The 52,354-nt window shown below is 39.6% G+C and overlaps 3 protein-coding genes across 4 annotated transcripts; all 3 read right to left on the reverse strand.

Annotated features, from left to right (window-relative positions):
* Window positions 1-772: 772 nt before the first annotated feature.
* odf2a (outer dense fiber of sperm tails 2a) lies at window positions 773-11,922 on the reverse strand. 2 transcript variants are annotated; one of them, XM_051412280.1, is made up of 19 exons: window positions 11,774-11,922; window positions 10,914-11,030; window positions 10,286-10,399; window positions 10,022-10,204; window positions 8,963-9,150; window positions 8,241-8,382; window positions 7,950-8,075; window positions 6,767-6,841; window positions 6,505-6,576; window positions 5,312-5,428; window positions 4,912-5,097; window positions 4,529-4,638; window positions 4,044-4,179; window positions 3,530-3,640; window positions 3,144-3,407; window positions 2,858-2,958; window positions 1,825-1,987; window positions 1,272-1,397; window positions 773-1,185 (listed from the first exon to the last, which is right to left on the reverse strand). In XM_051412280.1, exons 1-19 carry the CDS (start codon window positions 11,774-11,776, stop codon window positions 1,015-1,017), a joined length of 2,505 nt encoding a protein of 834 aa, XP_051268240.1. In that variant the 5' UTR covers window positions 11,777-11,922; the 3' UTR covers window positions 773-1,014. The 2 variants fall into 2 exon arrangements, with proteins under 2 accessions (XP_051268240.1, XP_051268241.1); XM_051412281.1 differs by lacking the exons at window positions 773-1,185; window positions 1,272-1,397; window positions 1,825-1,987 and adding an exon at window positions 2,005-2,802 and having other exon boundaries at window positions 2,854-2,958.
* A 1,540-nt stretch (window positions 11,923-13,462) lies between these two features.
* scai (suppressor of cancer cell invasion) lies at window positions 13,463-42,907 on the reverse strand. Its single transcript, XM_051412309.1, has 17 exons — window positions 42,588-42,907; window positions 40,039-40,163; window positions 37,143-37,238; window positions 36,825-36,911; window positions 35,626-35,724; window positions 34,096-34,192; window positions 32,536-32,634; window positions 32,121-32,273; window positions 30,313-30,414; window positions 29,313-29,414; window positions 28,118-28,196; window positions 27,202-27,301; window positions 24,951-25,032; window positions 24,000-24,072; window positions 22,848-23,021; window positions 22,636-22,736; window positions 13,463-21,346 (listed from the first exon to the last, which is right to left on the reverse strand). The coding sequence occupies exons 2-17, from the start codon at window positions 40,143-40,145 to the stop codon at window positions 21,200-21,202; spliced, it is 1,698 nt and encodes a 565-aa protein (XP_051268269.1). The 5' UTR covers window positions 40,146-40,163; window positions 42,588-42,907; the 3' UTR covers window positions 13,463-21,199.
* Window positions 42,908-44,691: 1,784 nt separating this feature from the next.
* On the reverse strand, window positions 44,692-50,889 carry ppp6c (protein phosphatase 6, catalytic subunit). Its single transcript, XM_051412371.1, has 7 exons — window positions 50,701-50,889; window positions 49,287-49,382; window positions 48,884-48,949; window positions 48,000-48,141; window positions 47,816-47,895; window positions 46,301-46,510; window positions 44,692-45,855 (listed from the first exon to the last, which is right to left on the reverse strand). Exons 1-7 carry the CDS (start codon window positions 50,773-50,775, stop codon window positions 45,607-45,609), a joined length of 918 nt encoding a protein of 305 aa, XP_051268331.1. The 5' UTR covers window positions 50,776-50,889; the 3' UTR covers window positions 44,692-45,606.
* Window positions 50,890-52,354: the final 1,465 nt, after the last annotated feature.

Below are 52,354 nucleotides of genomic sequence, written 5' to 3' on the forward strand. Positions count from 1 at the left end.
TGCTTTATGCTTGAGAAGCTTTGAAGCCTTCATCTCCCTTCAACTCATAATTGATTGTAGAAAGTATTAAAAGGTGTTAGAAATGCATTTAGTGGACTAAAGCATCTGGTAAAATAAGTGTGGGTAAAACGACCATCAATTTAGTCTTCAAGATCTTTGACAAATGCCTCTTCTCATTAATTTAAAGCCCCTGTGTGTACAATTTACCTTTCCCAAGTCCCACCCTTTTTTGCTCTGTGCCCATGACCCTGTCTCCGGTTCTTTTCCTTCCTTGGACCACTTTTGACACTTTTGATAGGTACCACTGCAGACCAGGAACACCCCACAACAGCTGCAGTTTTGGAGATGCTCTCACCCAGTTGTCTAGACATAACAATTTGGCCCTTGTCAAAGTCACTCAAATCCTCCTGCTGCCCATTTTCAACATAGATTTGCCTACCACATAGTATAGCTTAAGTACAGGAAAGGAGGACGTTGACAAGGTTCTTACAGAGGATTGCTCAACTGTTATTGGACCACAGAGCAAAATGGGTGGCACTTAGGAGGGGCCATATTACATGTGATTATCAAATTAAAACAATTCAGGTTATTATCCTGATTCTCTGTGTCTATGGTTCAAACCTGTGGGAGTGGTGAAAAGACGTGTTGCAGTGTGTATTGTCTGTTCTGTCACATTGTTTTTTGATAACACTAGGAGTCACTTTCTCACTCATTTCCAAATCCTACATTGAAAGGCTTTAATATTATAATATTATTATTCTCTTAGTCTTAATCCAATGATATATTTTATTGTCTACCGATTCAGTTCTTAATACATTTTTTACAGAAACCAGTCTTACATTCTAAAGATGCTGCTAGTCTTGCTAACCAACTGGTTTATAGTGGTGTGAGAGAAGCAACCAGCTAACTAGCCAAGATCATTATCCTTACAGCCTCCAGCTCTTTTTAGCAAATCTAAAAGTAACAGGGTCTACCCAAAAGTAGTGTTTTAGCTTGTGTGTACACCTCTGACAGTCAGATTGGTGAGGGGGCACGCAGTGAGCTGCTGAGGGCCATGTCTCCAAACACGTTGGTGTAGGAGGCTTTGAGGAACTGGACATAGTTCTGCAGGCTTCGGTTGGTACTGTCGGACTGCTCCAGGCGATCCTTCACATCCTGCAGCCGGCTCTGGTACCGCCGCTCCACCTGAGCATCATAAATATATACTTTATACACCTACAGACACAGCTGATACACACACATTCAAGTAAACTACCATTAGAAGCCTTTACCTCCTCTTTGCTGCGTCGTAGTTGGTTGATTTCTGAGGTAGTCCTGCTAAGTTGGGTCTCTAGGTCTAATATCTTGGACTGGATGGAGCGTTCTTTGGTGGCAGCACGTTCTCTGGTCTCTGACATCTGGCGATAAATACATGGTATGACACATTGGAGTGGGTAAAACAGTACATAACAACATGCACTTCAACACACGGTAACTTGCTTAGAATGACACATAGCTCAACACACCCAAGCTGCAGAGGCACATGGTTTTATCACTGAAGTGTAAGCGTGTGTTCAGACCAAGAGAGTTATGACCAAAAATATGTTTGTCAAAATCACAAGTGACCTTTTAAATTTTAAATCAGTTAATTCTCGGGTCCAAGTGGACATTTGTGCCAAATGTAACTAAATTCCCTTAAGGCATTTCTGAGATATCGTGTTCACAACCCAAAAACATGCCTCCAGTGAGCACTTGCTCGGGTAAAGAAGGGCACCTAACCAATCTCTGACTTTATTTCACACGCTTTGTATGGCCAATGTTTAACATCTGTTGTCAGTTTCAGACCTGTTGGCGAGCGTCATCCAGAGCCTCCTCTAGCTTTCGGCTCAGCAGGGAACATTCCCTGGTTTTTTCTTCCAGGCGGAGCTGATTGCTGTGGATGGTGTCTTCCCGTTTGGCAACGACCGCCAGAAGGTTGCTGTTCTGACTGCCAGCCTCTTCCAGCTTTCTGCGAGATGACACAGGAAAGAAAAGCAACAAAAGTGAACAGTTATAATAAACACACTGATTCCATCAGTGTTCATTGTTCAGGAGGTTTCTACTGGGAGCCCGATTATCCACAGAGGTCTCCTCTCCAAAACAAACAGACCTGCTGATTAAAACCACTAAAGACACTGAATAAAGCAGTTCCACCTTAAAAATCAGTACTTTTCCCACACCGTTGGACAGACAAAGGAGGTCCTGGAGGGACTGCGAGTCGAGCTGCTGCTAACGTTAGCTCAGCTTGTTTCTCTGATAACTTAAGATCCAGACGTCCGATGACTAAAATCCTTCATCCGGTTCAAATCTAGAGTTAAAAAGCACCAAGATCTAAACAGTGGATGGTAACAATGTGGCTTCAGACTGGATAAACAGTCAATGTGTGACAGCTTCTGGCAGACAACCACAACGCTGACGCAGGCACAAAGGGGATATGACACATATGACTACATATAGAACATAGCTCCAGAGTTTGTAGACACTGACTACAGTCTGCAACTGAATAACAGTGTCAGTGACACCATTAACCTATGAAAATGACAGAACAGTTAGAATAGTTGTCTGTACATCTACAGGCACACTGCAAAGAACAACTGATATTAGCTAATTCAGCTAATTCAAATGCCATTTGTAAACAAATATAGGATTAACAACTTCATGGCAGCTTTACATTTCCTGTTTACATATATTATGGGAACTGTTGTCCGAAAACTTAGAGAATGTCCCCCACATAGAAGGAGGGAGGGCACAACTGTCTCAATTTTGGGCTCACAATGCCAGACCCTGGTCTGGACAGAGCGTCAGAGCCAGTGGAGAAAAGCAGAAATTGGTGACCAACCTTTCCAAACTCTCCACTCGCTGCTGAAGCTGTCGGTTCTCCTCTAGCAGCACTTTGTTCTTCTGTCTTAGAAGGTCCATCTGGCTGCCCTGGGTCTCCACCTAACACAACACAAGACCCTTATCAGACAACTCGGACTGTGTATACAGTATAGATTCTAGCAAGACTGAAGTGGTACTTTAAAGAACAAAAAAAGCAAAAAACTGCAGTTAGAATAAATGTATTGACAAAATTAGGACTTTAAATCATTATTTTGTGATGCCTCTATGCATAGGACTGTTGTGACCTTCATGCGGAGATCAGTCAGGGTGGTGCTGAGCTCCATGCTGCGTCTCTCCTGGTTGCGCTCCATGTCCTGAGCCTCCCGCAGTTGGAGTTCAGTGTGTCGTAAGGCTTCGGGCAGAGGCTCCAGCTCTGCCAGCCGACCCAGCAGCTCTCTGCGCACCTCTTCTATCTCCTGTTCCAGCTCCCTCCGCACGGCCTGGGCTTCCCGCTCTGCCTGAGCCAGCCGAGCACAGTACTCGTCCGCCTCCGCCCGGGTTTTTCCAACCTGTGCAGCATTGAAAGGAAAACTTTTTCATGAACATGAACAGTGTCCAAGGGACTGTAATCTGCTGTGCTATCACAGCCTCATACTGTTGTATTGCTAGTAATTCAGTACTCTTCATATACCTGGATCTTGTAGCTGTCCAACAGGCTTTCATATTGCTTGATGGAAGCTTTGACCTGCTGGAGCTCTGACTGGGACAAGGCCAGTTTCTCCTCCACTGCAGATGCTGTAGCCTGACAGGAACACACGGCTCAAGCTCCAGTTATTAAATTAACAGGACAGTCCATCCTCATAATGTAATACAAGTCAATGTAAGTCTGTCAGAATGAACAAGACTAGGTAAAAACCTAGTACATGACTCGACCGTGTATGAAATGCAAGATGGCTTTTCATTTGAAATGGATACAGGAAGTGGCGGCATTCGGCCAACTAATGGTGTAACTTCATCAGAAACTTTTGTGTTCATAGGGCTGGACCTGCAGTTGTGGTTCAGTCAAAAAGTGGGATAGGAAGGTCACAAATGAATAAGACATATGCGGAAATTCTAATAAGGGCATGGTCAGGTTAACATTTAATAAATGTGTTCTCACTGTAAAGGCAATGACAGCTTTCTGTGGACTGTTGAAACTGTGTTACCTTGAGGGACTGGTTCTCCAGTTTGGCAGCAGTGCTCTCTGTGCTCAGTCCGTGCAGGTGATCCAGCAGAGCTTCTCTCTCCACTCGGCCTTTCTCCTCTGAACTCTGCAGCTGCTCCGTCAGCTCTGTTACACGGCTGCTCACATTACACAACAGCAGTTGTTCCAATTATTTATTGAAAATGTTGGAGTTTTGAACCAGAACCAGCAGTAAAAAAAATGCTCATTAGGGTTATGTTGCATCTCAAAAAGTGGAATTCTTTCTCCAGTTGCAGCAGGTACACTGATTTCACGACAATGGGAGCTTCACACATTATTAGAAACATTCTCTGTCAATTAGATTTGAAGATGAATTACCACAGGTACTGGGTGGATAAAACAGCTGCACAATGTCCCAATTGGCATGTCTACAAAATGTGACACCCAATTTGCCCAACCGTACAAACAGATGCTTTCTCCAGTACGAGTGATTTAAGGTGCAGTTACCTGTTCAACAGCGACAGTTCAATCTCCAGTTTACTCTTTTCTTTCACTTCTTGGGCATGGTGACTCTGCCAGCTCTCAGCTGCTGACAGTGCATCTGCCACCTGCTTCTCCTGTTAAAAAGAAATCAAAACTGACTTTTTTTGTTTTTCAACAGCAAAAGCAAAAGAAGTGTAGGTGTGTGTGAAGCTTTCTTTAGATGAAGATGAATTGAAAGAAACAACCAATGCCAAGAAGAATAAAAGAGCAGTTCAGTATGTCAGGAATCTAGGTACAAATACCTCGTGAGGTGTTAACTTTAATTATATGAACCAAACATGTCCTGTGTGTCTAGTCAATCTAGAGCTTTAGTAGAGCAGCCTGCCAGCTCTGTGACACAGCCCTACCATGTCCATCAGCTGGACGCTCAGCTGGCCTGCAGTGCCCTCGCTGCGCTCAGCTCGCTGTTTCTGGGCTCGCGTGGCTCGTTTCAGAGCCTCACGGTCTGCACTGGCCTGCTGCTTCAGCCTCGCCAGCTGTTCTGTCAGATGCTCCATCTCCGCCTTCTGCTGGTTGGCTGCACGCTCCAAGTTCTGAACCAACGGAAAGGACAAAAACAAGGATTACAGCTGGGTTCACTGCTTTCCACAGCAACTGCTCTATCAGACAACAGTTAAAAAATCTTGAGTCTGACTGCAGTGCCCTCAAACTTTATCAACAAGTCTGTAATGAGAACACACAACACAAACAATAGATATGACACATGATGACATGTGCCAGGAGGGAGAGATCATGACCATGACAAACCTTTATCTGCACAGTAAGCCGGTTGTTCTCAGCTTCTTTGCTGCGGAGCTGTCCTTGTAAATGAGCTCTTGTTGACTCCAGACTCTTGGACAAATCAGCTGTGCTCTTGGCATTGTCCTGCATTGCCAAAATCCAGCAGAATTTACATTAGGGTCAAACATGTATTCTGATGTTTGACCAACATGGCTAAAGCATTAAATGCCCCAGTCAGTGCTCTGAAGTCCCGTTGTCTTGCTGACAATAAAAATAACACCAGGGACACAAAGATACAGTGTCTGAGACAATTGTGGGACAGCAGAGAAAAGTATCAATACGAATGAAATTATTACATTTATGCAACATGGAATATATGCCATTGTACATGTATCATCTTAATTATTAGGTGTTTCAAATTCGAAAAATGTAAGGTGGCACAGTACATCACATGTGCTTAGACACAAAATCAATCATAGAACGAGACCAGTGTTGCCAACTTGGTAATTTCCTCGGTAGATTTAGCACTTTATAGACCCTCTTAGGGACTTCATTTCTAAAAAGCAACTAGTGACAAATAGACTTACTCAAGAGTCAGACCATCAGGGAAAAGGCAAGAAATATATTCAAATACATTATATTGTAATTCATTCCCAGGGCTGCTGCTCAGAGTAACGGCAGTCCACAGCTCTTCTGCCAACAGCAACAGGCTCTCTCCCCCTCCAGTAGGTGGGTTGTGTGAGGCATGTTTGACCTTCTCTCGCACTCTTTCTGTCCTCATCTCTGGATCAGGGTGTTCCAATAGCTTATATGTAAACAGTTTGTTTGAGCTTGTAAATATTTAGATAGCTTGTTTGATCTTCTCCCACCCTTTGTAGTTTTTACTTTTACTTTTCAATACAATGTCCCTGTTGTGAGTTTCTGATTATTGGGCTAAATAATAATAATGTTCAACAGGTGTGTAGGTTTCATTTCCATAAAGTAGCAGAACTAGTTGTTCCCTGCACAATGGTGGACCACAGTAAGTCAATGAAGTGATGTGAGTTGCTGAAACACAGTTATTAAATGATATTCATTATGCAGAATGAAAACAGAGCTTCAATTTCTAGCGCAGCCTCAGTAACATATTGCTCTGTTTCGGGTCTCTGTTTAAGAAAGGTTGACAGAGCCGTATTGACTATAAATAGCATCAGAAATACTGACAGCTGTGCCCACAGTACCTTCTCAGTATCTAAAAGTCTGGAGAGTTGATCAACCTCTCTGTCCTTCTCTTGAAGTTTCACCACAAGTTGCTGTAAAAGGAAAGGCGAGGCAGGCTTTATTTACAGAGCACATTTCACACATGGGGGGAAGACTCAATGTGTTTTACATGAAGATAAAATAGAAACACAATACATAGGGAAAATAAATGATCAGCCTGTTCAATGAAAGAAAAAGCTACAAAACAGATGTTTAGATTTAGTAGGCGTGTATTAAACTCACAGCGTTTTCTGCCTCTGTGTCTGCCAGTCTCTTGAGTAATGCATCCTTCTGCTCTGACAGCCGCATTGAGTCCATCTGCTCAAAAAAAAAAAAAAAACAGTCCACCGACACACATTTTACTGTACAGAATCTTGCTGTGGAAAATCCCACAAGACAGCTATTTCGTTTGTTTTTCACAAGAAACATCATAATCATATACCGATATCTAGATCTATCTACATATACACAGTGCTGCTTGAAATGCAAACCTCCTGAGCATTTTGGAGTTTTCTATTGTTTTATGATTATTTCTTTATTGAATCAGAACCAGTATTTTTGTTTATCAATTCCATATACTTTTTTTAGGGGGGAAAATCAATTGTGTAATGAACAGACTAAATACATTTAAAAAAGTAAACTTTTGTAGGTAAAAAAGTTCGTGAACCCTGAGCTGCATTGCTTAAGGTTGTGTTTTGTACTAACTGACTGTATTTACTTAAAATGAATGAATGAAGTGAGAAATCGCGGCACTGACTGAAACTGATCAAACCAGGTCAGTTTAGTCTTACCATAATGAACCCATACAGGTCAATCGTGCCGAAGGTAGGGCTGCACATTTCATCTAAATATTGTAATCGCAATATGACAAAGTGCAATATGCAAACTGCAGGAGCTGGAATGTAATGCAATGCAAATGTACCAAACAGCATTACAATAAAGTAGAAAATGATATAATGCTGCAGAGATGCCCTGGTTAACAAATCTTGTTCTCCAGATTTAAGAAAACATGTTGTTTGGTACAGACCCCAAAATATTTCACTGATTTTCACCAATTCACCAATTTGATCACCAAACTCACAAAACTAACTGGAACTAAACTGAACTGAAAACAAAAATAAAAAAACGTGGATCTGGAGGTCTGTCCCAGGAGCAGTTCAGGAGCTGACTGCATTATGAGCTGCTGCCTTCGTAAAATCAGGATTTTTCTTCCCTCTATTCTTCCCTTTATCTGAAAGGCTGTTATCAGAATAGTTGGATAGGACATTTCTTCCTCTAAAGGTGCCATGATGTTCAAAATATTGGACCGAAATGTATTTGTGGCACATCCAAAAGACCAGAGTGCTCCCTGTGCTCCCACTCCAACATCTGACTCCCTGGTGTATTAGCAGACGTAGATGTTTTGAGGATGCATCACACGCGGTACCTGGGATCCGTGCTGCTCCCTGAGAAGGTGGCGCAGGGTTCGGTTTGTGGCCTCAAATGTCTCCAGTTTCTGCAGCAACAGCTCCTTTTGGCGGGCCAAGACCGAAGACTCAGAGCCAGACAGCCTCTTCACCAGCAAACAGAGAGACAGAGGCACAGGTTAAGGAAGGAAAGGTGCTGTTCTTTGCTCGAGAGAAAGTCAGAAATCTTTTGTTTTTTCTCTCCCAGGTTTCTAGAGCATGCTGGACCTGGCAGGGCACACACTGAGGCCAAATACTGAGCTAATACTCACACTGCCAGCAGCACCGCACAGTTTGGAAACAGATTCTCGCAGGGCTGAGACTTGCTTGGCAGCCGCCGTCCCATCTGCCTCTGCCTCAATCAGTTTCCTGAGCAGAACGTCTTTGTCTTGTTGTGTGCTGTCCCCGTCTAACCTGCGAGGACGAGACAGGAACAAGCGCATTTGTACACAAACGCATGAGCAGTTTTGTTGTTGTTATTGAGATTCTACAGTGATAATACCTAAAAAAAACAGTTCAACAGTTTATGGGAGAGGGAAGTGTCAAAATGAGAAAAAAAAAAAAACTATAAAAGAGGACAGCTTTAAAGACGAGCAATTAAATCAGATGTTCCTTTAATCTGCCTTCAGGCCACTGAGAAACAGGATCTAAATTCTAACCTTCTTTCCACTGGAGAGACATCAGACAGAGCAGCAGTTTTTTTTTTAATCCTGACTATTTTAATAGGATTTGTTCTATTCCACATCCCAGATGTAAAGTCACTTACAAAAGCATGGCTAAGATAAAGCTAGCATTGCTCTGAATCACAAGGACGGGGAAATTTTACTAGTGACTATTTATTTGCCGCTGAGCCTGTCTTAAAGATCTAATCTCCAACTTTCTTAAAAGCCTCTTTCTTGGTAGATATTTAGGGAAGCCCCAGATGTGTCTGAGTTATGATATGATATTATGATACTCTTTCTCATGTGAAGCAGTGTAAAAGTAGAATTTTTGCCTGTGGTAGTCGGTCTCCTCCAGCATCTTCTCCATGGATTGACGTAATCGCGTGTTCTCCCGTTCGGTCTCTTCCAGCTCCTTCGTTACTTCAGCCAGCTCCTCCTCCTGCTCAGCGATCACCCGTTGGGAGACATTCAGCTGCTCCGACTGACGCTCCAGCAGCTGCTCCTTCTTCCGCAGCTCCACCTGCACACACACACATAAACAATATGTCACTGATGTCTTGTGGACACTGCTCATGCAAACTCTGCGTATCTCAGTGTGCTCACTACCATCTCACGGTTCTGTACAGAACTCACGTTGAATTGTGCTTCACAAGTACACGCCCAGAAGTTATAAACTTAAAGCTATATGTAACATTTCCTCATTAAACAGTGTATAAACTCTAGAGCTATGTTCTATATGTAGTTGAGTTGTGTACTTCCTTTATCCCAAATGTTTCCAACAATGTTCAAACTCAGAGAAATCTGTCATTTTATTCAGCTAACGCTGCGTTTCACCGGTCGCCTGTCGATGGCGTCATATCCCCTTTGTGCCTGCGTCAGTGTTGTGGTTGTCTGCCAGAAGCTGTCATACATTGACTGTTGATCCAGTCTGAAGCCACATTGTTACCATCCACTGTTTAGATCTTGGTGCTTTTTAACTTTGAACCAGATGAAGGATTTTAGTCATCGGACGTCTGGATCTTAAGTTATCAGAGAAACAAGCTGAGCTAACGTTAGCAGCAGCTCGGCTCGCAGCCCCTCCGGGACGTCCTCTGTCTGTCCAACAGTGTGGGAGAAGCAGTGATTGTTAAGGTGGAACTGCTTTATTCAGTGTGTTTAGTGGTTTTAATCAGCAGGTCTGTTTGTTTTGGAGAGGAGGAGACCTCTGTGGATAACTGGGCTCCCAGTAGAAACCTCCTGAACCATGAACACTGAAGGAATCCTAACCGGGAGAAGCTGACTGATAATGTCAAATATATCTATGGATTTAAACCTAACAGGGACTTGATGAGGGAAGGACTTGTGTGATGCAGACCTGCTCAGAACAAAGTGAAAACAGAGGAGAAACTGACCTCATTTTTCAGAGTACTGACTTCAGTCAGTAAGCTGTCAATCTTCCTCTCATACTGGCTGATTCGTCCGTGCAGCCCTTCCTCTTCCTCTGATGTGAGGTCAGCCAATCGCAGCGCAGACTGGGAATGTTCTGGTTCTGGTTCAGGGAGCGGCGGTGAGATCTCAAGGCGGTGCGTTGGCCCCTTGGTGCACATGACACTTTGAGTAACATCTTTGGATGGATGGGATTCAGGTGTACTCTTCCTTCAAGATGTGCTACCTACCTCCCACTTGTACGAAGCGTCCCGTATGGAGCCCTTCCCTGGTGGTATCCATGGTGCTCGAGTTTTGACCTTGGCTGTAGGCCGGAGGTTCCCTCTGTCGACCTTAGCCTTCCCCTTTAAAACACAGAATGTGTGCAGCAGCATGTCACTGATGTCTGTCAGGCCTTTCTATGCGGCATAATAACTACACTGTATGAGAATACGTGTGTACCATGAGCAGGAACTACTGGCATGAGTTACACAAGATTTCCTAAATTTAGACGCAGCGATTGGGAAATTCTGGGCCAATGCTGATCTTTAAAATAACAATTTAGCCAATAGCTGAAGCCAATATTTTTTTTTTGTTATTTATTTGCCCTTTTGCGCCAGGGAAAGAACTGCATAAAGCACTTCGGTATTTGTGTGCAGTTTGTGCCAGTGCTGGAAAACTGAGGTGATTATTTCTCCAATATCCAAGAAATAACAAACACAACATTTGGTTGGCACAAAACAAAACTGACAACAGATAAACACTGGCCACCGATATCTGTGAATGCCATCCTATTTGCTGATACAGATGTTGGGCCGATATATCGGCGCATCCCCTACAAATGACATCACTTACAATATAGTAAAGTACATCTCTAACCTGAGGCGTCCTGGCAGGACTCGTCCTCTGGCTCTTCACGTGCACATGGACCGGTGTGGCGTCGTTGACATGCACATGAATTGGAGGTGAACTTGACCGAGTTCTCATTGTTTTCCTCTGTGAAGCAGTGGGCCATTAGTATCTCCAACAGCAGAATTTACAGCAGGAATGCGTGTTAAACTGATGACATGAGGGTTTGAGGTGTGTGTGTGTGTGTGTGTGTGTGTGTGTGGGAGCACAAGGAAAATAATTCCACACACAATTAGAAAATGTAATGGGAAATGTATGACTCATTTGACAGCACCAGATTTCAGCATGTCACTCCAGATAAGGCAGTTAACATTTCTGAAGTACAACACACTGACTGCATGTCAAACAGGGATAAAAACACACATGTTCAGAATATAGGCAAAAACAAGCAGGACAAACAATTATTACTGGCATTTCTTAGTGTATTTTGTATTCTTTAAAGTACTTTTGACCCATTATATCTCCTTGCAACAAAATATTATGGAATAGATTAATAAAAAACTACATATCAAGAAAAACAGAATTTAGTAGTAAACACTAACTAATCCCATTCATAATAACATAAATCAAATTAAGTTGCTAAAATCTACACAAATAATTAAAGCTATGAAAGACAAATGCACTGACAATATTTGGCACAAATGATAAATAGATATTCGGCAGTATGTTTAGATGGATGTGTTGGGTCTGTCAGTCTCAAAGACATCATGAAGGCAACGTAGCTTAGCAATAAGTATACATTAGCCTGACATTAGCATTAGCTTAATAGCTAACCCTGACAGCAGCCTTTCTAGCCTCTGTGCAAAGAAACAACAAATTCTCCGCCTTACCATATGAGACCCCAAAATATACTATTCAAGACTTAATGTTGTATTTCATTAGCACAACAGTGCTTTCTGTTTAGCGGGTAAAATGAGTAGGTTAACATCAAAAAGTCTGGTGGAGTGGAAGCTTGGATAAACTTCAACAGGTAGTGACGCTAACGTCACTCTGGTTGGTGGGTTTAAAACACGTGACACCTTTCTCCAACAGTGATTGGACCAGAGTCGGTAGTGTAACGTTCCTTAGCAACACCCTCAACTCAACAAGCTGTGCTCGTATCAAAGATAGTCAGTGTGTAAAGATAAGTCTCCCACTTCGTATGCACGTCGTTAAATAGACAAATACTCTGAACGGAACTACTAGACCGCTAACTCTTTTTAATATAGAAAACCCACTACTAAAACGCGCTGTAAACTGAAAGCTAAACTTAAACTTTCTCTTGTAGAAGCGCCTTGAGCGTCTAATTTAATGAAGTGCTGTAGTAACGCAATGGGGCCACTTGAGGGCAATGAAGATCCAGAAAGTCTCATGTAACTCATCCACCAACCTGTCAGCATCAAATTAGACACAATATCTAAATACTACAAATATCCTAAAAACATATGCTTAATGTAAATGCAGGTGAAAAGGTGAAAAAAAAGGCATTAGTATTTGTTACAGTGCTGTTTTATATCTCTCATGGTGCAGAGTACAGTGTACGTTATGAAGAGTTTACCAGCATAAGTATCTCTAACAACAACAAAAACAAAAACAACAACAACAATAATAGTGTCTAATAATAATAATTTGTATTAATTGCACAGTAGCGTTCTCAATGAAGAATATGGCGTTGTAGTACCACACTGTGGCCGCTGGAGGGCCGTGAGCGCTCATACAGCCGTGTTCCATACGTGCTAATCTCCACCAGCGTCAAGGCAGACACAATAACCTACCGATACTTCCGGTAAGAACTTCCAAAATAAAAGGATTAAACGAAAAGCGGTACGTGAACAGGTATAGTTTCAGTTCACCTGCTTTGAATCCATGTTGCCCCCTGATCAAGAATGGAGTCTTCTGTGCTTCAGTTAGACACAGGATCATCTCACACCCTGTTATTTAACACAGAGTTTTATAATAACAAAATTGACTTTTTATTTTCAGTAAAAAGTGAATTCACAGGTCATAAGGGACTTAAATAGCAAGATACTGAATCTGAACATGCTGTGCATTGGTGTATGAGTGTATGATTAGTTTCCGTTCTGGGGAGCAGTTGGCACTTTGCATGGCAGCCACTGCCATCAGTGTATGAATGTGTGTGAATGGGGTGAGTGTGACATGTAGTGAACAGCGCACTGAGTGGTTGAAAGACTAGAAAGGCTCTATACAAGTACAATCCATTTACAAGTTGAATAATAAGCAGATAACACAATAAATCAGATAGCAGTCTAAACTATACAGTAGAATACAGTTTTCAAAGTATCTTTCTTAAAAATACATTTATATGAACCAGCTGATCTATGCTCTATGCTTCCATCCTACAAAAATAAAAAATAAAAAAATTACAATTATTACAATTACAAAATATTTGTATAAAAGTGACCTACTGTAGCTTTAACAGATGAAGTTGATGATGCAATTACACTTTGATTTTGACAACTCATTGTTTAAACTTGTCTTGTCATCCTTCCCAGTCCCACAATAAACACACTTATCGGCCGTTTTACGAAGCCAAGTTTTCTTTTTCTTTATTGGCTCAATCTGGCAACACAGAAAAAAACATCTGATACAATAACTGATCTCAATCTTGGGAAAGTGAGAGTACACCAGTCTTTGGCACTTTCTATTCTAAACAAACATGCTGCTTACAGAGTTAATCATCTGTGCTTTTTTTTTTAACTGAAATTTTGGAAAATACATTTTGACAGTTTGACACTGACTGAAAATCACAACAAGCAAAGTCACACATGTTGCTATTAAGGAAGGCTGCACCCATCTTTTGGACATGTGTACAAGTATAAAAAGGTAGAAATGACCCCTGCACATCTGGGGGGAAAACAGAACTGATCAGTCGGCAGTTATTTGCGACGTGTTCCCAAGAGGCGTAGACATGCTTCTCCATGGATGTGGGTCCATTAAATGGAACAGTGGCTTTTGTGCTTGTCATGTCAAAAGTGAATATCTTGTGCTCTGGTGGATTCTAACACTGGTTATGCAGGTCGGACGCTGATTTTGTCTTACCAGATCACACTCCTACGACCGGCCTCCAAACTCTCCCTGTTGCTATTTAGCTTCACTAGAAAGTTAGTGTTGGTTTCTCTCTTTATCTATGCATTTTCTCAGTATGAATGTTGGACAAAAGTGCATAGTGGCAGCTTTAGAAAATAAACCATTGATTCTGTAGGATGGAAACAAAATCCCAATGTTTACTGATTATGTTTTGTGCAGCTGAGACATTTTCAGTCAGGAACCTTCACAGTAGTAGATGCTAGAAACAACTTGACAGTGGTCACATCATTGATGTTTAAGTTTGAAAAGTTATGCATGGGAATAAGAAATAGACAAAACAACCAAGTATGGATCCAGGAATGCAAAAGTAGTTATTTTAATAGCCCAACTTCTCCAAAAAAGAAAAAGCAGTGCGAAGGTTTTATCCAATATCAGCTCAGACACATGAATCACTCGAGCTAGCTTTACCCACATTCAGCAGTGTGTAAAGAATTGGATTTTATCCTGCCTTTGTCTCAGTGTCCACCATGCATTAGGCTTAATAATGATGTTATAAATCAAACACCAGTTATAAGCTCTGATAGACTACACCATCAAAAAGAAAGTGTGTGCAGCAATTACTTTGTGTGGGCAAGTTATCTTGTTTGCACTAGTTAATATCTTTCTGGCACAAGTTATATCTTGTTAATATCTAGTTCCCACAAGTTCAAATCTTGCTTACACAAGTTAATATCATGGTAATATCTAGTTCCCACAAATCAATATCCTGTTTGCATGTACTATCTTGTTAATATGCTAACAGCAAGTTAATATCTTGTTCCCACATACAAGTTATCTGGTTTACACGAGTAATTGCTTGTTGGAACAAGTTAGTATGACATTTATATCTTGTTTGTGGTTAGCAAAAGTTAGTATCTTGTTTACACAACTTGATATCTTGCTTGCAAAAGATGTAACACGTTGACATTAATAGCTTCTTAATAACTTTGCACAAATTAATATCTTGTTCATACAAGTCACATTTTTTAGACCATAAGAGCACTAAGATCTTGTGATAAAAAGAATCAGCTTCCAGGACATCGGAGGCTAACAATGTCCTCTGATTCACATGATGTGGAGCAGGAAATGCCACTTTCATCTTACAGAATCAATGTACGCTATTGCACCATGCTGCATGTAGCTTCTGTGAGATTGAAAACATGAAATAAAAAACTAAATACTTACACACACAATGCATAATCCTATAAAGGAGTGCAAGCAAATTCATATTCATAGTTTTTTTCTGTGCTAATGAGCCCACTGGTGCTACATAATAAACTAACTGGTTGTGTTCATGGTCCCGATTTAAATGTAAAGCACAGAAGACATCACGACAGCAAACGGTCTTAACAGAAGCTAAAAGTTATCTTGTTTATTTGTTTCATTTTATAGTTATGATCATAGTACAGTGTCACTTCACTGTTTGGGGTTATTTTCCATTAAATAATGCGTATTTTGTGCCATTAGGTCACAGTATTTTCATGGATTTTGAGTTCAGGGAACACACCATACAATAACATGTTATAAACATATAAACACAAGTTTTTAACGTATAAACTTGTCAACATGCAATATTTGACAATTTAAATGAATACATTTCTTCACTGCTTCTTCTGTCCTGTTTGATGTCCAAACATGTAAAATCTTTTTTTTGGTTGTTATTGTTGATATTTCTTTGCAAAGTAAATAATCATGATTGGCATTGCGACCCCAACCGAGAGCATCGTTTTAGAGCACCACTGGCTATAAAACTCGGTTTCTGGCGTGTTATTGCAGAAACCAGCCAACATGTTTGACACGTTTCAGGCAGAAGCTGTTAAAAAAGTGACAGCAGATGAAAAGTCCCTATAGGAAAATGTCTGAAATCACGGACTCACAACTTTTACTCTTTGTAAAAAAGAAGGTCACCAGTGTGAAGGGCTGGCATGAAAAACAATCACATGGAAGGATTTGTCTCTTTTTTCCCCCCCTAAAGCACAACAAACAAGATCATAACAATATCAAACTTCATAAAGTGCAAGCCTACAATATCTTAATCATCGTAACTGTCAACACAAGGGAACGTGGAGGTTGATATTACAATGAAAATAGAAGAAAATGTATAAACGGCTCACTTTCCCAGACAAATGTAAAATGGAGAAAGCAGCGGTAGTTTTCATCTGCCTCTCTTCAAGTCCTTGGAAAAGTTGGAATGTAACATCTTTAGAAAAATGGTGAAGAAACAAGCCGGCCTCATAAGCTCCTCCTTAATTTCAGCTTCATTATTTCATTACACATTTGATAGACTTACTAAGTACTGAACAAACACATCTGTGCCAAAACATCACTTTACATTATCTGTACACATACTCAATGTCAATAAATATAACAAACACTAAAAACAGTGTTCTTCTTAACATTTTTGTCAGTTCAAAAATCTGAAATTCCAACCAGCCGGCTTTGGCTACTTCCTGTATTGATATTAGCGTTATTTGAACGTTTTGGTCGAGGGCAGTTAACTGTCAGCTGGTTTCGCTATCAGCGTCACTACAATGGCCTGTGCAATCACTCCCCCTGCTGGTGCCGGATATAAAATCACCTATGGCAACAAAATTCTGTCTTTTTGTACCCGCCTTCAGCTTTTCTCATTTTGGGGTATGTTGATATGCGGAGCATAATTCAAAACATATGAAACTGTCCAAACCAAAGTTTAAAGGCCTGAAGCATGGCTAGTAGTCCATGTAGTGCTGGACAAAAAGATATTACAAACTGAAAATTTAGCTTAGCACAAGTAGGGCTAAAAATGTAAATAATTAAAATAGTTCTTTAAAGGATAAGGCTGGTGATATTATATATTTTTATAATTATTTACAAAACCTATGAAAAGTCCCAAACCAACACTGAATGTATCTACTAACAAGTACTGTGTGTGTACCAAAGTCTGTCCCATAGAGCTCCATTGTTGTCCATTATAACACATCAGTGAGCCACACTGTCGCACTGGCTGACTGTTCCTTTACTAGCATGAACACACATACTGTAGTTTATTTATACACCGTCCTGCTGCCCCAAATACTCACTAGAGCACCAGATGTGGATTAATCCGCCACTGAAAACAGTTCCTGACAAATGCATTTTTTCCTGTTTGAGTAAAGTCTGTTAAAGCTGCAGTAGGTAACTTTTATAAAGTAAAGTATTAGCTGAAACTTTCACTATATCCTGACAGATGTACATGAGACAGATAATCTGTGAAACAATCAGGTTCCTCTGGCTCCTCCTAGCGCTCCTAATGGCATTTGCAAGAATCCACCGGGCCCGAATTAAAACAATTACTCAGAGCTAAGAAAGATAGTTGATTGTAAGTTCCATTCCAAGGTTGTTAAATATTGATGTTGGGAATAAGACTCACAATGAACCCAAAGCATCTTTTAATCTTCCTCAGCTCTGAATGGTTGTTTTCATTCGGGCCCAGTGAATTCTCGCAAATGCCATTAGGAGCACTAGGACTTTCTTTCACAGATAGAGACAGTTGATTGTTAAGTCTCATTTCCATGGTCTAAAAGCATCTGTATTTGATACCCTGTGAATAAGACTCACAGTGGATTCTTGCAAATTAGGAGCTATTACTTAAGAGCTCTAGATGAGCCAGAGGAACCAGATTTTTTGATTATCTGTCTCGTGTACTACTGTCAGGATGTAGTGAAAGTTTCAGTAAATATGACAAAAGAAATTATTAAGATTACCTACTGCAGCTTTAAAAATGATAGTGACCAGCACTAGGTTGCACCAGCTAACATGCTAACCAAATCAGCTACTAAGATTTGTTGCAAAGCTAAATCGACACTGAAATATCATATCAATAAATTAGGTCTCTATCAATGTGTCGCAAAATGGCTGCAATTAGTTGAGAAAAATTATGTTTGGTGGTGGTAGAACTTCTGTTTTACCACCAGTGAGACATTTTATGATTACCCTAGGGACATGTGTAACTAATTGTTATTAGAGTTGCAGCCGTTTCAGGATGAAAATGAAACTATATAATCTTTAAAAAATAGCGTATTCAGTAGGAACCAATGGGCTTGATTGACAGGCAGTGTAGGGGGGATGTGTTGAGGGACGGACTAACCCATTGTTGATTTTGGTCTTTGGTCTTTAAATGATACAAATGAAAAAACAACAGCCTTATCCTTTACATTAGAGGAGATTTCGTGGCAGTGTGGTTATTTGATACGAGACATCTTGTGTGCAAACTAACATTCTGGACTAAGAATGGCACTAAAGGTCAAAGGGTCAATCAAATTATTCTTCATCTGGGGAGCTTGGACAGCCAAAGTTTTGAAATTTGGTGAGTAGTTTTGAAGATACTTCGTAACCAAATGTTTAGACGTGTATCAACATGTTTAGGAAATTCAGTTACTGTATTACTTTAAATATCCACCTTCAGGTTGAAGTGTTGGACGGAGACCTGCTGACAGACACTGCTATTGTTGAGCCCCTCTGCGAGTGGGACAAACATTACAGTTACAATAGAACCTATTCTTTATTAAACAGGTACATCTGGCACCAGTTTGACAACAGACTACTGAAATGCTACTTTAGGACAGAATTTGTGTATTTTAAAATGTCAGATCAAATTTTCTGTGATCTTATACTTTGATTCAATGCTAAATACCTTATTTTTTGGGCACTCTGGGAAATTGAAATTGGAGACAGAAATGGAAGGAAGAGAGTGAGGGATGAATGACGATAAAGGTCCTGGGCCATATTAGAACCCAGGGCATCACGAGAAGTGTCTTTAACCACCGACTGAAAGCAATGCCAACTGACCCTTCCTAAGTCCCTTTTGGAACCTCGGTCAACTTCCTTGCCTATACTTAGATATGCTATGTGCTAGGCTAATCTATGTTGAAAAGAGAAACTCATTTTGAAGATGGTTAAAAGATAAAAGCATCATGTGTTGCTTAATGTTAACAAAACGCTTGCTAATTATCTAATCTAGATTAATTGTTAGTCTGCTAGCCTTTTGTTAACATTAGCTATGAGATGTAACCATCTAGCTAAGAATTTATGTTGATTGGCTAGCTAGTTAACAAGCGTTTTGTTCTGTATCAAATCGCTAGCCAAATAGCCAGCTAACTAGCTAGCTAATGACTGATGTAGATTAGCTAGCTAGTTAGCGGGTGTTTTGCATACAATAGCCAACTTAAAATGTGACTATACGATGTAGCTTTTATCTTTCAACCGTCTTTAGAGTTGACTGAGCGTCTGTCTGAGGCTTGCTCTACTGTTATTGGAGAACAAAGTGAAAAGGGGCGGGACTCAGAAAGGGTACATTTTTCTCAACAGTTAAAGTCAGCCATGTTTGATGCTGCTTGTTCATTCCTCCTCAGCTCCAATCAGGCTGTCTCTCTTTTCACTACATTGGGAGTTTTGGGCAGCATCAGTAAGCTTGAAACAGTGGATCAAAGGCAGAAAAGTCAAATTCCATGAAACCGACATGTTGGGAAAGTAACATGGCTGCAGTTCATGAAACTACACATTATGTGTAGTTTATAAAGAAGCAAGCCAATGATGTTCCATTCAACCTGTACAACCAGCACGTCACATGATATCCTGTTATCATTAAGGTAACTGAGGTGTTTTGGCTAGTCATTTAAAACGGAATGGTGTACATACTGTTAGCCTTTCACTAAGCCATCTTCTCCATTATCAAACTAGATTGTCTTCATTTGTTGACTCAATTAGAAATGTACAGGCCCATGCAACACATGCACTGGTTCCATTTACATCCTAACCCCATGCCATTTTAAAATCTACAAGACTTTTTAGACCCTCTAAAAGGTGGAGGCCATCCTTTCTGGATAAAAGAACAAAATGGATACATTTCTTTGCCTTTTTTTGCATGCAAATTCAGCACAGTGATGTGGAAAAGGAACAGCTATCACTTTCAAAACGCACAAGGCCGAAACAATGGACGATTAAAGGTATTAGTTGGATTGCTGGTTAATGATATGTGATATGTGTAATGTCTTTACAACCAATGAGGGCCTACAATACACAACAGAACATGACCTCATGCACCTCAGCGTGCTACACGTTAAGCTGTTATACAGCAAGCACTGTTTGGCAAATACAATAATCCAGACCACTAATAATATTTTTGGTGAAATCTTTAAAATTCCAACCTAGTGTGCGAATCATGTGCTAACATTATACTTGTTATTAAAGCTGCAGTAGATAACTTTTATTAAAATGACTGTCATATTTGCTGAAACTTTCACTATATCCTGACAGATGTACATGAGACAGATACTCTGTGAAACAATCAGGTTCCGCTGGCTCCTCCTAGTGCTCCTAATGGGATTTACAAGAATCCACCGGGCCTGAATGAAATCAACCAATCAGAGCTAAGAAAGATAGTTGATTGTTAAGTCTCATTCCCAGGTTGTCAAATATTGATGTTGAGAATGAGACTCACCATCAGCCCAATGCATCTTTCGATCTTCCTTGGCTCTGATTGGTTGTTTTCATTCAGGCCTGGTGAATTCTTGCAAATGCCATTAGGAGCACTAGGAGGAGCCAGAGGAAGTGAGTTTTGAAAAAATATGACAAAAAGTAATTTTTTTTTTAAATTAGCTATTGCAGCTTTAATGGCTTTGTTTAGCACTGTGTTCACTCTCAGCACCACCCTGCTTTGCCTTCATACAGATAGATAAAGTCACACCTGGAAGGTGCCCAGGATTTTTCCAATCTCTACCCTTTAGGCGTACACAACCTTTACTCTAACAAACAATGATAAATATTATTTAAAAAACCAAGACTGCCTACTTCTTTACAATTATCTGACATGAGGAATAAAGTTAGAGGCTGCACTTTTTAACCTTACATCTGGATGGGTGAACGGTGAGTTGAAAAGTGATTTGCAACCTCTCACTTGTTGGTTTACTCTTCTTAAATGATGCTTATATTTACGAACTGAAACTCAAAATGGGGATTTTACACTGTGTTAAACTCTCTGGCTTTATCTATGTGAACATTTTAATGTTGCACTAACATTTGCTTCCACAAGTAACAATTAAATGCAGGACACAAACTTAAATGTGCTGAATCAGTTATTTCATTACCTGTAAAAAACACAGAAAGACAGCTGTGAGGGCTCTGGCAGTTGAGTCTGTATGTACACGTATGCCATTTTGCCCTGTGTGAGGATGTTAGTAGGCTTCCAGTGAATCGTCCCAAAATAGGCTCTGCACGTCCAGCATGGTCGCCAGCTCCAAAATATGCTTCTGTAGAAGGCTGCTTTCCACCGTGTCCTGTTTGGGGAGCTCGGGGTAGGATTCCGGGAAGCTCCGGGACTCCTACAAGCACAACATCAAACACCTCTAGTCCCACAGATATCACAGCAAACATACTCTGAAGGAATACTGTCCAATAGCAGAAAAGGTGTTTCTGTTACTACTAGCTGCAATGAATTGTGTGGTGTTTCACTGTGGACACAGGTCTCAACTCAAAAGGGCCTTGCAAGTGTCTTTTTCTCTTTGTTTCAGCCCTCCATCCAAAGTAAACAGCCCAAAAACAGAGCAAACAGTTTCCAGAAGGCACAGATCTCAATAAGTGGCCAATAAATGAGCTACTTGTCCACATAACATTTATTAAAAGGTAAAGACAACTCAAAATTGTGAATTTGTAGCTAACTGTGTTGGTGTTCTGGCCATCAGCTCTATCAGAATTGTTTATTTCATTATTTTATCTTTATTTCCTGGTTTTTGTATTTTTTGTCAGACAGAGTTTAGTCACAGAAGAGGAAACCTCCCAGGAGGCTGATTTCAAGTGATGAAGAAAAAGGATATCTGTGTTCTGGGCTCATATTTACAGTTTATGGCTGTGAGATTCCTCTGTTATCTTTACACTGCTTGCCATGTTTGGTATCGCCAAATGTTTCTGTAGTCTTTCTTATTCTGTTTTTATTTGCATCAAATGCCCATACTGTTCTTGCATCTGGACTTGAGTGTGAAATATCTATTTGATGTTTTCTGTAACATTGAAAGCTTTGCACAGTATATCACATGTATTCCTACAGATATGGGAAAAAAAATCTAAATTAGATTTACTGTTCCTTTAACAAGCACACTGTTGGTTAATGCAAATCCAATTGAATAAAGTAAAAAAGATGACTTTACAACTGTGGCTTTGACCAAAGAAAAGCAATGAGTGTGCACCTGTGTACCCGTATTTTAAGTGATAACCATCTATAAAGCCCAAACTACAGATCAAATGAATAAAATGAAAAATCTTTTGTTTCATTGTTTTTTTAGAACACAAATTGCAGGAGTTGCTCTTAAAGATTAAACCTTCATTTTTTTTTTATTCCTACAGTTTGGGAGTGTGATGCGATAGTGGTCAGCAAACCATCTTGTAGGTGTTTTACCAGCAGTACCTGTGCTGGTGTTGCTCTGAATAGAGTGTGTGAATAGAGCATTGTGTGTTGGCATTTTTCAGAAGAGGAACACACTGAGAGCCTTATGGTATGTGTTAAGTGACCACAAGCCTAGGTACTGGGACAGCCCCGAATCTTAATCACACAATTACATATTTTTAGCAATCAAATAAGCAATTCCACAGCAAAACTGCAGCAGCAGTGACTTACCCGGAACAGTTTATGCAGCCTCAATGCAGCGGAGCAGAACACGAAGCGGATGAGCAGCAGCCGGAGGAACTCGTCACCGAAGAATTGTAAAAAGGCTTGGTCTGTGGAGACGGTGAAAACAAGCAGGTTATTATTATCCACTGACTTCATGGTCCACTCTGATCTTCCCAAGACACTGGCAGACGTGACAGAAGCTATGGCAGATATGCTACCTATGGTCCGTGATCGAGTTATCATCTGCCCAATGTCACGGTAGACTTTACGAAGAAATTCTTGAGCCCTCTCCCACAGTCCTCGTCGCACGCTGCTTAAGCCGCACACCGAGGAGAAAGCCAGGAGCGGGCTGTAGAGGAACAGAGTGAAGAGACTCCCACGCTGAGACTGATCTGAACAGGGAAGCACAGGTAAAAGGTGAGAACATCGGACACATTTTATCTCCATGATCATATAAACACAGTGTCTAAAAAACTACAGATTTTTTTTCGTTTCTTGTTATGTGTTCTTCGTTCACAGTGAAAAACTTTCACACTGATATGATTTAGCATGCGTGCGTCTGTTATTGTCTGTGCTACTGTGCACATGAACCATCACAGCATGTGTGTAAATTTTACCTGGCACAGAATCAGATATACATGAGACTCATAGGGCGGTCATAGCCGATCAAGCTGTAAACCGATCAATCGGTGCATGTCTATACTGAAAACCTCACTCACTTGCAACAATGTAAGAATATAACAACAATGACATAAAAAGGTCTAGCTGTGTGTGAAATATAAAATAGTAATAAAACACTGGCCTGACTTTCCAACTATAATATGGATTCATAAGTACTTCATTAAAATTCAACAAAACAACCAGCTAATACACAATTCCAGATTGTTGTTAACTTAAAGGAGGTGCCTAGTGATAGTCAATATTTTTCTAGTTTTCAACAACTCCCATGTGCAGAGCCAAACAAACACTGAGCTCCATTGTCCAAAAACTATTAAAAACACATCAGTGAGCCACACTGTTGCACTGGCTGACTGTTCCTTGATTACCATGAAGAGATACACTGTAGTTTATTTATACACCATCCTGCTGCCCCAAATACTCACTCTAGCAGCAAATGTGGATTCATCCACCGCTGAATATAGTCCCCAACTAATGAACATTTCCTCCTGTTTGAGTAAAGTTTTTTCATAGAAAAATCTGTACTTATCCTCTTACTATATCTTACAATCTTACTATAAAATATAAAGAACCAGTGGGTTTGGAGGCGAGAGCCACAGATTCAGAAGTCAGAAGATTTTGAGAAGCAGACTAACACATTGTCATCACCAGACTTATCCTTTAATGAACTGTTGTTCCAGAGTGACACACACCTTGTACACTCTTGGGATATACTGTAGGTGATAGTAGGCACACCAGAGGCTGGCCAAACAGATTTGTGAAATTCTATTAGGTTAAACAAAAGACAGAAGAGGTCATGTTAATTACAAGAATATACATTCACAGTGTGACATCAAATCATGATGAGTTTATTTTATGTATTTTTTGTTTGGTTTGTGTGGTTTTATTCATTATTTCTTTATCAAAGACATTTGATTTTTATTCACATTCCAATTCCAATTCCAATGTCTGAATATTTTTCTAAATTAAAAGTTCATTGCTCTTTTGAAAGGGTGTACTTGCATTAGAATCAATATATCAGTGGCATAAAATGACAATGATGATCGTCCAGCAAGAAGATTGTGACAGTGACATTAAGACAGGCCTAACTGCACTGCTTTCATACTAGGGCTGCGCAGTTATTCAAAATATGATCTATATTATCGAATATAGACAAGTGCAATATGCAAATCACAGAAGCTGCAATTTGTTTGATTAAGGTAAACTGTGTGACAAACAGCATTCTAATGAAGTACTGTAGTGCTGCAGAGATACCCTGGTCTACAAATCTTGTTCTCCAGATGTAAGAGTAAGAGATGTTTTTATTTTTTATTTTGGGGCTTTATGCCTTTATTGGATAGGATAGCTGAAGACTGACAGGAAAGGGGGGTCACATTTGGACCCATGGCCGCAGCAGCAAGGACTCAACCTTGATGATTCTCAGGAAAGTTCTGGAGTTATGATGTCTTACTTAGATACAATTATATCATCAGAAAATACGGGTCACACTGAATCTAAAAATGTGTGTTCAGATTTGAGTTGTGACTCAGAGAAGAGGTAGGATTTTTGACGCAAATTATGGCAATCTGACAAAAACCTCCGATGTAGATTTTATGTTTTTTTTGGGTGGCGGGGGTTCAGGTTAACTTAACCCATATACGTACCTTGTAGGCTGTGCTGTTTGAAGAATCCACAATGACAAAAAGTGGCTTCCGGGTGAAAGGGAATAAGTCTCCTGGATGAAGGCTGCAACATTGAAAACAAGTAAATGTCAGGTAGTCACATTTCTATCCCAGCAAGTGGACTGTAGTGGGTTGTATCTCTGCTGCTGGTTGTGTATACATGGTGAGAGTTTCTGAACTTGTTATTAACACAGAGAGTGGGCAGCAGTCAGACGTCAGACTGAGTCAGATGTTATTTGGCATTAGTCACAACAAGCAAAAGTAAATTTTCCTCTTGGGTTAGTTCTAGCAATGACCAACTCACTGTGAATACAGGGAGCAAGAGGAATTGTTGTTCACATTCAAATCCATTAACACTTTTGGAAATATTTCCCAATATACACTACCAGTCAAAAGTTTGGACACACCTTCTCATTTAATGTTTTTTCTTTAATTTCATGACTATTTACATTGTAGATTCTCACTGAAGGCATCAAAACTATGAATGAACACATATGGAATTATGTAGTAAACAAAAAAGTGAAATAACTCTAAATATGTTTCATATTTTAGATTCCTCAAAGTAGCCACCCTTTGCTTTGTTGACAGCGCAGCAAACCCTTGGCCTTCTCTCAGTGAGCTTCATGATGTAGTCACCTGAAATGGTTTTCACTTCACAGGTGTGCCTTGTCAGGGTTCATTTGTGGAATTTCTTGTCTTCTTAATGGGGTTGGGACCATCAGTTGCGTTGTGCAGAAGTCAGGTTGGTACACAGCTGACAGCCCTATTTGACAACTGTTAGAATTCATATTATGGCAAGAACCAATCAGCTAAGTAAAGAGGAACGACAGTCCATCATTACTTTAAGAACTGAAGGTCAGTCAGTCTGGAAAATAGCAAAAACTTTGAATGTGTCCCCAAGTGCAGTCGCAATAACCATCAAGCGCTACGGCGAAACTGGCTCACATGAGAACCGCCCCAGGAAAGGAAGACCAAGAGTCACCTCTGCTGCTGAGGATAAGTTCATCCAAGTCACCAGCCTCAGAAATCACAAGTTAACAGCACCTCAGATTAGAGCCCACATGAATGCCACACAGAGTTCTAGTAGCAGACACCAGTGTTTCCTCTAGGATTTTTTTTAGCAGTGGGGGCAGGCCTGTCCAAACACATAGTTCTACTTGTTGTTAAATTGGAATGTGAGCGGCAGCCAACGGGGGTGCATTATGTCGGCAGGATCATTTAAAAGGCAACTGTGACTACATTGTGCGCCTGCCTCATTTCTGATACCGTGGCGGCAGAAATTTAACAGCGGCGGGCTGCCGCTCCAAAATCAACATAGAGAAAACACTGAGACACATCTCTACATCAACTGTTCAGAGGAGACTGCGCTAATCAGGCCTTTATGGTCAAATAGCTGCTAAAAAAACACTAATATGGAAAAGCAACAAGCAGAAGAGATTTGTTTGGGCCAAGAAACACAAGGAATGGACATTAGACCAGTGGAAATCTGTGCTTTGGTCTGATGAGTCCAAATTTGAGATCTTTGGTTCCACCCGCCGTGTCTTTGTGCGACGCAGAAAAGGTGAACCAATGGTCTCTACATGCATGGTTCCCACCGTGAAACATGGAGGAGGACGTGTGATGGTGTGGGGGTGCTTTGCTGGTGACACTGTTGGGGATTTATTCAAAATTGAAGGCACACTGAACCAGCATGGCTACCACAGCATCCTGCCATCCCATCCGGTTTGCGTTTAGTTGGACCATCATTTATTTTTCAACAGGACTATGACCCCAAACACACCTCCAGGCTGTGTAAGGGCTATTTGACCAAGAAAGAGAGTGATGGAGTGCTGCGCCAGATGATCTGGCCTCCACAGTCACCTGACCTAAACCCAGTCGAGATGGTTTGGGATGAGATGGACCGCAGAGTGAAGGCAAAAGAGCCAACAAGTGCTCAGCATCTCTGGGAACTCCTTCAAGACTGTTGGAAAACCATTTCAGGTAACTACATCATGAAGCTCATCGAGAGAACGCCAAGAGTGTGCAAAGCAGTAATCAAAGCAAAGGGTGGCTATTTTGTTTTGAGTTATTTCACACTTTTTTGTTTACTACATAATTCCATATGTGTTCATTCATAGTTTTGATGCCTTCAGTGAGAGTCTACAATGTAAATAGTCATGAAATAAAGAAAAAACATTAAATGAGAAGGTGTATCCAAACTTTTGACTGGTAGTGTAGATAAATAATCTCTCACCAGTGCATTTCTTTCTGGGCCTGATTCCTCTTCTGCACCGTCTCTCCGTTCACCACATCTCGATTTGTATTTGTGAGAACTCCTCCAAAATCATACGGTCCTACAGGGAACGTTCAAAGATAAAAGCTTAATTGCTTCACTTAAAAACACATTAGATAGTAGATTGGCTTGTAGAAGGGCTGTGTGTTGGCAGGAATCTGGTGATACAACAGAGCAGTGACAATTCAATATATTGCGATACTGTAAGCAAGGTGATATATTGCATTCTTTTCTAAAATCTAAAATCTAAAAACTCTATCTTTTAGGCAAATTGTCATAGTTTAAAAAACACACTGTCATATGCATAAACAAGTGTATTTATGCAATCAGAACAGTGGGCATCAGTCTGCATTTGTATTTATCACAGTCCCTGTAACATCCAGCTCTACTTGTATCTATTAACTCAGTGTTTGTTACGACTTTATTCAGCCAAGTGCTCTCACCATATTTAGCAGCTGGTGTGTGAAGGGGACCTGTGGCACTACTGAGGAACAGCAATGAGTTATGATACCATGATGTAACACTGATGGATTTTAAAACTTATTTTTGCAGCTGAAGTCTGCCCCCACCTCTCACAGTCCAGCTTCTAATACCTTCTCTCACCAATTTCATCATTTAACATTATTAGAATGCTGCTGCTGCTGCCTTTATAAAGTACGAGAGTGCAAAACGTCCTTTCACATACAAACAATGTTTTCAGATTCATCAAGCTTGGTGTGGATGTAGGGTAAGAGGCTGAATGCTGTGCTAAGATGGCAACAATACACACGTTTAGACATCCTTTGCCTTTTAACAATTCAAACAGTTTGGTTTTAATATTTCATGATTATTCCATATGATATTAAACAAAGGTGGGGTCTAATATTTTGCATTTTACCTTCATAATCTGAATGCCCAGTAGGGAAAACTCCAGTAGCTGACAGGTAGACAAGCAGAACACTGTTGGCAGGCAATTCCTGGAAAATAGAGCAATGGACAATAGCAAAGTAATACAATTATGTTAGATCTACTAACTAGTGCTATTATAAATGCTGACATTAAATTATAAGAAAACAGGTAGGGTGTGAGGAAGAAAACTTATCCAAATATGGATCCAGATAATTCAAACTCCCCCAGACAGTAAATGACTTAACCCTTAACCCAGAGTGGTCGACCACTAATCGGAGGGTTGTTGGTTCGACACGGCTCCTCCCGCCACGTGTCGAAGTATCCTTGAGCAAGATACTGAACCCGAATTGCTCCTGATGCTGTGCATCGGTGTGTGAATGTGTGTAAAAGTGTGAATGTGGCACGTAGTGAAAAAGCACTTTGAGTGGTCGGAAGACTAGAAAGGCGCTATACAAGTACAGGTCTACCATTTACCATTTACCAAGACAAGATGCTACGTTTAGATGAGCTGAGAATCTAAATAGCAACAAACCATAACTAGTAATCCTGGAAGATGACAGACACTGTATATCTGACATATCATAGTGACTCTGAATGTCTAATAATAAACCGCAGGATTAGGATCCTCAGTTATTTTCATCTACTGTGTTTGAATATTTCGGAATACTGTGGCCCATAAACAGTATTGGAATTGCATAAACTATGACTGGAAAGTTAAGAGTCTTGTGAAGTCAATGAGCCCAACTGTATTCATGTGTGATGTCAGTCCCCATAGTAGCATCCAGATGATGTATGTCTTTCCAAGCTATATTGACAATAAGGAGGTTTCTGAGCAATTTCCAGAACAGAAGTGTCCGTCCATCCACCAAACAAACAATGTAAATGGTTAAATTGCATCTATTACACAAATGTGTCAATGCAAAAACCTCTGCAACAATTTATGCAACATAATAGGGCATAATGATATACTTAAAACATAATGTTCTAAGCCCAGTTCTTATACACTCTGAAGTTTCTAAATTTGAAAAGGCATCTGCCAAAAAAAACAATGTTCATTACAGATTATGAAGAAAAACATCTATGTGGCATATATTGCTGACCTGCTATCTTCTACCGTAAAAAAGACACAAATGGGTCCATGGTAGGGGAGGGGTGGAGTGGACGAGGTTAAAGTTAATACTGACCTTAAAAGAAGCTGACAAGAAAGTAAAAAGCTGGCTGAACGTTGGCTTGTACAGCAAATACTTGTGAGGGTTTTCTCTTTTAGCTGGCTTCTCATTGGGTTCCTGTGGAGAGATATTTGATAGAATAACAATTTATTCAAGTTCAAGTTTACTTTATGTATGACAGGGTGGCCAGTCTTCCAGGAGGTGGCTGTGTGTTCATTTGTTCATCACGTTTGTCCCCCAGAATGAATAAGACACCAGTGGGGAAATGATGCAACTCTCAAGGGGATGATGTATCTCACTCAGCACTCAATTATAGCATAATTACAGGTCTGCTTTTACAGGCCAAAACATGGTGACATACAGGTATTTGCTACTGATCGGGCCTGAGAGAGACTGTGTTGTTTATGAGAGGTAACATGTTTGCTGTTGCCTTGGTGGGAATATTCTGCTCTGAATTTGGAGATTCCCTGCAATAATGTAGTCTATCCATCAAGTCCAGGGTACTGTATGTGTACTGCTGTTGCTATTGTTATTTTAAGTTTAAATACTCTGTGTAGTATCTTACTCTATTTTAATGTTTTCATATAGTGTTCTATTTAAACCCCCTACAACTGTAATAATAATGACAGAAATGTTAGGTTTTTTATAAATGGTACCTACTGCAGCTATAATCCATCAATGAATAGTTCAAATTAAAAAGGGATTTACAAAAACATCATAAAACAGTCAATAAGTAAATGAATAATTTAAAATACATTAATGAATTCATAAATAGCTAATGGAATTTTAAAATATTTTTGAAAACAGTTTAAAAAAGAGAAATAAATGACTGGATTCACAAATGAAATTAAAAACAAAGATATACATCAGGCATTTAAAAAGGCATGTCCTTTCCTATTTGCTTTTCCTTTTCATATTAGCTATTCAATTTGGTTATTCGTTTAGCCTTTCTGTGACACTCTGGGCTGTGCGCTGGTAAAAAATCATAACTACAACATCTTCAAACATGACTTACCAGTGTGCCTTGTTTTGAGGTCTGTGTGGCCAGGTTTACAGGTTCCCTTTCTAAAGCTTGCAGCATGCGGAACATATCGATGGTTAACTCGCTGAACTTCACCTAAAAAAGGAAGAAAACAACACTGACGTCAATTTACTATTCAGAAATGTGTTTATTCATCAATATTTTAGGCACACAGAGAAAATTGTTTGCTAGCTAAAAAAATTAGGGCCTTCAAAGACCGATCAGAGCCACCTTCATTGTAAGAACTGATCTAAAATCCTTTCCAAATAAGTTTTACAGGGATTTTCCTTTGGTCAGTCAGATATTCTTACCAGCAGAGGGCACAGCAATAACTAGTGTTGTAGCACCACCCAAAGCAGGAGATTAAGGTTAAGTAATGATGAGGATGAATAAGTCAGATCAGAGAGAGAGTGGGGAGGGCTTTGTCCTACATATTGGAACAGAGAAATAACACCTGACTCTGTTCTAGGGAAATAAATGTTAAGTTAGAGCAAGCGAAAATGAACAAAACCTATTAACTACATCCACAGAAAGCTTGTTTTAGAGTTTTTATGTCATTAAGCATTGCTCTCCTTTGCACATACATGCGAGTGACACGATACAGTCCAATGTTGCCACACTACTCTACTGATATACAGGCGGTGTTAACGTGCCAAGTAACACAGCAATGTGTCCACAAAGGCAGTGAAGAAGAAGACTGCAAGCTGGTAAACATGAATGTAAACAATGCTGGTTACAAAAAAAGAAAAAGAAACTTTCAAATGTTTTACCAGGAAGGAAATGCAATTCAACACATTTATTAGAACTCAAGGAGACACACGTGTTTTGTTGAGTAGCACTGAACGTAAACAGAAATCTCCACAGGGAAACTTTAATGGGGAGCTGTTAATGGTATGTGACAGACACAGAGCTGGGAGACAGAATATATTCTAGTACAGATATTACACTGTCAGGTGTGATGAAGATGATACACTGAGGCAGCAGTTGGAGAGTGAGAAGTTTACTAGCAACTACTGAAGTCTTCAAACAGAGTATTCATTTGACATTAAGTTCATTTTTAATTCTATTTATTTTAGTGGATGTCTGCAATGCATGAAGTACTGCATTATAACAAGTGTTTTACCCCCTGTGGAGGAATCCACAATATTTGTATTTGGCACATCCAGTGAATTTTGTTAGTACCTTAGATCAGTGGTTTTCAAATTGGTCTACTACAGGGCCATTGACATGAAAAGGTTTGGGAACCCCTGCCTTAGTTCTAAATCTAATTCTAAATAGGTAAACGTGATGCATCACCTATAGCTGCAACTTGAGAATTAATCTGTTCATATGAGTTAGTTAAATTTGTATTGCAATATTTTGTTTTGTGATATTGATTATGGATCTTTGTGATTAAACCCCCAACCGCAGACAGCAGTGTAAATGTAAGCTGAGGGCTATGATGGTGGATGTTACAGTGACTGTGAGGAATACAAAAGCAGACCCACTGTTCTGGCTGCATAAAAAAATAAACCTTTTCATGCAGCTTTCATGCACTTTGTGGTGTGTTCTTTATACTATGATGGTTCTGATAAACTTTTTAATAAACATAGTTTGTCTATACAGTAGTGAAACTGTAAAAGAGCAACATCAGAGACGACAGAGCTGCAGGTTATTCTTGTAAGTTCTATATGGAAAAGTTGTTCCAAATGTTTCCTTCCTTGTTTGTTTGAGAGCCAACAAGAAGCTTTACTCACTAAGACTGGCCATGTTGATGTGTATGAAGTGTTAGGAATTGTGAATTAGAATTAGTGGGTTAAAACCTGGTTGTTACAGTTGCCGATGATTAGTGCATCTGCAAGGACGAGCTGCCCAACCACCATGCCTTGTTCCAGTGGAGGCACACTTCCCTCCTGCAGCCGATTGCTGGTGACGACGACAGAGTTGTTGTCATTCAGAACCACCACCGGATCCGCCTGTTTTACAAATGGAAAGAAATACCAGTGAGCCACAGCTGATCCATTGGTTTCTGTCCAGAAAGATGAAATGTTGCATTAAGGTTTTAATTCCAGGAATAGTTTTATTCCTCAATTTGTCTTGCCCTGTTACAAACTACACAAGTGTAAGGTATTATTCACTCATTGGTACATTTCGGGACCATCTAATCAAACTAATTTGTGACATGCATGATGGACAATAAAATAGACGGAGTTATGTAACATCTGGAGGGCTGGTTACCTCTACGAAAGCCGCCACCTCCTGCAGAACCAGATTCCATTCCAGTTGGTCCTCTGTGTTGAATCTCTGTGTGTAGTCTTCAATTTCCTCAGATAATTCCTGCAGGTAGCAGACACGCATGAAGTTCCAGTTGGGGTCATGCCAATTAACAAATACTTTTTCACAGTAGAAATGAGAAAACCCAATATGTCACAACAGAGCCCCACTGAGGGGCAAAAGAAAATACCCCAACCTAAGCAGAAGGCTTCACAAACTCTCAGTTATTTCCTTAATTGTGGAAGAAGTTGCTGTGTTCTCAGCAGAGAAACCATAGTTCAGCAAGAACCACGTCCAAAAAGCATCTTCCCTGGATTTTGAAGACATGGAAAGCATGCTATAGAGCCATTGTTAGCAACCTATTTCTATACAGAGAGCTTACAAGGGGTTATCCTTGGGGGGTATCCTTGGTGGTGAGAGCACTAAATGTCACTTCCATGCTTGTAACTTACCAAGCACAGATCTCTGACAACAAGGGCTACATATCAAATACAGCTGTATGGGACGACATAAGCATTAGAAAAGATATGAAGCCATGAGTCAGGAGCCACGAGCCAGAGGCAGATATAGCGTAGCTCTACAGAGGGAGTGAGGCATCTGCCTGGTCAACACCAGGGGATTGTGATGTGCTAGCCACCTGTCCACCTGTCTTTGTGGTGAACAAAAAAAAAGGGAATGTAGCCTTTCTGGGATTAATGCTGGATTCTGTCTTCTTCTTGGCCCAGCTGTCAGCTGGGATGGGGGGCATGTTCAGATCCACGGTGACACAGTTTGGCATAGTTGTAGGCTGTTTGGGTTGATCAGTCCTCCAGGTGGAGAGACTATGAGAGATCTCCAGCATTTTGTGGCCTCTCTCAGACTGGGCATTGGGCACCAGAGCCAAAGCACGATAACAGTCTCTGTGACCATCTGAGAAATGAGCATATTTCCTGACAGAAGGCCTGTAACTGGTCACAGTTCTGACCAGAGAGGTGATAACCACAGATTTCAGTCTGCTTGGCTGGAGTGGTGTATTTGAGGGTAAGACTGTGAAGGCTATGAATGGGGGTTTGGAGTAGTGTCAAATATGCACATATTAACTCCCAAGAACTTCTTCTACGTGAAGCTGTTTGTGTGTCAACAGTAACTGTTTTTCTCTCAGCTACAGCGCAGGAAACTCTTCTCCAGGGTCTAATTGAAATCCCCTGAGGTACACAGGTGTTTTCGTGCTCCTCAGAAAACCAGGGTTGCGGGCACCCGGTTAGCTCAGTGGGTAGAGCTGGCGTCCCATGTACCAAGGCTGAGTCTTTGCTGCAGCAGCCCAGGGTTTGAGTCCGACCTGCGGCCCTTTGCTGCATGTCATCCTCTCTCTCTGCCCCCCTTTACTGTCTACCATCGTCTGTCTCTATCAATTAAAGGCAATAAAAGCCCCTAAAAAAATATACTTAAAAAAAATAAATAAATAAAAAAAAACAGGGTTGCACAAGTTACAAGGTGTTGATCACTCAGCATGCTCTAGTTAAAAAACAAAACTTGCTTCCATACCTTCACCAAAACTTTGACAAGGTCCATCTTGTTCAGCAGTAAACAGACAACTATGTAGCGAGCATAATATCGAAGCTTCTTCACTACTAATTCAGGCCTGATGAAAGACAAGAGAAGATAAAATGAACACGTAAATTCACACAAATCCACATTATTTTTAATTACTGATGACACATTATGGTTCACTTTTCAATCTGATCAATTACAATGAGTTTAAGTGAGGATCTTAGTTTGCTTGCCTTGTCTGTGGGTTAGAAATTATGAGTAAATCTGATGATCTTCCTCATTTATTATGCTAAAAACTATCACAATGAACCCACACACTGATTTATTTGAACTCAAGCCCACATACACCGTCCTGCTTCCCCAAATACTCACTAGAGCACCAAATGTGAATTAATCCACTGCTGAAAATAGTCCCCGACAGATGCACTATTTCCTCTTGTTTGAGGAATGTTAAAAACTATGGACCAGCTGTTTTAGTAAATTACTTTTCAAACGTGCACTTTTAAAGATTTACATCCTTAGAAGAAACCAGTGAGCTTGTAGCTAGCAACAGAATAGGGAAGTCAGAAAGCAGCAACAGTCTTTGCACATAATGATAATGAGAACATCTGGCTTAGATAAACAGTCCCTCCAGAAAAACGCGATTATGCGATCGCATAATTAAATGCATAATCAGCCAAAGTCCGCATATTCATGCGGGGCCGCAATTTCGCCGCATCAATTGCCGATTTCCGCGCAAAATATGCGGGGCTTGCATGATTTCATAATCCCTGCATTTTCGTTGCAAAAAAGTCATACATATTTTAGCAGAAAGTTGAAAAATGTTGCGTTTACTTCACACAAGAGCAGCCATTTTCCCGTTGCCATGGGAACGTTATGAAGTGACGTAATTACGCGACGTGAACATCATCGAAAAGCTGCAAACCCCGCGATGATATTAGTAGTATGTAGATTTATGTTACAGTAAGAGATTGCACTTTGTGCATTGGAAGCACTTATTTAACAGAATGTCTGTTTTGTATAGTTACTTCTGGAAAACAGGAAGCACACATTTTATTTTTTTATATTTTATTTATTCATTTTTACAGAAGTTGTAGCATATTCCTTTTGTAAAGCTACAGAACTTGTTTGACTCATCGATGTTTTCTAAGTTTGAGCCATGTGTTTATTAAGGTCTGAAATAAAACAAGAGGAGAACTTAAATATTCCCAGCACTTTCTGTGATGTAGTGTGCTTGCTTATCATAGAAAGTAATAAGAAATGACTCTTTACATTAAGGTAGTAGCCTAGTGAGAACTTTTTTTTCTCTTTTTCATCAAACCGCAATTTCATCGCATACAATTGCATAAATATCCCGCATATTCCATCCCATTTTTTAAGAAAAGGACTGGATAAAACAGCAGGGAAAAAAAGGAAATCTTTAAAAAAAATGAAATGTCCAAACAATTTATGATTAGCAAGAAAGCACATCTACTTCCTGAAACTGCACCTCACAGTATTTGAACTAAAAATGTTGGAACTTACCTGTCCTCTTTGTTGACCTGAAAGTAGTAGGAGCGCTGACGGATGGCTGAGTAGAACGAAAAGGCCTCATTCAGGTAGCTTGTTTCTGAGGTACGAAGGCTGTCAATCAAGATTAAAAAAGTAGAAGGTGTATTACTCTCCCTGGAGGGGACTACATTTCAGCACACTTCATAACTTTTGATTCCACTATGCAAAATCTACAAATTGTGATATAAAAAAAGTGACATAATTTACGAACTAAACTTGAGTTTGAAAAATCTTCCATTTTGGCATTTAGAAACGCAGTGAAGTAACTGCAAAAGTGGACAGGAAGTTAGCCCAAATAACAAATTCACTTCAAACTTCAAAAATAAGTTCAAACATGTGCAGCCCTGATACACAAAAGTCCACGGGTGAATCACATGTTGCATTTGAATAACAGCCATTCCCAAAAAACTAAATTTTCTGCTTTCAGCTTCTCCAATGTGAATATGTTCTGCTTTCTTTAGTCCTCTATGACAGTAAACTGAATGTCTTTGGGTTGTGGACAAAACAAGACATTTGAGGACATCAGCTTGGACTTTGGGAAACACTGATCAACATTCTTCACAATTTTCTGACATTTTCTCTGCCAAACAACTAATCAGTTAATCCAGAAAATGATCAACAGATTCATCGATAATGAAAATAATCATCGGTTGCAGCCTTAATGCCCAAAATATATATATATGTTTGAGGTCTCAAGGTTGGCAAGTATGGTCTTATGGCACAGTCAGACTGAAATCTACCTGGCGAAATGTACTCTCCATGTGTGGCCAAAACCAGGAGGGGACAGGAAACATGAGCAAGAAATGAGTAGGGTTGTAAACACAGACTGCAGAAGCTAGCGGGCCAATAGAAGCAGTCAACTAGGTTGTAAACTGAACAGGGTTTTATCAAACACTGTTATCCCTGATGTAAAGATTCTGATTCCTGTCACTGTCCTTAAACTCACAAACAGCATCACTCCTTCTCTGCTGCTTGTGTCATTTCACCTGCAGTTATAAAACAAGAATATAAACATAAAGTACTTCCTGAATCATTCCCATCCCCTCTCTCAGACTGGTTGCACATTGAAGAGCCTTGTGACAAAGTTCAATCAGATTGAACTCAGCATGAAGCAAAAGAGGAAACACAGACAGACAACAGTAAGGGAGAGATTTGGTGACAATTTGACTTACTAGTAGTGGTAGTAAAGCTGTCCAATTTTGGATGCAACCTCCCCAATCTGCCATCTCTTCAAACCATACCGGCTGTCCAGAACCTGCCTGTCAATAAATGAAAACACATAACACTAAGCACTTGACAATAAAATCATTCTGACACTGTGACAGTCATCACCTATAGCATGTACAATCATATACTGTGGCCCTATTTAGATACATTTGCATCATATTTGAGTGAAATAAGGTATAAACTAGTCCTAACAACTTCAGTAGTGCTGAATTAATATATATATATAAACAAATTGGAAGACAATGTGAAGAGGTGGAAATAACCTGTGCTGCTGCTGAAATTTCCACAGCTTAGTGTAGACATCGAAAGTACGTCCAAAGTAGGACTGCCACTGCTTGTGTCCGTACTGAGGAAGGTCTCTGCAGCAAAGAGCACAATAAAGGTCAGAGGAGAGAAAACAGAACAGTCACATACATAACGCCTTAAAGTCACTGTGCTTCAGTCCCTCAGCCACCGCGGATTCTCCTACACTGCCACTAAATCCTACACACTGGTCCTTTAAGACTTTGGTGATGCTATATTATTATGAAGCTTCTGAGTTTTTGTTGAACATGGCATAGCGTCGAATATGGATGTTTCGCCATGAAACAGGACATTGTTCAACTGCAGCGTTAAACTTCAATACAATATATACAAAGTCCCATCCTATGTTCTATTTCCTTACATCAAATCATAGTATTAATGTACATAAAAGACAACCTGATTCAGCCCTATGGCAACCTTGTTTTACTAAATAATCTATTCAGATTAAAAAACATGGTTGTCATGTTGCATGTATTTCTGTCACATTTTCTGATCATTACAGGAGAAGATAACAGACAACTGGATTTTACATTTAAGGTAAATGATGCAGTCTGCAAATGTAAACCCAGTGATTGGTGTCAGGAAAAAGTTATGTAGTTAATTATGAACAATTAAAACCATCAGAAATGGTGTTTCACTATTTCACTCGTTTCACATGGATCTGAATTTATGAGGCCTTTCAAATGGGCATTTTGAGTTCATGATCAAGTCATTCTGGCAGTGATTCAAATATGACGAGAGTGCAGCATCAGTTCTGACTAATACACCACAAACTCAGTATGTCACTCACAGCTCAGATCATAACAAACAGAATGTACCAACGTCAAGGAGACAGGGTGAAAAAACAGGGAGCAGAGTATCTATCTAATCAATGAATTATTTTATGAATTCATCTGTCAGAGCAGCTTGGCCCCTTTTCTTTCTCCTTGTCAGCATTTTCCTGCTTGGCTCACCACCAGATGACAGGTTCACCGGCTACTGCTACTCCAGATGGCCAATCTGTCTGTTTGCACTCCACTGTCTCTCTGAGCTTACTGTGATATCCACTGTAACAATATCACAATGAAAACATCCAAAATGCTGAATAATTCAAAGTGTCAATCAAGTCACAGTTATGAGTCAATCTGAGGACTTGATCTTGGTTTGAATCTAAAGGTTATATATATACATATATATATATATATGTATACATGACATTTAAAACATTGATACAGCAGCAAACAACATTTTCTATGTAAATGTACAATGAAGTCTTGAGAAGAGAATGACATCACACTCACTCTCCGAGTCATTGTTTACTTCTCCGGTCCAGTCGCACACGCATGGTGCATGTGAGTCTCTCTGTGTGCAAGTGTTCGCTTTCAGGATAGCAACGGCTGTTTTTCTCATTTACATCAGTAAATTCAGGCTTTATTTTGACCTAACCAGATTTGGTGATTACTGGAACAGTGGAAAGTTGGCTTTAGTATGTTTTATTTTGTTTCTGAGTTTGAATGAAGTGTGTTTTAGCAAGCTTAAGTAGCTGTTTTTGTCTATGGAGTCTGGTGGCGAGCGATCATTATATACAGGGCATTTCTGGTTAAACAAATTTTCAAAAATTCTTTCCATAGTCCTTTCCATAATGATGTCAGACACTTTGTCCCCAAGGATTATCTAACATTACATGGCAGCCATTGTAGCCTGTTTTGTGGCTATTTTCTCATCTAACTCTGTGAATGAAGGATTTATTTCAAGCAAACCAGAGTTGGTGATTGTTGGAACAATAGAAAGACTAACAACGGTTTTGGTGACTTTTGTTTTGTTCCTGTCAAGTTTGAATGAGGTGTGTTTTATGATCAGGGAGGTAAAATATGTGATTTTGTCAATGGAGTCTGATGGGCTGCAGTGCTTGCTCATTTGTTGTGGTCTGAGACGCTGATGCTCTAGTCTGAATGGCCAATTAGTCAGAAACAAATTGCAGTACAGAAATGTGAAACTAGGTTTGAGGTTATATAGTAGCACAAATTTTGACTACAGCAATTGGGAAAAGAAAATGTGAATTTAAGGACCAGTATGTAGGATTTTATAACATCTAGCGGTGTAGTTGCAGTTTACAACACCCTCGCCTCACCCTTATGTTCCAAGCGTGTAGAAGAAACTACGGTGGCTGCAAAACCTGTGAAAAACACAAATGGCCCTATCTAGAGCCAGTGTTTGGTTTGTCTATTCTGGGCCACTGTAGAAACTTGGTGGTTCAATATGGTGGACTCCACCATAAGAGGACATCCCATCTGTAGATAGAAACGGCTCAACACAACACTTCTTATATTCAGGTGATTATACATTAATTAAATCGTCCCTATGAATATTATATTAAATCTCTGCCAATAGATCATCCTAAATGTTACACAACCTTAACGTGTTTAAATCCACTACTATTGTGTGAATATAATAAATTGGTTCATGGACATCACATCATAGACGACACCTGATCTGCTAAATAAACTCAGTATCTGTGCCCAAACTGGTCTGGTATGTTGGTTCTGTGCATTCCTAATGGCCTAATATTTAAGTTAAGTAAACCTTAAATGTTAGACTGTGACAACCCATGAAAGTTGGATGATCTACACACCCAACCACCACACCCTTACATAAACGGCACACTCCTTTCTGTATTACCGTATTCTGTATTATTGTTCATCATGCGCCACACAACTGTCCAATATGAACATACTTCCTAACAATACTGGGCTGGATTCTTTAACATACCATTTCTTTACATTGCATATATTTCCCACAACTAGCCACTGGAAGTGAAGGCTTGATTACAATATGTATGCCGGCAGACAGGAGACAACAGAGTAAGTAAAAACTGACCGTAGCCCATTGAAGAGTTGCTTGGACTTGTCCAGGAGATAGCAGAAATCTGTGACAGTCTTCCTTTCTCCTAATGGAATATCATCCTCAGTCTCAGCTCCAGTCATGACACTGACTTCTCACACCTGATTACAAAAAAAAATAGACAGGGTGCATTAAAAGAGATTACAGTTGGTTAAGGCTCCCTTCCAGTCAGAAATCAATACATGCATCATTCAAACAGCACACTGTAGGAACAAGAAGAAACACAGTTTGACAGAAGGATGTTTTCACATTCATCTGCTAAAAGTGGAAAGTTTCTTTATACTCATTGAAAATCTAATTTTTAAGGGGTGGGGCCTACCAGCATTATTTGTGACATCACAAATAGTTTGGAAGTCAGTGCTGGTCCAGCATGCAACTTGTACAGTGTGATGTAGAAACTTAAAGCCACCAGTGCTCATCCACTGAGAATGGACTTTACAGTGAAGTAGGAGACATCTTGAGTTCAGCAGGAAAACTTTAGAAATGAACAACATTTGTATATTCAGAGATTCTGGAAGGTTTAATGAGCTAGTAGTAGATGACTTAAGGGTTTTAATGTGGAAATTATACATTTTTTAACAAAAAAAGACACAAATTATTGTTCCAAGCAGACTATTTGTATATGTCTTAATACGTGTTTAGAGGAGAGACACTTCATTGAAAAGCAATGATTCAAGAAAAGATCAAAAAATGTATACAAATCTTCTTTCCTCTCTAAAATATTGGATCCAGTGGCAACCAGACCAAAGTACCATTTGTAACAATGTCAATTTGTTATTACATCAGAGATAATGCTTAATCAGTAACAAGGTATCTGGTTGCAGATATCTTGAGTGTCTTACAATTGCCCTACTTAAATATGAACAGAAATAAGAAACTATAGAGGAAATGTGTCACGTGGTCACCTTTTTTTAGGCTGACCTGGGCTGTCCCAGATTTCATTCTCACAGTGGCTGCAACCTCCACTTTGCTAAGATGGATGTGCAATCAGGTCAAGGCAGCACACAGTCTGGTCACATTGTTCAGCTACCGCTGTGCCTTATTAAAATCATTTGGAAAGTTTGTTCTGCCACGAAGACTAAAGCTTCATAGCTGCTAGCAGCCCTCAGAGATATGGTGTCTGTGTGTGCCCATATTCTGTATGATGGAGGGGAGCTGTCAGTGTCTGCAGGGTGATAACCTTAGCAGCTGTACATCATGTGTATCATCTCTAACAAATGTAGAACTCTAAAAACCTTCAGCTTACTTGTTGTGTTATCATTAAGAAGGGTTGTGAACAGTTTAGTGTTTTATATCTCAGTAACAAACACAGGTTCCCACTCTTTATAAGAAATCCAGGAGCTTTCCAGGACATTTTCCAGGAGTTTTCTTGACAGTACAGGACAGCACTTGCTTACAAATGGTGATATGTTTTACCATTAGCCCTCGTAGGTGGTCAGCGTTTATCGGACACTTCACTTTTCACTATCACTTTTCGGCCTGCTCTATGGGAGCATTATGCATTTAGTGTTACTGTGACAATGACAGAAACAGTGGTGGATACAACAAGCACTGTGCAACACATGAGGCTTATGCTAGCAGTAATATGTCCAATATAATGAACCATTTGCGTCAACATCACCATTTAAACAGCCTCTCCATGCAGATTCAGACAGAGCAAAATCCATAAAGCAATGGGTGGGTGTTACACCAAAAGCCATGCAGCCCTATGCAGTTGTGGAGGATGCAGGATTTCAGCATTTGATTAGTAATGTGGCCATGATTATATAACAGGGTTCCCACTCTTTTAAGAAATTATTTTCCAGGGCCTTTCCAAGACATTTCCAGGGCTTTTCTTGACAATGTGGGACAGCACCTGCTCCCACACACACATATATCATTTACCAGAAAGCTTAGTATTCACTCTTTTGTTCCCAGTTTTATATCTCCTATTTTAATGATTTAGGGTTCATGAAGAAGTGAAGCAGGTTCATTACAGGTAGGTGGTCAGTGTTAGTTAGCTTTCCACTGTTCTCACCACTGCCGATGTCTCTACAGCGTCTCCAGTGATCTGACTTCATTTTACTACAGTTCTCATTCAGTTTCACACCATGAAAGACCTCTGAGAAAAAGACACTGCATACAAAATCACAAAGAATGGGTCAGTGATAGCTGGTGCCATCATTATTAGCCATATTCATTATTAGTAATTGGCTCCCTCAGCTGTAATACAAACTAATGCTGATAGTAATGAACTCAGGTAATCTAACATTAACCTAACTAGCTAATAATGAACCCAATTTCAATTAGCCCGTTAGCTATAACATAGCTACTGCTCTGTATCTAACAGCTTTCTATCATCGCCACCATCGGCAAGTCAGGACACCGCTCCGTTAGCGGAATACACATCTGGATAATACCACCTGCACAATAACACCTGGATAACAAAGATAACCAGTGCTAGCTAATACGCGCTGTCAGTTCATAAAGACAGCTCACACAGTCCGGCTGCAGCGGCTGCTTGTGTAATTCACATTGGGTCTTACCTCGGCAGCCGGCTAACGTGAATGAACAGGAGTACCACAGGGAGGCTTCTCAAAAATCAGTGCAAAAGCCACGACGAGCTCTGTCGGTGAAGCGCGACTTTCTTGGCATCTCACTGTGAGTAACGGACGCTGGACCGCCGTCTGACCAGCCGTATCAACCCCCGGCAGCGAGGACGGGACTGCTGTCTGTCCGCTGAAGCTCAAATGCTACTCCGTATGAAAGGTAGTTGTCCTGTGACAGGCGAGCAGGGCAGGAGGAGGCAGGAGGAGGCAGGAGGAGGCAGGGTGAGGGAGGACAGCCGCTGGCTCCGCTCCTCTACGCTAACTGGCTAGCTTCTTCCGGGTCAGCATTTTCAAAATAAAAGCTTAGCCGCTGTCAGAGCGCCCAAAGTACGTCAGCATGGGTCAGCTCAGTTACAATGTGTGAACTGAATTGTAAGTCCAACAATGAAGTTTTATTGTTAGAGCTATATTCGAACATGAATATTTACATGAATCAAAATAAAATGAGTTTCCTTTACGTGAGCAATTCATAAATCTTAATATCCATTCATTTAAACAATTATTTAAATGAGAGGAGAGATGTCTCTGGTGGTCACCTGAGACATGACAAGTAGAAACAGATTAAGTAAGGACCAAAAGCCTTGGGAACCTCTGGTTTGATATTTAACAATGCATCATAAGGAGTTCGGTCTGGACCTGCTCTATTTGAAAGTGTCCTGAGATAACTTCTGTTATGAATTGGCGCTATACAAATAAAATTGAATGGAATCAGACTGTCTGAGGTGCAGGGGTAATGAATATAAAATGAGCACCAGTGTGCAGAAATGTGATGCATTTATGGGGAAACAGCAAGTCAGGGTTAGGATTAGCACCCTAGAGGGCACTTTATCTTGTTTTGTCCATTGGAAGGACAACCTTGAGGTCACTTTTGCTGCAATTTTTGAAACTTCACTTCACTTTTTTAAGCACTCCACCAGTGCAAAGCATTGTATTTCATAAATGATCATATGTTCTTATATAAAATCTTATCCAGAAAAATTACTCTTAAAGCTCTTTAATAAATGTAGTGGAGTAGAAAGCACAATAGTTCCCTCTGAGTAAGAGTGGAGCAGAAGTATAAAGAATTATAAAAATACCTCAAAATTGTACTTCTTGTAGTACTAAAAACACACTTGAGTAAAGGTTATTTGCAACATTTGAATATACTGTCACACAGCAGAGTCAGATGGGATGGTGAAGCTCCTGCTTGATATATGCTTTAAATATTGCTAAAAACTAAATAAATACAAGAATACTGACTCATTGACCTTGATATTCGATGTACCTTACATCTCTCAACCTTTTTGGTGTCAAGAACCCCCAAATTGATACACATTGTGCAGCTGACCTTTATTTGAGAAGATGTAGTCTCAGGGATCCACCAGATAACTTGTTTAATAACTGTCTGTACAGTGGATTGGCAGACTAACAGTGAAGAGTGTGAAACCTATGAACAGAAGAGTCATTCTTATACATTCTCTCATTGGGATAACTTCTAGTCAATGAAATATAATCAAATTAAAATATTCCCCATTTTTCTGGGGACCCCGTGGAACCCACTCAAGGACTCACTCAAACCCCAACCCAGGTTGAGAACTAAATGGTAAATGGACCTGTACTTGTATAGCACCTTTCAAAGCGCTTTCACACTACATGCCACATTCACCCTTTCACACACATTAACACAGTGATGGCAAAGTCTAAACTGCCTTAAATAAAATAAAATAAAATAAAATATATATACTCATGTGTAATACAAAGTAGCACACGTACAATTATTTGAAGCTTACGCTTTGCAGACTGGGTTCTGATATAGTAACTGTGCAGTATTCCTGTCATTTCCCTTTTTTGTCACTTTAAGCATTCTTCCAAGTCAGCCTTTTTTCATTTGGTCCACGTAAAAACATGAACCATGCAGGCTGGACCACCATGACCAGTCCCATAAATGCATCCTGTTCATTGTACATCAGAATCATCCTTTTGTTTCTGCTCACAGATTATAATGGTTAGGACTACATTATGACAATCCATTTGTTGTTCAAGTGATTACTATTCAAAAGACTTAATGACTAATGTTTTATTGAAATTACAAAACAGGGGAATAACATCAAATAGAACCATTCTCTTCTACAAATACAACTACAGAGCTGAGCTATTCAAGAAAATGCACTTGCAGTGGAAAATTTATTTTAAAATTTAAATGATTGCTTTTAAGAGTCACTGTTGCAGCAACAATTCATCACACTATCAAAACAAGTCAGACACAGTGATGAGACAATGTAAAAGTAAATGCCAATTTTAAGACAGACACTTGTGGGTGTTTGTCATAAACAGTGTCTGCAGTGACACAGCACACTTTTTAAAAACAATAAATTAAGAAAATCTAAAAGTGACGCTTAAAAAGAAAACCTTGCAATTAAGGCAGAGCGCTGTAGGATGGGCTCAGCTGTTTAAACATACAGTGGGTCTTGTGGGTGTTCAGACAGGAGCAATTATTACAACAGTTTATGTCTTATTTCCAGAAATGATCACCCTAAGAGGAGAAAACTAGTCTTTCAAAAGGCAACCATGAGATCAAACTGCTACAATACTTAAAGAAAAATATATATCATTTCATTTGAATGTGTATTATTGGCAGCTACCACTCAGTTTAAAAGGTTTTATTTGCTTCAGATGGATACATAACATCAAAATTAAGTAAATTAATTCAATTTAACATTTCCTTATCAATAAATGAAGAAAGTATCATTTTCTCACTGGGGGTCGGGGCGGCGGACAAGGTTTTTTCCTTTACGACCGAACAAAATGAGTGTGGTGCAAACACAGTGTAGCCTCGGGAGAGCCCCATGCTACTCAAGATGCTGTGGACCTGAAAGGGACGTTACTCCCACAGACTTCTTAAAATATGTTGCATATAAATACATTTCAGAGTTGAGATCTCCGGCAGGTGGAGAGAAGACAGAACTGGCTCTTGTCATTAGAGGAAGTAGGGGGTGGTCGTCCGGGGAGGTATGACGCGCTCAGAGTCGGGAACAGCGCGAAACAGCTTGGGCTCTCGCCTGTTGACGTCCTTGAAGACCATGATGGACGCAATGTTTCCGCAGCGGTAGCAGTAGTTGGGCGCTGACCACACGGTCACCAGCTTCTCGTCAAACATGAACTTGTAGCCTTCATGTACAAGCTGGTGGGCGCGGCAGATGAGCTTCAAGTTGTTGATGTGAACAAACTAAAATATGAAAAATATGAGGATTACTTTCACAGGGTTACAACAGCTACAGAAAATAAATTCGCTGTTAGGTGATAGTATGTGAAAGGTTATCCACAAAGATTATTGTAACTATTCATTTCATCACACACACAAAAATCCATGACTTTTCCAGTAGGGATTCATGATTTTCCTAATAATAAAATATCTGAAAATGTTAAAAAAAAAAAAAAATTGGATCAGTGTTTCCCAAAGCCCAACTGACATCCTCAAATGTCTTGTTTTGTCCACAACCCAAAGATATTCAGTTTACTGTCATAGAGGATAAAAGAAAGCAGAAACTGTTCACATTGGAGAAGCTTAAAGCAGAGACATTTGGACTTTTTTTTTGCTGCGGGTCAAAGGATGTTTTTTTCTTCTCTCCATTTTCAGCTGACTACTTTCAAATGTCAACAACACAACGTACCTCATTGGTGACCTTGGAGCCAAACAGCCAGCCTGCACCTCGTGGACTGATGGCCCAGGTGTCCACGTCCTCTGGATCAGACCACACGAGATCACAGAAGGCCCCCTTGTGGGGAATCTCCTGGTTGCGTTCGATGGTGCGGATCTGGTCCAGAGTCTTGATGTCAGGTGAAAGACCACCATGGACACACAGGACCTGCTCATCTATCAACTGGGATTGGAGATGAAAAGATGTTAAAGTCAGGCAGTCCTAAGAGTATCACAGTAAATATGACCTTAGTTAAAAGCTTGATCAGGTTTGATATTGACATGTGTTGATAAATTAAGAAGTTGACATCAGTAATATTTCAAAGGAAAGATTTTGCAACTGGAACGACTCTCTTTTTATTTTACCAACTAAATCCACTAAATCATGTTCCTGCAGTCTGTTCTCAAGATTTGATAGTTTGAATGCATCTGTGTGTCCTTTATGTTCCTATATGTATAGATTTTATTTTGCTGTTGTAGTCTGCTGTTTGGCTCAGGCAGGTGGTATACAGTGGGGTTTATTGGAGTGATGCTAGCCACATCTACCTGCTGTGCACTGCAACCACAATGAAAATGGTCCTGTTCTAAGATGTTTGGCTTTCTTTAGATTAGTGTGTCATAATGGAAGACAACAACCCGGTATTTTGGACACCCCAGGAGCCGGTAAATTCAGACTTAGTTAACGTTTATGTAATAAGTAGGCTTAGTTTACTAAATTAACACAAGTTGCATCGCATAAACTAATTCAATTGTTACTAAACTATATTTACACATAAAAATCTGCCAGGTGTAACTGTTACACAGTGTTAGCTAACTGAAATAGCTAACTAACAGAAAATGCTAATATATGATCATTTGAGACCGAGGAGTAAGAGAGACAATATGTGACCTGTCTATGTGCTGTCTAATAATGATGAAACCACAATATGCCTCAAATTACATAACATTATGGAAATAATGGAGACTAAATGAGCAAATAAATTCGGAGATATATATATATTATATTGTAATTCATTCTGCCAACAGCAACAGCCCCTCCCTTTTCTTCTTGTTGTTACAGTTGGATGTTTGAGCTTCACTGTGCAGAATGATGTATTGCTAATGTGGAAATTATACTTTTTTGCAATAATAAAAACAAAACATATCAGACACACATTATTGCTCCAAGCAGAATATTTGTATATGACATAACACATGTCTTGAGGGGATCTTTAAGTAAATTCACTTTGTTGAGGAAAAACCACAATCTTTGGAAGAGAACTGATCCATGTTTATGTCCTACCTGTGATCAAGACACATATACATATTATATAATATAATATATATATATATATATATATATATATATATATATATATATATATATATATATATACACACACACACACACATACACACACACACCCCCCCAACTACAAAAACAACAAAAATAACACAACAAGCAAACATGTTCAGGTAACTAATGTGAAAGAAGCATGAATGAACTTACAGCTGCCACAGTCAGCATGTCAAACACTTTTGTGCAATACCGCCAGGCATTTGCATTTCCATATTTTGTTTGGCACTCATCTACAAAGAAGCAGAACAAACACAGCAATGTGGTTTGATGAGCTTGTGAAACAGAAACCATTTGAAGACATAAACAGTAACAGTGAAGAACATTGTGTACCTACCATAGAAGCCGTACACTTGTGTTATTTGTCTGCTTTCATGGTTTCCACGGAGAAGAGTGATACGGTCCGGCCACTTTGCCTTTAAAGCTAGCAGGTGTGTAAATGTCTCCAAGCTATAATATCCTCTGTCTACAAAGTCTCCCTAGAAAAAGGGAAAGAGACACCATCAGAGACCCCAAAAGATTTAATAGTCAGGATACAGTGATACCTGGGTACAGAATAACTGTAGTTACTTTCAACCCGTTTGTTACTTGTCAATAAGCTCATGTTCGTTAAAGCAACATATTAAAAACATTTTCAGGCCTGTGTTGTGTTGTGTGCTTAATTCGAATCTAATCATTGTTTCATGGTTAGAAATCTTTCATTATGTGACACAGTGCAAAGCAGTGCAATTCAGGGTTTCTACGGTTTCAACAGGTTCAATTTAAGAAAAATATGTTTGTTTGTTTTTTTTTGCCTCCTTGTTTTGTTTTGTTTTGTAGTTGTTACAGAATGAGCAATTCAAACTTCATTAATTCAATAAATTTTTAAGACCTGTCAAAATCTGATTTAAGACATTTAATGCCTAAATTTCAGATTATTGGATTTTAGACTTTTTAAGACCCTGCAGAGTACCTGTATATGTATCTACTGAAAGACAATCTAATGCAATACATCACAATACCTGTGTGATTGAGAAAAAGATACCCCTAATTTGGCATTTTTCATGTTAAGGGTAAACAACATGTCAAGACATCGTTCATTCCTTTTTTAAATTTTCTGCATTATAAGGGAGCATTCCTTCCCAAAACCAAAACGTAGGTTGATTGACTCATTTAGAAATAAAGCATCTGCGTTATTGTGGCGTATTTAATTCTGTTGATAAACAGAGAAAACTTACTCACCATGAAAATGTAATTTGTGTCTGGAACTTGGCCTCCAGTTCTGAAGAGCTCACAAAGATCATAAAACTGGACAAGAACATTAAAAGAGAATATTTATTCTTGGTCACTTAAAAAAAAACAGACAAAAGTGAGACAGTTTTAGCAATATAATAACTCTGTGAATTCCTTGGAAATAGTAACCTCTCCTTTTTCTTATTAATACAATTTGTGCATGTCATTTATCGATTGCAAACATGGTTTAAACCAGCCATTTTCAATTGAAGAAAAAGTAAATCACTATACATCAGGAATCTCAGTCTCTAGGGTGATTTTTCAGTCATTTTTAAAAGGACAAATCTGGTTATTTATCATCTATGGAAGGGTTAGAACAAAAGAAAAAACAAATAAAATTAGTTAGGCCTACCTGACCATGAATATCTCCACAAACAGTAACTGGAGTTGAGACCGGCTGAACATTTGATTCTTCTAGCAGTAAATCGCAAACATAATCACATAATCTCTGAAAAATAAACATGGCAACAGTTAGTGGTCACAGGCATCCCGTAACAATACGGCATCATAACAGCTGAACATTGCAAGCTGTTTACCTTTATCAAAAAAACGGAGCTTCCAATTTCCATATTGCACATGACCATATTGAGACACAGTTACTATGGAAGTCTTGTGGAGAGGGGAAAAACAAGGAAGCACGCAGACAATATGTAACATTCAGTCTATGTTAGGGGTGTCGCCATACTGATATTGACAATATTTTAAAATTAACATTGATTTTGTGTTAACAATAATAAAAATGAATAAACCACTGATTTTGCACCAATATGACTGTGCAAATGTACTCAGAAGGCTGCTTTCTTAAAGAAGTAACTTTATTAAAGAATATTTCAGTTAAATAATTACATTGTAAACCAATTCTTTGGTTTTATATTGCTGAGAGATGTCTCTTATCTCTTACTCCTAACCAGAAAAAATATAGTTTACATGAACACACATATCGGACGACATATACACAGGTACCGATACAATTCCAATAGGTTTGTGATAGGCCAATATTATCTGCCCGATACATCTGAGATACATACAAACACACAATACACACAATAAAAGTTAAAGAAGATATTTTTTTCAAATTTTCTGTGGAAATTGACTTAGAAAGTTATGTCAAAGTAATGCGAAAGCTTTTGAGAAAGTATTTTAAAAATACTGAGAAACTCTAATTATTAAGAGGTACTAACGTTGGGTCAATATTTTGATAGGTTGCTCATCGTAATGACTCACAGAATTCTTTTTTTCACATTGGCGGAAATCGGCTTCCATACAGAACTAACGTTACTAACGTTACTAACGTTACTACCCTGATACGTATTTAAATTAGCTTGTACCCAAAGTTTGACCGTTAAACATTTGACCGTAACGTTAAGTAACGTTAGCTAGCTATACCGGGTAACGATATAACCAAAGTATCGATTCACTGCTGATGAAACCGGCTGACGTTAGGCTGCTGTTTGGTTTACGCTGCAGTGGCTTCCATGTTTCGTACCATTAACATATAACTATTAGCTAGCTAGCGTTAGTAGCATAAGCCTTCTCCTCTTGGAGACTTTTGTGGACTAACGTTAATATCGGTGACGCTTGTATTTGACCAGCCTACAAATAACAATTATCTTTGCTAACAGTTATCGCCGAGTAATAACTAAGGCTAGCAGTGAAGTTATTAGCCACGCTTGTTGAACAAACTTCTTACAGTCACCCCGTTTGCTTCCACCGATATTAGCAAACATTAGCCTGACGTTACGTTGATTTCCGCTTCTTAAACTCACCTTTAGATCATTTTCCGGCAGGTATTTGCAGTGTCTTGCTATTTCAACGTACTTATCAAGGTCTAAAGGCGCCATTATCAAAACGCTAAAGCCAGAAGACTGCTAAAGTAGATAGCTAGCAAGCAAGTTCCTTTTCTTCTTCCTCTTCACCGCTGCTTCATTTTTCAGGGTTCATCAGCGATGTCAAGTCAACAAATCATATCCTGTAACAACCTTCAAAATAAAAATCTTTACTGGCGAAAAAGTCTTCCAGTAATGAAGAGCACCACAATGAAATCAAGTGAGCCATGTGGCGGGGATTTTTAATGTATTTGACCACAATTTGTAATTTTGGAACATGTTCTGAAAATGCCAGTAGGTTTTTTTTTAAAACCTTTATTTTGAAGGTTCCATAAAAGCGGTATTATCTCCAGCCCACTTCACACTCGTCCAATGGCGTTTCGTGTGTAGAGCAAATGTAACAGCGCCCCCTGCTGTCTCTTCCACAAAAACCTGGAAAAGCATGTGTATTTGTTTGTTTGTGTATTTATTTTTGTTGTCTTGGTCCTTACTTTTAATAGTTGCGTCATTTTGTTTGGGTTTTTTTTTACAATCAATGCTTGCTCTTACAATGTATTGTACATAAATATGAAATTTCATTTAATTTTTTCAACTGGTAGTCATACCAGCAGAGGGCAAACCTGACCTAGGGACAGAGCCCAGCACAGGACTCAGTTGCCACCAAGTAGTACTAAGGTAAACTGACAGAAAAAAGTGATATATGTGGCAAAAATATATAGATTTTATTACAAATCTTTTTTTGTAATGAATAATTTGTGGATTTCATGGACCTTTGGATAAATCTGGGGTCCAAATTCATAATTTTGTCCATGTATCCTGTTCCCATCATGCATGTTATAGTGGACAAAATACTGGAAACACCTTTCAATATAACACAATCCAATACAAACTCAGCACCACCTACAGCTTATGTATTTTTACTAAATTGAATCAGTCAGGTCTACTACACGCTGTCAACAGACACACAATATTATAAACTTAAGTTAGAAAATATTTTATTGCCAGGCTAATGTATTGAACAGATGCATTGTATGGCAAATACCATTAGGAGCACTAGGAGGAGCCAGAAGAACTTGATTTTTTCACAGATTACCTGTCTCAAGTACTACTGTCAGGATATAGTGAAAGTTTCACCAAATATGACAAAAAGTTATTTATTTACATTATTTATTAATCATTTTTATTTAGTATTTAGTCTCTGCATGGTTATCCTAGATCAAAATAAGTGTTCAACATGAATCCTGTGTATGTAAATTTGTAAAGCTCATGTAGCAGTTGCCAACTGAACATGTCATCAGCACCACCCAGTTATGAGACAGCGTTCCCACCTTGTCTGAGGACTTGCCAAGCTCAGACTGTCAGCACATGAAGCAATGCATGATGAATTGCTTCTGTTATCCAACATGAATCTGCATCTACCAGCCAGACATTTCCGTTCCTCCTGTCAATCTGCAGTGTCTCACACATAGAGCCTGCACTGTGTTGCCTTCCAGACAGTGCAGCAGCTGGTCTGATTTTTACAACCCCCTGCCAACATAAAGCTGGACACAGAGATGAGCAGACATGTTAAATACAGGCGAGCAGCTATCAGAAG

This window comes from Dicentrarchus labrax, unplaced genomic scaffold, assembly GCF_905237075.1.
Source record: "Dicentrarchus labrax unplaced genomic scaffold, dlabrax2021, whole genome shotgun sequence".
Taxonomy (NCBI): Eukaryota; Metazoa; Chordata; class Actinopteri; family Moronidae; genus Dicentrarchus; species Dicentrarchus labrax.

Bases quoted from the DNA above. Each gene is read 5' to 3' on its own strand.
- ppp6c (XM_051412371.1), bottom strand. From the start codon at position 50,775: ATGGCGCCTTTAGACCTTGATAAGTACGTTGAAATAGCAAGACACTGC. The intron at 47,896-47,999 runs GTAGGTACACAA...GCTTCTTTGTAG, and splicing joins ACAAGTGTACGGCTTCTATG to ATGAGTGCCAAACAAAATAT. The intron at 46,511-47,815 runs GTAAGTTCATTC...CTCCAATCCCAG, and splicing joins ACATGCTGACTGTGGCAGCT to TTGATAGATGAGCAGGTCCT.
- odf2a (XM_051412280.1), bottom strand. The intron at 5,429-6,504 runs GTACTGTGGGCA...TTGGCAATGCAG, and splicing joins GACTTTTAGATACTGAGAAG to GACAATGCCAAGAGCACAGC. The intron at 4,180-4,528 runs GTAACTGCACCT...TAATGTGAGCAG, and splicing joins GAACTGTCGCTGTTGAACAG to CCGTGTAACAGAGCTGACGG.
- scai (XM_051412309.1), bottom strand. From the start codon at position 40,145: ATGACTGGAGCTGAGACTGAGGATGATATTCCATTAGGAGAAAGGAAG. The intron at 27,302-28,117 runs GTAAAATGCAAA...CGTTCCCTGTAG, and splicing joins TGGGCATTCAGATTATGAAG to GACCGTATGATTTTGGAGGA. The intron at 25,033-27,201 runs GTGAGAGATTAT...TCAATGTTGCAG, and splicing joins GCCCAGAAAGAAATGCACTG to CCTTCATCCAGGAGACTTAT.